This window comes from Diabrotica undecimpunctata, chromosome 9 (genome assembly GCF_040954645.1).
Source record: "Diabrotica undecimpunctata isolate CICGRU chromosome 9, icDiaUnde3, whole genome shotgun sequence".
NCBI lineage: Eukaryota > Metazoa > Arthropoda > Insecta > Coleoptera > Chrysomelidae > Diabrotica > Diabrotica undecimpunctata.
In genome coordinates this window covers 57,299,285-57,371,373 of record NC_092811.1, presented here as the reverse complement: position 1 = coordinate 57,371,373, position 72,089 = coordinate 57,299,285, and the positions used below count along the sequence as shown (strand labels likewise).

Below are 72,089 nucleotides of genomic sequence, written 5' to 3'. Positions count from 1 at the left end.
TCAACCATTGTGACGTAGGATGCTGTCAACGGTTGTCTGCCATATATTCATGGTCATTAGAGAGTTATTGCAAAGTTCACAGTGCCTGCGTTGCACTATTTACACCGCGCTATTTCGAAAGTTTTGACATACTGCTGACACATCACAAATAGAGATATTGCTTGAGCTTATGCATACTTTGTTGCGATATTTACGTTGTTTGTTTTCTTTTCATTTTTTTCGCAAAATATTAAAAATGGATTATGATTTAGAAGCACTTATTTTAGCAAATTCTCATGATGATAATGTAGAGTTCATCATTTTAAATAACATTGTGGGAGAACATGTATTACATCCACAAAATCAAGAATTTAATTTAGAAAACATGTTGCAAGCAGATGTAAAAATAAATTTTAGGTTTAGCAGACAAGATATTTCTACATTTGCAAGAGCTTTACGCCTATCAGATTTTATTCGTACCAATACTAGAAACTCTGTTAGTGGTAAATGCATTTGCATTCTACATTACTTGAGTGATGAGAAGGCTCGCATATCTCAGCAGGCTTAAAAATCTTCAGCTTTTATTAAATTTGTCACCTCAATCATTATGTCAAATTATTAATTATATTGTTGCATTATGCTACTGTCTGATTTACTCATTTTAGAAAATTATTACTAATAAACTTGATTTAGATGAAAGACAAATAACATACATAACCTGAAAAAGAAAATAGCGCAACGAATTCCGCACAGCGTAACGGCTCCGCTAATAACGGCAGGCCGTATTTTCAATAACGCAGCGTAAGCCAAATATCACATCTGCGCATGCTCTACTGTCAAAATAACGCGTGCTGTAATACAGCAAGTGCAAAATTGACTCTGCAATATCTCTCTATTGTCATATTGTCTAAATAGCAATCAACATGTGTGTATATGTATAATGTAGTTTTAATTGTTTTATTTTATTCATCTGAATACACCACATCAAGCAATGTGTTTTACTATAATTTACATCAACCTGTGCGTTGCTACCTATTTGCAGTGAAGTTATTACGAAATAAACCCTTTTTTCTCGAGAATCACACCCCAACCTACACATCCCCTTAAACCTGGCGTCCCAACTAGTGGCCGAGAATGAACATTATTTCGTAAGTGTTAAAGTGCTTTTGATACCGTAGATTTCGCTGTAAGTATTTGTTTTGAATCAATAACCCTACTTTCATAGCATGGCACTATCCATTTCGCGCCGTTTTACGCTTGCCCATGCCGGCATATCGATTTTGCATCGACGTGATCATGACCGTACGGAAATCGATTTATTTCGATTATTCTAGCGAATACTCGTTTTCGTTTGTCGTTCTACGCAGTGTTGCCTATGTTTAACATAATTTCGTAGTTCTTCAAATTTTTTCAACATTTTGTTGCCAAATGTAAAATTTTATCCAATTTGTTCAGATTTTCTATTAAAATATATAATTGTACAACTTTTTCAATAAAATAACTTTTATTGCGTACAATTATACAACCTTTTCAATAAAATAACATTTATTGCGTATAATTATACAATTTTTTCAATAAAATAATATTTATTGCGTATAATTATACAATTTTTTCAATAAAAATAACTTTTATTGCGTATAATTATACAACTTTTTCAATAAAATAACATTTATTGCGTATAATTATACAACCTTTTCAATAAAATAGTTTTTATTGCGTATAATTATACAATTTTTTCAATAAACTAACATTTATTGCGTATAATTATACATTTTTCTCAATAAAATAACTTTTATTGCGTATATAATTATATAACTCTTTCAATAAAGTCTTTTATTGCATATAATTATATCCCATTCTCAATAAAATAACTTATTGCTTATAATTATATATCTTTTTTCAATAAAACAACTTTTATTGCTTATATAACCATTTCAGTTTTACAATAAAATAATTTTATTGCATATTTAGTGATATTTGGTTGTCTGTTATATCTTGGACAATGCCGAAAGCCAATTCACAAAATCTTACAGGAGAGTGTTCTGCTCCTGCTATGGTGACAATGTCTCAAGATCAGTTTCAATCTTTACTTTCAGTACTTACTAATTCTAATAAACAAGTATCTGAAGATCTTTTGGTACAAATCAGAGATCTTACGAGAACTCCTACACATATGTCGGTGGAATTTTCGTTAAATGTACTGCTCGTTTTGATGGTACTATTAACGCTGATGTTGAAGCTTTTCTCGTCAATGTAATCACTTTTAAGGACTGTTCCCAAATAAGTGATGAGAATGCTCTTCGTGGTTTATCCATGCTGCTTAATGGTTTTGCTGCTACATGGTGGCAAGGTATTAAAAATACAGTTCTCACATGGGAAGATGCTGTACAGGCTTTAAAAGATGCCTATTCGAAAAAACTTCCGCCTCATTTAATATTTCGAGAAGTATTCTCGCGTGAACAAAATTCTAGTGAACCTACTGAATTATTTGTTTCCCATATTCGAGCTTTGCTTGCACAATTACCTTATACCCTAACTGAAGAGGTTCAGTTGGATATGGTTTATGGCTTACTGGTACGCAAATTACGAAAAAGGCTACCAAGAAATAAATTTCAAAACTTTAAGGAACTTTTAATGGAATCTCGAGAAATCGAAGCATCCTTAAAGGAAGGTTTAGTTGCTACCAACTCTGATCGTCGACAAAAACCTCAATCAAATCCAGAAAAGGACCCTTGCAAAATAAAATTCAAATCGAAGTGTACGTTTTGTAAACATTTTGGCCATATTCAGTCAGAATGCAGAAAATTTAATAATATTAGTCAAAAGACTAAGCAATCTAATTCTAATGATTCAGTTAGCACTTATGTACCTCCTAGTCGTCTAAATACGAATCCTAGCAATTCAAATGTACCTCCTCAACGTTCTTCCAGTGTAGTTTGTTATGGTTGCAATACTCCTGGTTATGTTCGCACTAATTGTCCTAACTGTAAAATTTCTGTAAATCCTATTACTACAGAAGCAGCCTCTTCTGTAGAGCTTCTTTTAGCAGAAACTAACAATTTGAATAATCGCCCCCTCTTACCAATAAGTGTCTTAGGTTTGAGTGGTTGCGCATATGTTGATACTGGAGCAAAATGTACTATAGCTGGAATTAAGCTATACAATCATTTTGTAAACAAAGGTCTACACTATGTTTCCAAGGAAATGAGTTTAGTGCTTGCTGACGGCGTAAACCGCACAGTAACAGCTCATATTTTTGAATGTTTGGTTCTCCTATTAGATAGATCCATACCTGCAACTTTTGTTGCATTTCCTGAGCACACATCAGCTAAAACTCTTCTTGGCATAGACTTCTTAAAAAATGCTGATATTATTATTAATATCCCTCAAATGAAATTCTCATTTGCTGATTCTCCTAATGTTCAACATAAATTATTACGGGAACCTAACTCCTGCAATGCTTCAATTAACCTTCTTGAACTCACTTTACGACAGGACGAAGCCTCACAGTTAAATACTTCTGATCGTAGTACCTTACAATGCTTGATAAATCAGTACAGTGGTGTTTTTATGGAACATAATGAACCTACACCATTTGCTGAACATTGTATTAATTTAACCAGTGATATTCCAATCGCTGTGCCTCCTTATAGGACAACTCCTCAGAAAACTGAAATACTCAAAAATGAAATCCATCATTTATTGGAAATGGAAATCATTGATGAATCCGACTCAGCTTATGCTGCACCTACTGTGCTTGTTCCTAAAAAAGACGGTACTTTTCGCATGTGCGTCGATTACAGACGCCTCAACGAAATAACTGTACCAGATAGGTATCCTCTGCCGAGGATGGATGATCTATTGCATGCGACAACACAGACACTATTTATGACAACACTAGATTTGAAAAGTGGTTATCATCAAATAAGTGTTCGTCCATCAGATCGAGATAAAACTTCTTTTATTACTCCTTTTGGTATTTTTAGATTTAATCGTATGCCTTTTGGTCTCCGAAACGCGCTTGCTACTTTTCAAAGGCTTATTGATCGTTTTCGTAGCGGATTACCAAGTGTCACTATTTTGGCATATTTAGATGATATTATTATTCTATCTAGTTCGTTTGAAAATCATATCAACGATCTAACTAATGTGTTTCAAAGATTTCAAGTATTTAAATTGTGTGTAAATAGGGCGAAATGTACTTTTGTGCGCTCTTCTGTCAAGTATTTAGGGCACCTTCTGACGCCCAATGGGATCGCTCCTGATCCTGGGAAGATATCAGCAATTGCTGACATGCCTATACCACGCAATGTTAAACATGTTTTATCATTTTTACAAACTTGTAGTTGGTTTCGACGTTTTGTGCCAAACTTCGCAGGTATATCCAAACCTCTTTCAGACTTAACTAAGAAGAATGTAGCATTTGTTTGGAGACCGGCACAAAACCAGGCTTATGAAACTCTTAAAAGATTGCTTACGCAAGCTCCTATTCTGCAACAAGCAACTTTTACAAACTCTTTTATAATAAAAACAGACGCAAGTTCATATGCACTTGGCGCATGTCTCCTCCAGGGGGAGGAAGAAAATGAAAAGCCGATAGAGTATGCAAGTCGCTTACTCACAGCCGCTGAACGTAACTATAGTACGACAGAGCGAGAAGCTTTAGCTATAGTAGGGGAAAGGCGTGTACCTTGGGACTGTTTTACCTTGGGACAATCATTATAAAAATGTAACCGTTGTAGCGAGAAATCTGAGAAATTTGTAACATGATGGCAACACTGTCTCCACTTACATCAAACATTCGCGTTTCCGTCAGCAGCCATTTGATGTGACGACAAGTGTAAAACGTTTTGGTGTCCGTGAAGTAAATTTTATCCATCTTTATAAAATAATAGGAAAAGCACGGTAAGAACTATTGGTTGAATTTTTTCGGCGTATTTCGTCTTTATATATTTAATGCTCACTGTAAACTATATTTTATGAGAAAAAACTTTACTTTAAATTGATGAGGTTAGATTTAGTAAAACATGTGCTTGGTTGTACCTTGGGACGTTGTTATGGTTGTACGTAGGGACTTGTCCCAAGGTACAACCAGATATTTTTCTTCACCGTGTTAATGTTAATCTTATTGTTGCAGATGGGAAGAAGTGCTACAGGAAAAAAAAGGGTGAAACCAGATGCAGAAGCATTAGAAGCAGCTGCCAATGAGATACTGGCGCATAGTCGACCTTTGAGAGAAATAGCTAATCTGTATGGTGTTTCAAAAAGTACTCTTGGTAGGCATATTCAAAAACATAAAGTGTCTATGAAAGCGACTTTCAAGTATGAAGCGAATAATTCAACACGCAAAGTCTTCAGTACTGAACAAGAAAACGAACTGCTCACTTACATTATCAAAGCTGCACAGTGGAACTATGGCGTCACTGTTGAAGAAATGCGAAAACTAGCATATCAGTACGCCAAACTCAACAATGTGAACTACCCTGAATCATGGGATAATAATAAAACTGCTGGTAGACAATGGTACCGATGTTTTAGAACTTCTTATAATAACAAAATATCTCTTCGGAAGCCTGAAACCACAAGCTTAGGTCGAATGGCCTGTTTCAACAAGCCAAACGTTTTAATATTTTTTGATAAATTGGGAGAAATTTATTCGAGATTAAAGTTAACACCTCAAAATGTGTGGAATCTCGATGAGACCGGCTGCCCTACTGTTCACAAGCCAGTTCGTGTGCTTGGCGATATAAAAGCTAAGCAAATTGGAGCAGCTACTTCTGGCGAGAGGGGTATTAATGTTACTATGATAGCCTGCGTTAGCGCTGCCGGAACATTTATTCCACCAGGTATAATTTTTCCACGTGTTCACTTCAAAGAGCACATGATTAACAACGCACCACCTGGAACTATTGGTATGGCAACTTCTAGTGGTTGGTCCAATGCTGAATTGTTCGTTGAATATCTTCAACATTTCATTTCAGTTGTGAAGCCATCTCCTGAAAATAAAGTGTTGCTTATCCTCGACAACCACGAAAGCCACCTCTCATTGGCTGCTATACACATAGCTAGGGATAATGGAATAGTAATTTTAACCTTTCCTCCGCATACCAGTCACAAACTTCAGCCGTTGGATAGGTCTGTGTTTGGGCCATTTAAAAATTATTTCAATAATGCTAGCAAAGAATGGATGCTGAACCATCCGGGAAAGCCTATATCTATTTACGACATGTCAGAGCTGATAGGAAAAGCATTCCCATTGGCGTTTACCCCAAATAACATTTCGTCAGGTTTCAAAGTAGCAGGTATATGGCCATTTAATGCAAACGTGTTCGGAGACCATGAGTTCTTACCAGCTGAGGTGACCAACAGGCCATATGAACCAAAACAAACTGATATTGAAGAGACAGAACTTATGGAAGTTGATGAAGCCATACCATCAACAAGCAGTGCGCCATGTTCCACTACTGGAATGACCCCTGAACAAATTCGCCCATTTCCGAAGGTTCCACCGCGTAAGACTGGTGGAAGGGGAAGGAGACCGGGAAGATGTATGATTGTCACAGACTCACCGGAGTTGCAGAAAATCAAGGAGCAGAAAATTAAAATATGTAAGCCAGTCCCGAGGAAAAAAGAGGCAGTCAAAAGAGCACTAGTTGTATCTTCTTCTTCGTCTGAAGATGAAGACGAGCTCGAGCTTAAAGACATCTCTGATGGAAGCAGATTTGACTCAAGTTCCGAAGATGAAGATGTTCCTGATTTCTTTCCATCAGACAAAGTTGCACTCAATTTTACCATTGGCAGCTGGGTTGTGGTAAAATTTGAAGTCACTGGAAAAGCTACATCCACTGATGTTTACTATGCTGGTTTGGTTCAAGAAAGCATAAACCAAGAAGTTACTGTGAAGTTTCTCCGAAAACGGAAAGTTTATTTTGTCTTCCCAAATGTTGAAGATATTGCCGTCGTGAAGCATTCAAGCATAGTGAAAGTGTTGCCTGTGCCCAAAATACGGCGAGGATTTCATTCATTCAACATTGCCTTTCCACAAAATATTTCTTTTAAATAATATATAAATACAATAAAATACTTTTATTGGTTTTTTCATCATTAAAAAAGTTATTTCAATATTTGTTTTATTTATATAAATACAGTCAGTTCATGTCCCAATGTACAAACAACACTGTCCCAAGGGTAAACCACAGGTTGAACCTTGGGACTAATATCACTGTACACTTATATGGTAATTACTGATTTACTCGTTGGTTATTATCGATATTTTTAATATCAGTCCAGTGCCTAAATCTTCATTCTTTTACATGGATCAAATACATTTCAGTTTCAGATGAAAGAAAAAAACATAAAAATTTAAAAGTAAATTTTGTCCCAAGGTACACGCTTTTCCCCTATACGCAATTGATTTAGTGGGTCCACTACCTGTAACTGAATAAGGAAACAGATGGATTTTCGCAGTGGAAGATACTTCCACGAAATGGATAGAAATATTCCCGTTAAAACAAGCTACTGCGGAGGAGTGCACAAAGGTACTAATAAGCGAAGTATGTTTGCGATACGGCACCCCTCGTAGAATAATAAGTGACAACGGACCCCAATTCGTTAGTAAAATAATGCAGCAGTTTACATACTGCCTAGGTATTCAGCAATCACTCATTCCTGTTTATCACCCTGCCTCAAATCCGGAGGAACGTAAAAATCGCGATCTAAAGATTCAGATTTCTATATTAGTGCAAAGGGACCATACTAAATGGGATGAAGTGCTACCAAGTATTCGTTTTTCCATGAATACGGTACCAAATTTAGCTACCGGTTATTCCCCGGCGTATTTGAACTTTGCACGTGAGCTACGTACGCCCACAGATGTGCATAAAGACTTACGAGCTATTATCGCGAGTGAAACGGTTATTCCTGAGATAACGCCGTACTTGCGCAGACATACAGACATTTTACTAAGTGCGCGTGAGAATAATGAGTTACGCCAAGACGCTTCGAAACTGTACGCAGATAAACATTTTCGCGAAACCGTTGTGTTTAACAAAGGACAGAAAGTTCTCGTAAAGACTCACATCCTTAGTAAGAGTGATGCAGGACTGTCTTCCAAATTTGCGCCGCGTCCCGATGGCCCATACCTTATCCTCAACCAACTTTCTCCTACTTCGTACGAGTTAGCAACTGTTACGCACCCGGATATAGCAATTGGAAAGTACCATGTATCTGCTCTCCATCCTTTTGTGGAGGATGATTCCAATTCGCCTATAACACCTCTACATGAGTTACGTAGTAGAGGAAGACCTTCAAATAGGTTGCAGAAAGGTGTTCCAGATGAAGCCAAAGGGGCTATCTCAAAACGACACCTAAAGCCAACGCAGAAATCCTCAAGTTCTGGTGTACCTGAAACCACAACCCGTGACCCCAGAAGTACCTCTTTGTCTGCGAAGAGTAATGGTTCTATGCAGAGACCCAGGCGTTCCAAGCACCGTCCTAAGCGTTACCAAGACGCCCATGAATGATGCCCGAGGTTTGTCCCAAGCCCTCGCCAACAATCAACAACCATACATGTTTTGTATCAGTCATCTTCTACGTCTGATCCAAAGGGGGAGGATGTAACAAGATTATACTTGGCAACCCTGTCAACCATTGTGACGTAGGATGCTGTCAACGGTTGTCTGCCATATATTCATGGTCATTGTCATATTGTCTAAATAGCAATCAACATGTGTGTATATGTATAATGTAGTTTTAATTGTTTTATTTTATTCATCTGAATACACCACATCAAGCAATGTGTTTTACTATAATTTACATCAACCTGTGCGTTGCTACCTATTTGCAGTGAAGTTATTACGAAATAAACCCTTCTTTCTCGAGAATCACACCCCAACCTACACATCCCCTTAAAAAGTATAGTTAACACCACCTATCTATCGTCCGTCGGCAACTTCAAACAAAAATATAACTTCCAGACCATCTTTTACCGCCTTTAGTCCAGACAAATTAATATATGCATTTAATATATTTTTTACCACCAAAAATGAGATGTTTTAACCAAATAATGGTTCAAATATAATGTGCGGAATAATTTTGAATTACGTTCTGCTAACGAACTTGCTTTTTTGTCCTTAAAAGTAGGAAAAAGTTTCAATTATATTGCTTAATATTTCGTCTAAATATAACCGTCTAACAATTTTAACTGTACTAATGCCCAAGTATCAATTTTCAAGTTTTAAACTGATTGATTTAAGATGAGTAATCCGGTTGTAAAAATACCGGCATGTGGCTTATCTAAAGGACTGGACCTGCAAATTTTTAGTTTAGTTGTATCTGTGCAACTAGCTTGTTTATAGATAGATGTGCATTGTTTTAATTTTGAGTTGTGTTGAAATTTTGTTGAGTAGTTATAATAATTAGTATTTTTTTGTTGTTTGTTTTTTGAAACTATTTGTATACAAAGAAATTGTGTAGACCATGGGAAAAATCACCTACAATTTTTCGTGAATGGGAGCAAGAGAATCCAAGTAGTGTAGTGAACAACCTTTTAAGTGTAAGTGATACAAAAAAGAATGACACTGAGACTGTAACTGTAGAAAAGTGTTTAAGACTTCCAAAGAAAAGGATTGTTTTGAATGAACAATCTAAGAGAATTTGTATGAACGTTTACAAAAATCTTCAACATGAACCTGAAAATACTTGTAAAGGCAGCATTATACGAAAAACGACATCGTGAAAAGTGGTGTTAAAAAGAGAAAAACAAGATCGGATGCTGGAAAACCTAAACAAATTAATATCGTGACTGCTAAATGTTTAAGGAATTTGGTTTACGAGTAATACAAAAAAAAAATGTAGTACCAACAATTGATATTATATACACGAAGCTTGTTGTGATGGGAAGAAGCTGCCCTAAAAAACTTGGGTTCAAATACAAAATCGTTGATAAACGGGTGGCTATTATGGAAAGTAAGAGGATAGTACACTGTCGTTTAGATTATTTAAAAAAAATTCAAGAATATCTAGATCAACAGAGGACTATATATTATTTAGACGAGACATGGTATGATACGCATGACACCGCTAGTAAGGGTTGCACTGATGGTTCACTTTCGTGCCCGTTGAAAGGAGTACCTCCGAATAAAAGTTCTCGGATGATTATTGTGCACTGTGGATCTGCAAATGGTTGGGTGCCAAATGGGTTAATGCTTTGTGGGAAAAAAATAGAAAAATGCTAGCTACCACTCAAGGATTCTCAAAAAATTCCTAACAGTTAGTCTTCAAAACAGGAACTAAAAGATTTCCTCTCAGATAGTGATTTGTATTTTGAAGACAACTATAATAAGAAACAGTTACTTGAAGTGCTTCGTACTAAAACTTATAAGAAACAATATATACTGGACACAATTGCAATACAACATGGCCATACTGTTTTAAGGTTACCACCTTATTTTTGCATATTCAATCCTATCGGACTTATTTGGGGACAAGTAAAAAAACGGATTCGGAGGAAAAATAATTTTCCAAAATTTGACGCTAAAGTGGTCGATTTAATTCGAAATGAACTATCAGAGATTACAAGTGTCCACTGGAAAAAAGCAGTCAACCATGTAGTGAAAGTAGAAAATGAGTACAGAAGACTAGTACAATTATTTTCAAACAGTGGACAACTTATTATTAATCTGGTGGATAGTGACGATGATGAGAGCTCGCGTGTAGGAGAAATATTTTAGACAAGGTACGCTAATATGATGATTATTTCAGTTAACACAACTCAGTTTTTCATTATAAATTACCAACTTTGTTTAAAACAATATTTTCTTACATGTAAAATACTTTTCCACAGTTTCGTCTATGTACGTCATCGTTAAACGCTAATAGGGCGTTTCAACGCTTCTCATATGTTTCAGGCACTTGTAATATGTCGTATAAGTTTAATATATCTACGTCATACGTTATTGATATAAAGTCTATACCAATAACTATACATACCAAAGACGTATGAGGTAGATATATTAAAATTGTATGACATATAACAAGTGTCTGAAACAAATGAGAAGCGTTAAAAAGCCCTATAGAAGATGCCGTTGTATCACCTAGTATTTTTTCCGACAGGGTGGTAGTGATAATTTATTTTACATTTCACTTTCAACCATTTAAAGAACAAAGAAATATAACGTTTTGCTTGTTTTTCCAAAATCAAATTTTCTGCTCTTTGACTATAATACACATTACACATCAAAAAATTTGTGTCGGTGAAACAACCAATATCGCGAGACGTCCCTGGACATCGGTTACTCGAATTTCATAACATACAAATATTATCTGTTTGAATTTGCAGACGGGCGAAATATCAATGGACTCGACTTTAATAACAAGTGTCAATGTTATTATTCAATGGGAGAGTACGTTACATTAGGTGAAATGTTGTTGGCTTTTCGTGGTAGATGTGGCTTCCGCATGTTTATGCTTAAAAAACCAAATAAAGATGGAAGAAGAAAAATATATTCTCTTGTTGACACTTGAACTTACTATACATCAAAATTAGAAGGTTATGCTGATGTACAGCAGCCGGGTGGACCATTTCAGACAGACAATTCTACTAAAGCAGTGTCTCTTAGAATGTTTAAAGGCATATTGAATTCCGGTGGTTCAAGGTTTTGCTCTTCCTGAAGAAGCTATTACTCAACACAGACTTAAATTGTTGGAACTCTCAATGCACGTGCAAAAGGTATACCACAGGTTTTTAGAAACTTCAAAAAACTACCTATTCCTTCGACTATTTTTGGATATGAAACAAACATGACTTTAGCATCCCATGTGCCTATAAAAAATAAAAATGTTCTGATATCTTTCTTTCATTGAGAGGGTGTAATAGATAGAAGTACAGGTGATGCTGAAAAGCCAGAGATAATTACTTTTAACAATGCCACAAAGTTTGGTGTTGATATTGTCGACAAAATGATTTCGAAGATGGCCGTTAGTAGTATTTTATGTAATACTCAATGTAGCCGCCATCAATGCATACGTCATAGGGTAAAACGCCAGTTATTGGACACGAAACAGTTATTGGACATTACAGTGTTAACTTACGAGAATAAGATTTCTGCAAGTGCCAACAAGAGTATATTTCACTAGGTGGCACTACTCGTTTCTATATTACGTTCATTCTTATGTCTATGTTCAGCCTTTAACGGGTTCTGTGATTTTGGCGGTAAATATTTTTAGGTTATGTGAGTGAAGTGACATTTAAGCATTGTGTTAAGCATCTGCTCTGACTTTTTTTTTAAAACTACGTGGTACTTTTAAGGTAAGATTGTATTTTTATTTAAAAGGGTGTAGTAAAGGCACTTATAGTCCCTAAGGTAGATCTGGTGCAGTAATAGGGATTTTAATTCGGATTTAATTACATCTGTCCAATAACTAAACTAGAAAACTTGCTTAATTCTATTATGGGACACCTGTCCAATCACTAGAGAACTACACTTACCACATATTTCTACAATTTTCAACGGATTTACGTATAATTAACTGGAGATAGCAGTAAAATTAATTTAGTAATCGATTTGACAGTTATTGGACAGCTGTCCAATAACTAAATTTGACCGTCCAATCACTAAAAATGGATTGTTTAGGATTGTAGTAAAATGCCTAAACTTAGAAAATATGATAAGATGAAACTTATAGAAGCTCTTAAGGATGTCCAAAATGGCACTGAGTGATATAGAACAGCTGAAAAAAAATATGGAATTCCGAAGTCCACTATAGAATTTAAATTAAAACATCCGGAACATAAAGATACACTTGGACCGTCTCCTATTTTAACTTGCGAGGAGAAGAATACTCTGGTTAGGTAAATTCATTTAATTTATCTTAACCCATAGCATTATTTTATTTTACATTCAATATTCCAGATGGATACAAGAAACTGCTTCAAAAGGTTTCCCCAAAAAGGCTAACGATTTAAAAAGCAGCGTGCAAAAATTTTTAATCGAAAATCCGCGCCCCAATAACTTTAAAGATAATCGACCTGGAGATGGATGGTTAAAAGTAAGTCACCAAAAAAATGTATTTTAATCTGTATTCATCGTTTGATTTTTTTTAGGGATTTTTGAAGCGACATCCAGGGGTTTCTAGAAGGACAAGTGAAGGTGTGACGGCAGCTAGCGCTTGTGTATCTGAACGAGACATCAAAAACTGGTTTAAAAATATTGAAACCTATGTTAAAGAAAAACATTTAGAAGAAGTTCTAACTGATCCATCAAGAATTTTTAATGGAGATGAGTCAGGCTTTCAAATATGTCCATCTACTGGAAAAGTATTTGCTATGAAAGGTTCCAAAAATGTTTATAACGTTGAAAAAAGCTCTTCAAAAGAAAACGTCACTGTGATGTTTACGTTTTCAGCAGACGGTAAAATTTGCGTGCCTATGGTTATTTATCCTTATCAACGTATTCCTGAAAAGGTTGCTAAAGGTATTAATCCTAAATGGAGTGTGGGCAGAAGCGATAATGGTTGGATGACGGCAGAGACATTCTATCAGTATATTGCGAATGTTTTTTACCCACACTTAATTGAAAATAATATTAAGCTTCCAGTTATTGTTTTTGTAGATGGGCACAAGAGTCACTTAAGTTACCAATTAAGTGTATTGTGTAATGAACTGCAGATTGAAGTGATTGCACTTTATCCTAACGCCACAAAGATTTTACAACCCTGTGACGTTTCTATTTTCGGTCCATTAAAAGAAGCTTGGCGGCAATCAGTGAGAGAATGGGAAGAACAGCATCCAGGAGGGGTAGTGAATAAGGTTGTATTTGCTTCTATATTGGAGCAAGCTATAAAAAAAAGCTGTAAAACTGAAACAGTAGGAAATGGTTTCAAGGCTTGCGGATTGTTTCCATTTAATGCAGATGCTATTGACTACACAAAATGTTTAGGCAAAGAAGTAGTAAAAAATGTAATCATTTCAGATCATCAAAAGAAACCCAAGATGGACTATAATACTTTTGTAAATATCTTAGGTCCTGAAAAAGTTCATAGCTTAGAGAATTTAAAAGAAAATCCAAAGAATAATCTACCTGGCGATGATAATTTGAATTTGTTCAAAATTTGGAATTTTTTTGAACATGATCCAAAACATTCGGATAACCCAATGGTTCTAAAAAATAGAGACAGAAACATTAATATTATTCAAAATGTGGTTATCACATCTCCCGTTAAAAATACTGAAATAAAAACATCAGAACAGAACATTTTCAACAATATAAAACTAATGTTTATGATTTACCCTCTACAAGTAAAATTATTGTTAAACACGAATTGTTGGGTAACTTTTTAACTTCTCCTACTGTACCGGAAAGAAAAAATAAACGTAACACGGAACGACTTCCTTTTGCTATTACATCTGCACGATATCAAGAAATGTTACGGAAAAAGGAGGAGATAAAAGAAGAGCAGGAAAAACAAAAACAAGAAAGGAAACGGAAAAGAGAAGAAAAATTAACTATAAACCAGTGTAGCAAGAAAAAGAATTCAAAAAAAGTCAAATGTTTTATTTGTTCAAATGATATTCAATTGAACAAATTAAAATGCGATGACTGTAATCTTTATTATCACGAATCTTGTATTCCTGTTAACCATAGACAGCATATACCTAACGATGGTGATCTATTTATATGTCACAACTGCTTCAATCTCCAGGATAGTGATTCTGATGCTAATAACAGTAACCAAGACAGTGAGGATGAAGACATTGACGAACTTTTCACTCAATACAAAGAAGCACAAAAGCATTTATAAAATTTAATTGTGTCAACTGTATATAGGTACCCCATACCGCACAGAAATCTTAGGTTTTTCCTGTAATTTTCATTTGTTTCTAGTTTTTTATTGTGTTAAAGCAGTCGTCCAATAACTAATTTTGAGTGTCCTGTAACTAAATAAACTGTCCAATAACTATAATTTTTGTAACTATTTTTAATAAATATATATTGACAAAAAATTTTTAACACCTTCTTTAAATCCTTTTATCCATATTGTAATAAACTGTTTAGACTACCTTTTGTATAAACTTCAATTCAATCTGCAGAGAACAATGTGAATTACGAATTTTTAAAGTTTAAATTTTTTTAAGTGTCCAATAACTGTATGGTTTACCCTATGTAAACGTAAAGTTGCTCCCAAGTTCCAAAATCGAAGACTATTTTTAAAAGGATTGGGAGTGAGATTGGAACTGGTAAAAGAAAACGTTACAAAAAGAGCAACTATGTTAAATTTGCCAAGACATATTTGGCAACCAAATTTTCTGAGCTGAATACTAAATCTCTACAGGATCCTCCTCCAAACAAAAGAGGATATTGTAAGTACTGTAGGAAACGACAAACGAGATATTTTTGCAAGTTTTGTAAATCGTGGCTTTGTATGGAGCACATTATTGCCTACTGTGGTGAATGCGTCAAAAAAAAATGAACTTTAAGCCTAAATATTTTCTGTTTAAAGTTAAGTTTGAATTTGTCTTCTGGTTAGTTTATTTATATAGGACTTTTTTAAAAATAGTTAATATAGTATTTTACGGTAATCATTGACATAAATAACATGATGTGTCAGAGGTTTGTTTTTGTTTATCAATTTATCGTTAGTTTGTTTTTGTCAAAGAGGTTAGAATAAATACAATGAAAACTTGGAATAGTATCAACTAAATTAATCAAAACTCAGTTCTTTATAAAAAAGAACAAAAAAGCCTCTTTAGGATACTTAAAATTTGTACCTAATAGGCTTAACCCATTCGCGAGTGTTATTATGTATTCACTCGTCCGATGAAAAAAAAAAATTTAATTGAAAAACCTTTCTTATTTCGATCACGTTTGTAATCTTAATTTAATAGCCACAAACTATTTTCAAAATAGAAACTTTTCTGTCCAATTATAACTAATCTTTGATATTGCCGGACATATGAAATAACTATCATCGACTTCATCTCTGATGTAGATGAGAAAGTGATTTAGATTTCCTTGAAGAATCTTCTTGTTGATGTAATTCCAATTTCTTGTTTTATAATAATCATAAATCGACTTTTCAAATTTGAAGTCAATGCTAACCTAATGATTATTATAAATAAATATATATGTAGAGGAACGTCTTTGGTGTTAAAAATCCTTGATGTTGATCTAGCATTTTTTACGTCATAGAAATTCAGCATTTTCGTTAGTGCTGGCAGCGTCGTTTGAATTTCACTTATTGCTCTACTTATTTACTTATTGTACTGTATAAATCGACTTTTTTAATTTAAAGTCGGCGCTAACGTAAACAAACGTAAATAAACTTGTAACATATCTACTACTTTACTGTTTAAAAACTTGATAAACCTGGAACTGGCTATAAAAAACACAATAACAACTTTTAATATTAACAATATTTTAGAGAGCACATTATTATTTATACAGATCAAAATTTTGAATGTTATATGTGTCTGTATCTTGTTTCAACTCAAGTAGCTATTTCTGTTCTAATCCTGCTATATTGTCATACATTCTACAGCCAATTCAATATCGATCTGATACTTCAGCGTATTATTTCTACGGATCCATAAGAAAGACCAAACTTAAAATTTCATCTTCAGCAAAACATTTTTTGTGCTAAGCAGCTAACCAAATTTCATGTAGCCTGCATTCCTTAATAACCAAAGATTCATTGATATGTATCCAGACACTGTGATTTAGGCACGGCTTCTGCTCTTAACCTGAAAAAAAATAGAGTTAGAGTAAATCAACATCTATTGCATATTTTAAATAATATTACAGGATAAATAAAATACTGATTTATCAGCAGATTTTTAAGACTCCTTTTATGAAGTATTTTTGATACATTTTACAATTTTAAAAACTCGGAGTGACGATTTCTTGGATTTAAAAGCTCATAATCACAGCTGAACACAGAATAAATGATTAGCCCAATCAAACGTGGTCAAAGAATACAAATAAACTAATTATTTCTAACCACCAAATAAATCACTCATCAACTTTCGTCTGCTTCATATCATTCATAGACTTGGATATTAAAGATAACATATAAAAGAGCACCCTACAAATAACGGAATAAACCAGACACTGAAAAAGAATTACATCAAGAAAAACCGGGAAACTTACACCCCTGGTTAGAATAATTATGGAAGTATACTAAAAAATTCAACAACTATGAAGTGAGGGAGTGTTATTTAAAAACTACCACTATCCTTATCCCAGTCATCTGCCTTAACGTTCTCCTACACCATGTTCCAAATGTTTATTATATACCCACAACACAAAGAACTTCATCACCTTAATAAGCTGTAAGAAATGCCAAGGAAAACATCCAACACAAATGTACACTTCTACCCTTTCAGAGAAATGTTTGTCATGCAATTCCGAGGACCACCAATCATGGTCCTAACAAACCAACTGACCAATGTCCTAACAGACCAACTAAACCTATCGAATAAATTCCTAATGCGTTTCAAATATTTATAAAAATGAGGTTCATACTGAACACCAACTGCCTCGGAAACCATCGCCGTCATGATTTTCGTGTTCAGTGACCCCAAAAACTCCTGAGTAGTAATATTGGACTAATTTCTTTCAATTACTTCCGATTTACAAATTTTTTATAACTTTAAAACACACTGTGGAAAATGCATTTTCCTTGTTGAGTAAGGAAATTTTCATTTCCAAATCATAATTTTGTTCACTCTTACGGATCGAATACAAGTTTCATTGAGATCCATCCAACTGCAAAAAATTGGTAGGTTTTGGGCGTTTTACTGCTTCATTTCCTCACCTCATTAAACTAAAAGAGATTTGTACATCTATATAATATTGATACTACCCCAGTATTTAGCAGAAATTCAGAATTTATACTCATGTTGGATCTTTAAAAACCAACCAATGACTCACCAACTACACCACAGGAAGGTCTCACAATATTTCAAGATAATGACTCATAACGTAAGGTTTCTTCAAATTCAAGTATCAACAGTTTTCAACCAAAGAAATACTTAATATACAACTATATACAAAATCAGAATATCTATAGTTTTATGTGTGTGGAGAGCAAAAATGAAAATTTCATTAATCCATGTTATGACTGGTGTAAAACCTAACAAAAAGAAATTATATTAAGCCAAAACTTTAGAGGAGGCAACCTTGTACAATTCCGAAAACTATTGAAAATGTGTGAAGAAAACCCTCCAGGAACTCTCTCAATAACTGCATCTATGTTTCATTCTCCGTCAAAGCCTCTAAATTACATATTTTCGTTATTTACATCCATAATTCTTCTTTAATTGAAGATACGCTCTTCACTAAATCACTTTATGATTATTCAATAATGATTGGCAATTTTAACCCACAGTCATGTATAAATCAAATCAAATGTTTCCTTCAAAATTTCAATTTTTGTCAAATGCCTACAGCTCCTATTTATCATGGCAGGTAACCCAAGCACAACGCTCGATACATTACTATGTTCTAAAAATGTTATAAATAATATCACAAATATACTTGTAACTGCCGATCTGGGCAGTGATCATCTGGATCTGCAATTTGATTTTAATCTACAACTTGTTCTAATCATATTAATGAAGTTAAGCTTTTTTAACAGCAAAAATGTAATGTACAAAATCTAAATAGTAGAATGAAGGAATTTTTAAATGTAATCTTCTTCCAAGATGGAACTCCATGAAAATGAAATGTAAAACATACTGGAATGAAATAAAAAAAACTGTCCAAATATTTATGTAACACACAGGATAACCCCATTAAGAGTTTTAATTACAATATACAATATCACAGTTAGGATTCAAAACTTGAATTTATAATATAAAATCAATATCAAAAAGTTTCAAAAACGATACTAAAAATCTTACTAAAAATATAACAAGAACAAAATTCAACAATACTAATATACATATCACAAAGCAAGAGATCTTTTTAACTGAGTTAAAGTTATATTGAAAATATCAAAATCGAGAACATTTAATAGTAATGTAGAGCTTAATGGGGAACATTAAAGTTAATCTGGCTTAACAGGTTTGGACAATCAATAAATCTATGTATGATCTTACATATATAAATATAGCTCCTAACATATCAAGACTGTTCTTGAGTGAGGGTGAAGATAATTGTTGTTTGATACGGGAATAATCATGATGTTCAATAGTAGTGTGAACATGGTAAGCTCAAAATCTCAAAATTTTTTGCTGGACTCTTTCTATGGTATCAATATTGTTTTGAAAATAGGGTGACCAAATCACTGATCAGTATTCCAAAATAGTTCTAACTAAACAACAATACACTAATATTGTTGAATCAATGGAGAAATCTATCTATCACATCTGTAGATACTAAAACCATCACAGTTAATTTCAGAATCAGTTATGTTATCACTAGTTACTCTCCACTAAAATAATTATATTGTACAAGTAGCAGTAAATACTTTTCAGGATCTCAGAGATCTTTGTATGGATGCCTTCAACATTTTGATAAAAAACTGTTAATGGGAAGGATACTAGTTTTTGTTGTTGTTTAACTTCACAAACTGTAGGAACACCACTGCAGTATGTAATACATAGATTTTCACTGCCAACAGATTTTCTTTCATCCAGTTCCTTTGTAGCTGCCTTGTAAGTGTATTGCTCCATTTTAGTTTGATCCTTAGAGATTCTATAAACAGTATTTCAAAGTTTATTACTATATTTAAGAGCCAATTTCACTGTGTTATCATTACATATAACTTAGACTGGTCTAGCTTGATGGCAACTGGACACTTTGCCAACTTGAATAACATGTGATATCGTGATATAAGTTTTTGGAAAAATACAGCAGCAAAATTTTGTTTGTTTTGTTAACCTAACCGGATCTAAAATTATTTTGACAAAATATAAAATATAGACAACAAATTTCAGAACTGGTATATGATGGCCAGCCATATAATACAAATGAAGAAAATGTAATGATTTTGTAAAGTACCTAGAAGAAACCTAAGAATTTAGCAAGGAAAAATGGGCAGCAAACGCAATAAATTTCAGCTTCAGTGATAAAGGGGATCTTTTTGATCAGACAGACCAAAGAAGAAAAAGAAATCATATTCTGCTTGTGCCTAGTATTGTAACCATACTGATCTTCGTGAGTTCTTAAATCATTTAGATAACAAATTTCAGAACCAGAATACGGTAAACAACCAGTTCATGCCACTGTACCATTTATTGCTACTGACCCTTAAATTCTAAGAAAATAAGGAAATGACTTTAAATCAAATTACATTTGTTGCAAATACTACCTTATTATATTTGGGAACTGTGTACTGTTGTACAACACTCAAGCTTCAGCCAATTTTATTGCATACCACTCAGAGTAATGTTGTGTAAAACTGCTTCCTGTTTTTTGTAATTTTCTTATGAAAAAATTAAGGTAAGTATACATTTTTCTTTTTCTAATTCACTTAACCAAAGAAGAGAAATCAGTCCTAGTAAAATGGATTTTACATCTATCAGAAAGACATTCTACTATTTCACTACTAATTTCAGCTTTTGGATGCAGTTCAGAAAATAATGAATTCTACAGAACAGGAGAAATCATTTATTCATAGCTGTACCATGACAAATGGTTTCACTTGTTTTAGAGAAGACATCCAGAAATATCCCAAAGAGTGTCACAGAATTCAACTCCCAGTTGGGAAAATATAAGTGTATACAATTTGCAACGGTGGTTCAGTCAAGTTGAGGAATATTTAAAGTGAGTTTAAATTTATATACAAAATATAACAGTTTTGGTAACAGTTAATGCTGCTGGAAAATTTGCCCATCCAATGATTGTGTTGGCATGTGAAAGAATTCCACCATCTGTATCACAAGTATTCCAAAAGAATGGGCTCTGGGAACTTCAGATAATGGATGGATGTGTTTTAGTACATTTCAGCGGGTTGAGTGTGGTAGAAGCTGTGATGACATAGACTTTTATGAAGACCCTAACAAAGAATTTTGCCTATTAACTCACAGAGAATTTAGTGACGCAACTATGTGCTTGTGGAATTCATAGGAGGTAAAAGAAAATCCATAACATACAGATATGTTGTGATGAAAAAAACATCTCTTTTGTTAATGAAAATCGTATTTTAGGCATACTGCCAAAACCTATTATTTTATCCACTGGTAAACGGATCCAGTGGATATATTTGAGGCCTAAAACCTGTGTAAACACTAGATATATATTTAATTTATTTTTTATTTTTTATATCAACATGTATTTTACATAGGAAGGCTTCATTATTTTATTAATTATTTTGGTTTAGATTTTTATTAATAAGCAAGATTTTTCAGTAAAATATCGTTATTTACTTATTGCAATGACTGGATGGCATTTTGGTATTTTGAAAAATTTTGTGGCAATTATTGGTTTTTTGTCTTTATGGTTTTTAGTTATACCTTTCTTATAGTGGCAATGACTGGTCATTTACCTTATGCCAGCCAGTCATACAATAGGAATGAAGAAGAATGTAATGATTTTGCAAAGTATTTTCAAGAAACCTACAAATTTAGTGAAGACAATAACTTTGATAGATACCTAACATTACATGGATAATTAGCTCAGAAATTTTTATAAGAACAATCATAGTCTAAATGCCCTTCAGATCATCACACACAAGAATATGATGAAGCATTATTTAAAGGAAATAAGGAGCAAATAATGACTGCTGTAGGATTAATTATTTCTTCCTGAATGAATAGAAGACGGAACTCCATAAAATGTTACATATACTGGAATGAAATAAAAAAAACTCAGAACTAGAGATGATCAGAACTAGAATGATGGCCAGTCATACAATATGGATGAAGAAAAATGTAATACTTTTGTAAAGTACCTTAAAACCTACAAATTTAGTGAGGACAATAATTTCTATAGAGATACCTTAGATGAGGAGGATAATTGGCTTGGAAATTTTTATGAGAACAATCATAATCCCAATGCCCTTTCGATCATCACACAGAAGATGAATATGATAAAGCATTACATAAAGAAAAAAACAGCTCCAGGCAAAAATTACATAAATCGTAAAATCCTTAGGTAACTAGATCCTGTTATTCATAAGGAAGTAAAGAGCATAATGACTATTGTATGATGAATTATTTCTTCCTTGATGCATGGTAGAAGACAGGTATTGTAATAATTATACCTAAACCTAATACTAACCACAAGCTACCTCAAAATTGCCATTCAATCACCCTTCTCCCAGTAATAGGAAAAATTATTAATAAAATTGTCCAAGGAAGATTGTGTGAAGAAAAACACCAATAAATTCCAGAAAACCAGTTTGGATTTAAGGAAAAATCAACAGTAATCCATTCTCTTTCAATAGTAACATCCAATGTACAGGCAGCTAGATTACAAGTACTGAAAACTGTTAAGTTTTCTTTCAATTATTATTGAAACTGCTGCCAATATGTATTAGATTTGCAGACCCATGGTGGAATATGGTTCTAGAATTTTCTACAATTGTAAAGGTCCTGCTAAAAATAATATAAAAGTGGCCAAAATAGCCAGCTCCCCCCAATTGAATAGAATGCATCATTCTGATAACCCACATCATAATCCATCAAATATAATGTTTTTCAATAAAGGCTTGATCGCTCATATTATGAACAAACCTGAAAACTCTCACAGTATATATCCCAAGAGAACTATGTATTTAAAAGAATACTCTAAATATCAAGACAATAAACAACTTTCTTTTATCTTTTCTTTAATGGTTGTAACTTAATAGTCTGACAATATTGTAATTACCACTATTTTTTTTTATTTTTGTATTATGTTTAGTCTTAAAAATTAATTTAAGTACCTTCTATACTAATTTTGTAAATTGGCTGAATGACTTCAGTCAATAGCCTTTTGGTACATAGTGTCAATATAGTATATATTTCTCTCTCTCTCTCTCTCTCTCTCTCTCTCTCTCTAATCTAATATTGTTTAATACATTGTTTATTTTGTACATACTTTCAACAATTTAACCTGTTGTAAATCGTAAATAATTTTTGGAACTCCAGTGCTTTGTTAACATATGTTAGGCATATGTTCCCAGAAAATCTTGCCACTGCATTTGAAAAAAGGTGTATCTTGGATTATAGATTGATAAACAACTCACTTGGGAACAACACATATTAGAGATATGTCTCTAAATAGCTCCAGCAGTAGGCATACTTGAATGTATTATCCTCTAATGAACTCACATTTCTAATATTTAAGTATCAAATGGGTTAATATCAATCATAACAGCTTCATCCTCTTATGGTATTATGGAACAAGGCTATTAAATATGTTTTTGAACTGCCACATCTTCATCCAACTGAAGGCATATGATATTCAGAAAGAATACTTAACATGGAATCAATGTATACCATGCCAGTTTGTGTACTTATTCATCAATGTAAGCTTTCTCAAGCATAGACAAATATTGTCCAACACTGAGTGAAGATTTGCATGATTACCATACTAAGCAAAGAAGTACTTTTCATATGGCAAGTATGCCAACTTCAGGTGTACAAAGAAGTATAGATTGAGATGGCCTGCTCTTTCATAATAAACTGCCTAATAATATCAAGAAGAATCAACTATAAGGCAATATTATAGGGCAATTTAAATTTGATATAAAAGAATCCCGTCCTGGCAACTACTTTCAAGACCAATCAGTTTTGAATTAATTTGAACTTCCTCATACTTTGTAAAGTAATACATTTTTGGGCAATACTCAGTTTAGGGCACTCTACATAACCAAACTGTTTTATGACATTTAACATGGCTTAAATGGTGTCAGAGTCGCTCACATAATATAGAAATGCATTGAAATTATAAAAAAAATCATAGATTTTATTCAAAGATAATAATTAAATGCATATACAATAAAATTGATTAAAATTATATAAAAAATTAATAGTAATAATAAAATTACTGTATATAATAGAAATGCATTAAAATTATATAAAAATTCATAGATTTTAGTTAAAGATGATAATCAAATGCATATACTAATTGTACATATATTGTGCTAATTTACAATATTTAACTGCATTTAAAGTAACAGAAAATATTTGTTTTATACTTATTCAAAACTTGTAGCTTCTCATAATACAAATTATAATTTCGTAAAAGTAACTTATATTTTAAACCTTCATATACATTTTACAAAAAAAAAAATATGGCAAGTTTTATACTTATTTAAAATTTTGTAGCTCCTCGAACATAAATTATTATTTCGTAAAAGTAACTTTATATTTCTAACATTCATATACATATTTTACTAAAATAAATACGGAACACTGTGACGCGGCGCCTTGAGGAAAATATATTTGGTTATATAGAGGGCCTAAACTGAGTATTGCCCCATTTCTGTGTTAATATAAATAACTTAATCACATTTTATAGCATATAATAATATAATATCAGCATTAAATAAAATATCTTATTTAAACTTACTTAATACCATTATTTTAATGTAGTGAATGTATACTTATAAAACCAACATAGTTAATGCTCAATGTTTATGAATGTATATTTAAAATAGAATGTTTCACAAAAAAAACACCTAAGAAAATAAGACAGTGACTTAGATGTATGAGACAAACTTAGTTGAATGGAAGAATATCTTAAAAATTGCTGCTGAAATAACAAAGCAAAGAACATATCAGAATGGAGGAAAACCCTGAAAAAAAACAAGAACCAGAAAGAGTTGTCCAGCTGATGATATTTCTGATGTTAATATATGTAGGTAAAACAAAACAGTATATGTAGCAAATAGACTAAATGGAAAATCTACATCTAGGGCAATAATATAGAATTTTAATATTTAAGAAACCTCATATAAATTCTTTTATGGTCTATTTTAAGTAAGTAATTAACAAGATTTCATTACTGCGAGTTTGCAAATACTGTTTATAACAAAATTGTACTTAATGTTACCGAAAGTGCATATAATGACTAGGCCTCCTAGCTAAAGTCTGGATTAATTATACCCCACAAAAAAATCCCGATTTAACAAGTATGACATGGCCCCCATGAGTCATTCTATTATTTCCACAAACAGGCTTGGGGATTTGGCGCCACATTTGGAACAGTATGGCAAGCTTGATCGACCATAAGTCGATTTTTTTATTATAGTATAATATGGAAATATATGCAATTTGCCAATTTGGAATAATTAATAGGCGACAACTATTATTTTCTAAAAATATATAATATGGGTAAAACAAAATACCGAGAAAAACTAAGGAAATCATTAATGAACTAAATATATTATTACTTACATTCATTCACGTACAAGTTTACTCCTGCATATCAACGTATGCACGTACTATAATTATCCATGTCCATTATACTAAAACTAAGTTAAAACCGTAAAACTTTGCGAGTGTTTACTGGAAACTGTCTCTTCCAATATTCTTTATCTTTGGTCTCTTCGTTCTCCGTTCTCCATTTTCTTTTCGTGTTTGTTTGTGACGGTCGACGGTGAGACGGTGGCGGGGCGGCGCATGTCGCATGACATGACGCATCCCAAATTTATTACCAAGCGCAGATCCGCAAATGATTGACAGCTAACAGCGTGTATCTTACCACAGAATCATGGTACAACAGAATGGACTACCTAAGCTCTGACGTCATAATGGGCGAGGTTTTTAAAAAGATTTCCAAACATTTGTAATTTGTGTGTATTTGTCCAATAAGAGGTTGGAAATATTATTTCTTTTAAGCGGAGACACAAATGCGGTATGTGTACGCACACTGAACCACACTGAACTCGCACCGCATGCCGAATTTCAGTTGCAATCATGTCGTCGTCATCGTCAGATGAAGATGATTTCGTAATGTGGCAATTAATGATTAATGAGAAATAATCGGAGACGTCGTTACTGGGTTCATCCTTAACGCCGTATGACACTATGCATTTTCTTGTATCATTTCTTATATCGTTTCTAATATAGAAAGTTATTTATGTTTTCTTGTATCGTTTCTTACACGTACATTTGTGCTCTGTATGACACTATGCAAATTCTTTTACCGGAAATTGTATGTGATTCGGCACACGATTGGTCGAAATTTTGACACATATAAAAATAGAACTGCAGTACCTAAGGACCCCAAGCCAGATGCTACTGATAATTTTTTTAAATACTGTGGTTCAAAAATTAAAGAAATAAAATGTCCCAATATCAAAACTAAATTGGAAACCACAATTTTTGAAGATATTTAACAGGCTGTAATGGAAGACAGAAATAATAAATAATTTGGTTGTAATAATTTATTTGTTTTTTTTTTTTTTTTTTTTTTTTTTACAAATTATGTGTTTGAATGGCATACTCTTGAAATTCTACTCTCTTATTTGGAGATATAAAATCTTTAAACTCATCACGAATTTTTAAAGTGGTTATGTATTGTTTTTTGTAATACATCTCCTCCTACTTTCAGTAGTGATCCAATCCCTGTGATTTATTGTTTTTCAATTTGGCTACTGCTGTTCTAATCTTGGTTATTGTTCGTGGACACTTTTCTCTGATGTCTGCTTGGTCTAATCTAATTGTATATCAAAGTTCTCCTCCGATTAACAAATTCAAGTAGTCATTAAAGTCGATTTAATTTTAAGCTCCATAACTTTTATAGTTTTTAATAGAAAAAGTATAAATTTAAATAATTAAAAGTGATATATCAAAGAAGTTTACAGTGATTTGTTAAGTGCCGTAAGTACTTCTTTCCAGTTAATCATAGTTTGATTAGAAATATCACTTTTAAGCATCAATAACATATTCTCATCAATAATTGTAGTTACAAATTAACCAAAAAACTAGTTGTACTCTTATCGTTATTCAGCTAATTTGGTAATTACCAGCCGATCAGCTAGTTTTAAAATAAACAGAGTCGGACTTTATTTGATTTAATCTATATATAAAATAAAGTCCTGTTAAAATCGCATATAGAGGATTCATCATGTCCGTAACATCAGATGGAAGTTCCAACGTAATTAACTCTGTACCACAACATACCAACACAGTTAAATCCTACTTAAAAGTTCTAAGCCAACATACATATCCTAGTCCTGAACAAGCGATTGTTTTCTCTTCAAAGTATGGATTACGCCTACAGGACTACCTCATACCACTAGGAGCACTTATACAGCCCAAAAACATCTTATTTTCTTCAAGGCTCTCCAATAATCGAGTATGCATGTATCTAGCGAGCAAAGAAATTGTGGATAACTTTATGCAGGTATATGATGGTATAATACTAATAAATGGTGAACCAGTTCAAGCTAGAAAATATATTACTCCAGCGGATAGGTTAGTTCTATCAAATGTATGCCCATCAATTCCCCATGATATTCTTATTCACGAATTAGAAAACCTAGGTCTCAAGCCAGTGTCATCAATGACCTTTCTTCGTATTAGCTCTACCTTACCGGAATTCAATCATATTTACAGTTTTAGAAGACAAGTTTTCATCAACCCTGTTATAAATCCTTTACCAGAATCTTTTTTGATTAATTACGATAACAAATCCTATCGAATTTTCTTATCGCAAGATAATCAGTTATGCTTTAACTGCAAACAGCAAGGACACAATGCTAATAATTGTAAAAATCCCACAAACTCTCAACAAACACCCACACCTCAAACTATTTCAACATCGTTAAATACTCCTTCACAAATGGACACCATACAAAAACTTCCCAATCAGCAATCTACTTCCTTAACAAACAGTACAAATCCTGAACATGTCGAACCAAAAGCATCCTCAGTTACCAATACCATTACACCTCCAGAAAATAACAGCTCTATATCACTAGATATTACTCAACAGACAAGCCGTAAGCGTGACGTAGATGAAATTCTATCACCTTCACCAACATATACACCAGCTCTGTCAGAAAAAGATAAACATACAGAAATAAATTTTAGGAAACCTACACAAAAACCCAACAAAAAACCCAAGAAAAGTTCTGATACTGACCTAAAAACAATAATAAATGAACATTCACCACCATATATCCTTAATCACGACCAATTTATAGATCTGTTAGAAAACGCACCAGGTTCTCCAAATATTATCACCACTATAACTAATTATACACATGATTTTACTGGATTACTAGCAATGATTAGTAACTTATATGCTCACATAACAGATAGATCTCTTAAAATCAAATGCACCAAACTTAGAAAAAAAAATCACAAAACACCTAAATGATGAACTTTCTTCTACCGACAACGAAAATGACATTTTACTTGACACAGACCCAGAGTCTTAATAAAATTAAAACTTTTTTATAACTAGAAAGTAAAAATGGCGTCGTTTAATTCAATTATTCAGTGGAATATAAACGGATACTATAATAACTTACCGATGTTAAAAATTCTACAATCAGAGTATCTACCAGATATTATTTGTCTTCAAGAAACGAATCTTAAGAGCAACCATGAATCTTGTTTACATAATTATCAAAATTTTTCAAAAAATAGAGTAAACCAAAGAATAGCAAGCGGTGGAGTGACAATTCTTGTAAATAACAAATTAACCGCAAGTAGGTTACCCCTACAAACACATTTAGAAGCTGTAGCTATTTCTCTAGAAGGGACAACAAAAATAAATATTTGCACGGTTTACTTACCCCCAGGACAACCAATTGATAAACAGGACCTTTTTAACCTCGCGGGACAAATACCTTCTCCGCATATTTTAACAGGTGATTTTAATGCTTACAACAGTATTTGGGGCTCTACATATGACGACAAAAGAGGACTTATTATTGAAGAATTAATAGATCAGTATAACTTATCACTGTTGAATGATGGACGCCCTACAAGATTCAATATACAAACAGGCGAATCAACGCCCTTGGACTTAACGATAGCGGATAATAACTTCTCTGCATTAATGACATGGAACAGATTAGACGACACTTATAACAGTGACCATTACCCAATAATAATCACCAATAACTTGTTCAAACCCAAAAATGGAAAGCACGCCCCTAGGTGGAAAACAAAGGAAGCAAATTGGACATTATTTGAAGATATTATAGAAAAACATGTCACAAACTGTAAAATATCCAACAGTATTGACACAGACATCGAAACCTTCTTCAGCATCATATTAAAAGCAGCCGAGGAAACCATTAAGAAAACTGCACCTATTACAAAACATAAACCAGTCCCTTGGTGGAATGAATAATGTAAGACATCGATCGAAGCTTCCAAAAAAGCCTTTAACAAATACAAAAGACATAAAACACTTAACAATAAAATAGAATTTCAAAAACTTAAAGCTAAAGCTCAGTTAGTAGTAAAAACTTTAAAAAGAAATTCGTGGGCTCAATTTGTGTCCAGTATAAACAGTAGGACCCCTATGTCTGAAATGTGGAAGAATGTCAAAAAAATATCTGGAATACCGGCTCATAACAAAATCACTCAACTAAAGAAAGATAATAAAATAATCACAGATGACCTAGAAATAGCAAAAGAATTTGCTAATACGTATAAAAATAGATCTAATACAAGCAATTATAATAATAATTTTATCAACTTTAAACAGAACGAAGAATGCAATGTAATTATACCGTTTGTAGATGACACAGATGCCTTAAACACCAAATTTAGTATAAATGAATACAAAGATGCATTAAACTCATTTAAAGAGACTAGTGAGGGTCCAGATAACATCCCAATGGTTTTTCTTAAACATTTACCTGAGAATGCACACAATCATCTTCTTAATATATTTAATATTATTTGGACAGAACAGAAATTTCCAACAGCATGGAGAAATTCTATTATAATACCTATATTAAAACCAAAATGCTCCAAAACAGATCCTGAGTCTTATAGACCAATTGCGCTAACATGTACTGTTAGAAAACTGCAAACTGTTAGAAAAAATGGTCAACCGTCGTCTCCTCTGGACACTTGAAGATCGAAATATTATTATTCCTGAACAAAGTGGTTTCAGACAAAATAGATCAACTCTAGACAATATTATAGACCTAGAAAGCAGTGTACATGAAGCCTTTTCCCTTAATCAAAAATGTATTGGAATATTCTTCGATATTGAAAGAGCCTTTGATACAGCTTGGCGCCACCGTATCATCAGATTACTGTACGATTTAGAAATCAAAGGACATTGCCTTGCATTTATAAAAAAATTTTTATATAAAAGATATATCCAAGTTAGAGTAAATGGTAATTTGTCGTCAAAAGTGGAATTGGAAAATGGAATTCCTCAGGGATCTGTTATAAGTCCTACGCTATTTTTAATTGCCATAAATGATGTTCTACGAAATTTAAAACTTCCACTTAAAGGCCGCTTATACGCTGACGATCTCGTAATATTTGGTCAAAGCAAAAACTTAAACAACCTCTCACAACTTGCACAGAGTTTCTTGTTAGATATTGACAAATGGTCAAAGGAAACTGGATTTATCTTTTCAACAACTAAAACTAAATATATAGTATTTTCTAAAAACAAATTCAGTACACCAATCTCATTATATCTATACAACCAATCACTACAACAAAAAGATTCGCTAAAATTGCTAGGAGTTACTTTTGTCAGAAAGTTGAATTGGAAAGAACATATCAATAATCTAGCATGTAAATGTTACAGAAGATTAAATTTACTAAAAATTCTAGCACACAAGAATTGGGGTTCAGACAGGAGTACATTGCTAATTATCTACAGAACTATTATACGATCACAGCTAGACTACGCGGCTATAGCTTACGACTCAGCATCGAAATCAGTACTTAAAAAGCTCGATACTATTCATAACACAGCACTCAGAATATGCCTGGGAGCCTTTTGTACAACACCGATTGAAAGTTTACTTTGCGAAGCAAATGAATTGTCGTTAAATGATAGAAGAGCTTACCTTAGTCTAACATATGCACCAAAAATTAAGGATAATGCAAAAAATCCTGTCTATAGAAATACTTTTACTGATAATTACCCAAACCTTAATGCAAATCACCGTTCTAATAAACCTTTCTATAAAAGAATAAAAGACCATTTGCATCTGTTTGATATTGTCATACCTGAATGTCTTCCATACACATATGATCATAATCCACCTTGGATTCAAAACATACCATCATATAACTTTGAACTTACGTCATTTGATAAAAACTCCACTAATCCTGATCTAATTATTTCCCATTTTAGAAAAATCATTAGTCGTTATAAAAATCATATCCAGATATACACTGATGGTTCAAAATCATCCGAAGGTGTGGGAGCGTCTGTAGTAACTCCAGAGAAGGTCCTTAAATTCAAACTATCTAATGTTAGTACTATCTATACAGCTGAACTGTATGCTCTCTATCGCGCCATAGAACTAATCAATCTGACAACAAACTCCAAATATATTATCTTAACAGACTCACTTAGTGCCATACAAAGCATCCGACAACTGTATCCAAAAAACCCGCTTTTAAAAAAAATTAAAACAGTCCTTCTTCAGGCTTATATCAATCATAATGAGATAAATTTCATCTGGATCCCATCCCATATAGGAATAAAAGGCAATGAAACTGCTGACCATAGTGCGAAAGACGCGATAGTGAGTGACGTTTCCGAGATCGTACACACATCAGTATCAACGGATATAAAAGCTTATATAAAAAAATCAATCTTAAGTGCGTGGAAAAATAAATGGAATGTGTCGAATTCAAAATTAAAACAAGTGAAACCCAGCATAGAGGCATGGAATGTGTTACCTAAGTCAAGAAGCCAAGAAATAATAATAACGCGCCTCAGACTCGGACATACTAGGTTAACGCATGATTACTTAATTAAAAAGTGCGAACCGCCGCGATGTGAAACGTGTAATACGACACTAACAATATTGCACCTACTATGTGAATGTCCCCTCTACAATCAACAACGAAGCAATAACAAGATACCAGGAACACTTATAGAAGCTCTAGGTGCAGACTGTAACTTTAACAATACTCTGAATTTCTTGAAAGACATTAATAAGTACCACAATATTTAATAAACCAAATTGTAATGAAGTAATTGTACCTAATGTAATCCACTAATTTTTCGGTAATGGCCATTTGGTCGATGCGACTTTCTAAATAAAAAAAAAAAAAAGTTCTCCTCCAGCCGCCATTATGACAGAAGTTTTACGTTTTTGCACACAAATTGGCGCATTTCTTGTACAAGAAACTGCAGCGGACACAAATTCTTGTATTGTTTCTGATATAAGAACTATACGCTTGTATAACACTATCCATTTTTTTGTTATATCAGAAACGATATAAGAAATGATACAAGAAAATGCATAGTGTCTTCGTGCGATTGTTGGTAATTTTAAAATTTCAGAAGAACTGAAACACGACGAAGAAAAGTTTTACTCCTATTATCGAATGTCAGAGATAACTTATAAATTGTTATTAGATTGTGTTGGACCATCTGTAACAGATCTGAGAATTAATTACTGTCGATGAACGTTTATTAGTAACACTGCGGTAAGTATACCTACATTATATTGTTATGTTATTATTATTCTAATTTATTGTTTTTATTTATTATCAAAGGCTCTACACTTATAACACTTATATGTTTATTTAAAGTCTTTATTTGTACAATATAACTAATTTATTTTACACTAATAATTATATAATTTATCTATGTGCGTTACATTTTAGAAACTCAACGCGATGTTCAAAAACTAACTAACTGTTTTTAGCAGAGTTCCTTCTTTAAATATAAAATGCCGTTAGTTCCGGAATCCCGGCGATGAATCGATGACCTTCCATCCAAAGCAGGTTTTTTTTTATATCGGAGGGGGCCCCATACGTCTAGAAACTCGTCGGCCTTTCTGACCCTTAGAAAAAAGACTGGAAGGTCACGCCATACTGGTTTTTTATAGCCGCTTCTGCCGGCTGCGGTATGATCTAGAAAATACTTGAATAGAACAGATATTAGTAATAAATATGTTTACAGTTTTGAGTCATATGACACGTCATTATCTATCGTAACATTGCCCCCCCTCTTAAAAGATGGTTCCTCCTGGAACCTTGGCGGGACTGGAACTGGAACGATATGCTGGTATCGGCAACTGGACTATTTTACAACTTCCAGTTGTATAAAAATGACTAGGGACGGTTTTCTCTCCGCACCAGTAACTATGCGGATTGCAACAGACTAACACCTTGACTTCGGTGTCTTTAAAGATGTCCTCCACCATACTTCGGAAAACCCTTCAATATAATTAGCGGCACTCTAACTTTGGCATGGCTAACTTTTGCACGCCGGACTCTAGTACGTGCTCTCTCAATTGAAGTAAGGATTCCCATACATCTCGGTAGGTAGGTTGGTCACGGGCAGGGTCTTTTGTTGGCATGTAACGTGATGCATCTTGGCTTTCAAGGCTTTCCCGGGAGCTGGCACTTGGCATTAAAGTTCTGCAACTCGACCGAACTTTCTTCGAAATACGGATGCCAACCCTAGTGCGTCTTTGATACTGGCCGGGATGGTAAGGGCCAGCGAGTAGTCATCGGAAAGCGCGAGTAGATCTTGTTTCTCTTTGTTTCTGTTTTTGTTTCTGTTTCTTCACACCATGTCTTGCTTTACCGGTACCTCCATAGGCACCCATGAATTCCTCAAACGTGAGGTCAGACACATCTTGGACTTGGTTCAGTTTCACTTCTTCATCTACGTCGTGGTCACCTTCGAAAGACGCCAGCCGGTTATGGTGTACTATCATCGGCTTTCCCCTCGGAATCTTGCTTATTCGGTAAATGACATCGTTGATCTTCTCCATAATGAGGTATGGACCTTCCCAAAACTGCTGCAATTTGGGAGAACAACCTTTTCGCTTTTTGGGATCATAGAGCCACACTTTGTCGTTCTTCTTAAAGCACGCCTTTTCGGATTGTGTATCGTACCGTTTCTTCATTCGGTCGCTAGCGATCTGAAGATGGGAACAGACCAACTCGTGTACATCGTCCATTCTTCTTCGTAATTCAATCACATAATCTTCACCTGCTACATCTTCTCCAGGTCGACACCCAAACTCTAAATCACAAGATAGTCGTATCTCGCGTCCGAATAAGACTCTGGCTGGTGTCTGGCCTGTTGATTTGTTAACAGCAGATCTGTAGGCCATTGTGAAGAACGGAAGATATTGGTCCCAGTCTCGCTGATGATCGGACAGCATCTTTGTCAAATACTTACCAACTGTCCTATTCATCCGTTCTACCATACCATCCGATTGCGGATGATATGCTGTAGTTCTTGTTTTCTTCATGCCTAGTCTATTACATATTCCTTGGAATATATCGCTTTCGAAGTTCCTGCCTTGGTCCTTATGGATCTCCAAAGGCACTCCAAATCGGCTGATATATTCTTGGATCAACTTATCTGCAACGGTGGCGGCCTTCTGGTCTGGAAGTGCGTTAATCTCGACCCAGTTAGTGAAGTAATTCATTACTACCAACATATACTTGCCTCCATTTTAATTTTCTGGAAATGGCCCAGCGATGTCCAAAGCTATTCTTTCAAACGGGCATCCAACATTATATTGTCTCATAGAAGCTCTCCTTTTTCGGTAAGGCCCGTTACTCGTAGCACAAATAGTACATTTCTTACACCAGTCTTTTACGTCGTCGGAACTGTTCATCCAATAAAACCGTTCCCGACTTCGCTGAAGGGTTTTCTTTACACCAAAATGCCCTCCTGATGGACTGTCGTGTAACTAATGAAGTACTTCGGGTATTCTGCTCTTTGGGATCACCAACTATCTTCTCTTCTCTGAACCGTCATCATTTCCAGGACTCGTTTGAGCAAGCCATCTTCCAGGATAAATGAGTCCCACTGGGATCAATACGTCTTAACTACTGAGCATAGGTTTGATATTTCTTGCCAAGGTGGTCCACAGTTTTCCTCTTTCCATTTTCGAATTTTCTGTACAACTCTCTCTTGTTCTTCCTTTATCTTGGTAGGCGTCCAGTCGTCGTTGACCATCGTTGTTCTTAGCACTGCTGCTTTCTCGGATTCCGTTTTGTTGCAGTGGGAACACTCTGCTGGACATGACTTTCTGGAAAGAGAATCAGCGTTTCTGTGGCTAACTCCGACCCGGTGCTCAATTTTGAAATCGTATTCTTGGAGTCGTTCGATCCATCTGGCTATCTGACCTTCTGGATTCTTAAACTGCATCAACCACTTAAGGGCGGCATGGTCGGTTCGGATTAAAAACTTCCTTCCATAGAGGTACTAATAGAAGTGCTCTACTGATTTCACTACTGCTAGAAGTTCTCTTCTCGTGACGCAATAATTCCGCTCAGGTTTTGAAAGAACTTTACTAAAATATCCAAGGACTCGTTCCTGTCCTCCTTGAATCTGAGGTAGCACTCCTCCAATTCCCACATTACTTGCATCTGTATCTAAGGTGAACTCTCCTTCTGGCAGTAGATATCCTAAAATTGGTGCTGTGATTAAATGCTTTTTTAAGGTCTCAAAGGCATTTTGGCAGTGTGTATCCCAGCCGTAATCTCTTGCTTCCTCTGTAAGTCGCGTTAGTGGCTTAGCGATATCTGCAAACTTCTTAATAAACCTCCGGTAGTAAGTACATAGTCCAACAAAACTTCTCACTTGATGTTTGTCCGTTGGTACTGGCCATTCCTTAATGAAATCGATTTTTCCCTTATCCACGCCCACTCCTTCTTTACTGACGATATGACCCAGATAATTGACTTTACCTTGAAATAGCTGGCACTTCTTGGGGTTTAACATCAATTGGGCAGCTTTAAGTCGATTAAAAACAGTTTCTAAATTCTTCAGATGAACTTCAAATGTCTCCCCCAAGACGATTATGTCATCTAGGTAAACCAGGCATGTTTTCCAAGATAACCCTCTCAACACATTTTCCATAAGCCTCTCAAATGTCGCAGGAGTATTACAGAGTCCAAATGGCATAACGTTGAATTGCCACAATCCAGATCCTGTGGTGAAGGCTGTCTTCTCTTTATCTACTGGGTCCATTTCTACCTGCCAGTATCCAGACTTTAAATCCAAAGTAGAAAACAATTTACTTCCAGCCAATGTGTCCAATGTATCGTCGATCCGAGGCAGAGGATAACTATCTTTCTTGGAAACGCTGTTCAGCAAACGGTAATCCACACAGAACCTCGTCGTCTTTCTTCTTAACCAGGACCACCGGAGAGACCCATGGGCTCGTAGAAGGTTCTATCACCCCGTCTTTCTTCATTTCTTGAACAATTGTTTCAGCTTTCTCTCTTTTCGCCTTTGGTAATCGTCGACGAATTGGCTTAGCATTACCAGTATTAGTTTTATGTTTAACAACGGTAGTTCTTCCCGTCTTTCCTCCTTTCGGTACGAAAATATCACGATACTGCCGAAGAAATTCCTTTAATTTCCTTTTCTCCATCTGATTTAGAGACTGTCCAGCAACTGCAACCATTTGATCGAATTTGTCGTTGGAATTATCAGATGTTGTCGCCTGACAGATTATGGATGTCACAGGTACACAAATTCTACTTTTGTCTCTTTCTTGATGGTCACTGGGTAGTCATTGACATTGATAAGTCTCACAGGAATCTCTTTAGCCAAAGTCACCAATTCCTTTCCAATTATGATTACACGGCCAACCTCGTCGTCATGGTTCCAAGGCTCCATCATAACAGGTATCCCTTCGTCCACAATTCCCTGTAGCCGCCCTACTATGATCGTTTCGTTTCTCGCAGGCACGACTGTATCTTCTTTAATGGCTGCTTGTACAGTGTTGTCATCATGTGGATGAAGAAATACCTCCTCGTTGCCAACTTTGATTACCTTATTCTTAAAATCCACTTGGAATCCATGCATATTCATTACGTCCATTCCTAATATAACACCCTCTTCGATGTCAGCAACTATAACAGTATGGACGAACTTTTCTGCTCCAATTCCCAATTGTATCTGGATTTCTCCATGAATGTTGGCATTTTCACCTGTAGCGGTCCGAAGTCACAACCTCGTTGGTAACAGTTTCTTACGGCTGTTTATAACTGTCGGGCGTATAATGGTTCTGGTCGCTCCGGTATCCACCAACAACGTATGCCTTCTACCATTTATTTCTCCATCTACATATACACTATCTTCACGACATTTCAAAGAAGCTATTAGTATGAGAGGGTCTTTGGAAAAGTTCTGGGTCGAAGCTGCCCCCCTAAGGCCGACTCGTTCTAGTTTTCCTGATGGTGAGTTTCTTGGTTTTATGGTCTTCGTTTTTTTGCATGTAATACTTTTCATCATATTAACGAGCTGGTCAAGTTTATCTTCACCTCCTTCCTCTTTTACAATCCTAACTTTACTGTAACCGCCAGAGGCCTGTGTAGCTGACTCGTATTCGAGAGCGGCGGATAAGACATCAATCAGCGTCTTGTGACGAGTTAGTCGCAGTGTTCTCTGCATTTCATGATCACGAAGACCATCAATAAACGTTTGAACGGCCAGCTTTTCCATCATGTCTTCGGGAGCTGTTGGATAAGCATATCGTACTAATCTGGCAATATCTACCTCATATTCTTGAAGAGCCTCATCTTTCTTTTGTCTTCGATTTTTAAGCTGCGACTGATATACATGCTCCAAATGTTCGTGGCCATATCGCATATTTAACCTCCTCTTAAGTTGTTCGAAATCATCTGTCTCCTCTACGGCTATGGTCTGAAGCACATCTAAGGCATCTCCTCGAAGAGCGATAGTCAGGTTTACAGCCATTTCTTTTTCAGACCATCCATTCGCTCTTGTGCTGATTCAAACTGTTTCATGTAGTTGTTCCATGATGATTTTCCGTCGAAAGTTGGGACTTTAACATGAACAGAACCTCCACTTCCTTCAAATTAGGGCCGTGTTTCCAACTTACATTTCGTCTCGTCTTCTTTTGTCTCTACTGTAATCGGATTGTTTCTTCTCTCTGCTGTCCCTGTTTCCTCCATCTTCCTTTCCATCTCTTTCATCTTTTCTTCGAAGGCCAACATATCGGCAGCAACTTGGTTTTTTAACGAAGACATTCTATCGTCGAGGGCAGACATCTCCGAAGTGACTTTAGAGATTTTCAAAGAGATGTTAGCAGAAACTTTGCTTTCTAGAGAAGAAATCTCGTTAGAAACTTTGTCTTCTAAGGAAGCGATGTCGCCGGAAACTTTGTTCTCTAATGATGCGATGTCACCAGAAACTTTGTCCACAATCACTAGAAACTTTGGCTACCTCAGAAGAAACTTTCGAAATATCGCCAGAAACTTTCTTCTCTAGTTTCGAAATCGACGAGATGACAGCATCTTCAAATATATAAGTTTCTGTATTAAAACCCTCATCCTCCAAAGCATTCTTTAGTCGTTGGACTAACTCAGCTTTTTTTCCGGTAGAAGCTAATTCTCTGTCCTCGAGATGTCTTCTTAAATTCGTAACTGTGAATTCATAAATCGTAGCCATTTTGACAATTTATTTACTATTCCACTTTTGACACCAATTGTTATGTTCTTATTAATCTAATGTTTTTATTTATTATCAAAGGTTCTACACTTATAACACTTATAAGTATAGTATATTAATATAACACTTATATTTTTTATAGCGGCTTTTGCCGCCTGGGGTATGATCTAGAAAATACTTGAATAGAAAAGATATTAGTAATAAATATGTTTACAGTTTTGAGTCTTATGACACGTCATTATCTATCGTAACAATATTATTTTTAGAAAAAAAGTAACACTCAATTCTTATAAAAAAATATTAAATAACTGATTAATTAGTAATATGTGGGTTGGGTGATGTGTGGGATCCTGAATTATTGGTTTAGAGTTTCTTTACCAATCTCTTGGATAACCTATTGTCGAATATATTGTTCACATGGCTCTGTTAGCGGAGTTCCAATTTCGCCGGTGAAATTGGTATAAAATGCTGCTGCTCCTGTATTATTTCTCGTTGATGGGTTGTTATACGATATTCCAGTGTGTGGTGGCTGCGGATATTTAATTTCTTTCATGAGCTGTAATATTCCTTTTTGGAATGATAACTGCTCATGTTGTGTCATAGATTTCATGTGAGGAACTAAGCTCAAAAGGAACAACTCACGTGGATCTGTCGCTTCCTTTTTCTTTTCAGTCTTCTGTTTTTTGAAAGTAAAATAATCTACGGCGCATTTATCTACAGCACTAAGTGGTCTTGGTTTTTTTCCAGAACAGCGGCTTAATGGCGTATTTAGCTGCGTGTCAAGAGAGGTGGGAGAAGATAAATCAGTTTGGAAAAATAGCTGACTTTCTGTATGTGCTAGTGCACATGTAGGCGGTTGTGAATGTAGGTCTTGTGAATGTGATTCCTCAGAGGCATTATCATTATTTTCCGATACAGTATCCTCGACTACAACTTCAGTAGAGTCTTGAGTGTCTTGCGATTCGTGCAATTTACCTATATTTCTCTCCTGAGCACGACTCTTCGTAAATGGATTTATAAATCTCAAATACTGCGCTAGGTAGTATTCTTTTTTTGATCCTGCACCAGAACCGCTTTTGGATTTGCTGTTCGTACTTCGTATGTAGGACGAACGTATTGTTTTCCACTTGGCTTTGCAATCATTGCCTAAAAGTCATAGAATAATAAATAATAATAATAAATAAATAAAGTCATAGAATGTAATAAGTACCTCAATTAAAATACTTGAACAGAAATGACTGAACACCCACGTAATATGCGTAGTTTTAATTTATATTATGGGTACATATTTATCTTGTTGCAGGTACATAGCCACAGGAGCATCTTTTCGATCAATGTCTTATGTATTTATAAGGGGTGAAACGACGATTGGAAAAATTGTTGCAGACACCTGTAATGCCATATGGAAAACTTTACAACCAGTATATATGAAGAAACCTATTTCATCACAGTTTTTAAAAATTTGGAATTTGCCCAATTGCTTAGGTGCAATAAACGGAAAACATATCCGCATTAGGAAACCATCAAATACGGGTTCTTCATATTTTAATTAAAAAGAATATTTTTCAATTAATTTATTGGCATGTTCGGATGCAAATCGATTATTTACATCTATAGATGTGGGTCATTATGGCAGGAATAATGATTCTGGGGTGTTTAAACATTCAGGATTAGGTCGAGCACTTTCAAATAAAACTCTAAAGATTTCTAATCCATCACCATTGCCTGGCGAAGAGGAATTTGGACGCACATTTAACTATTATTTTGTTGCTAATGAAGCTTTTTCTCTTTGTACAAATATCATGCGACCCTTTAGCCAAAGATTTTTAAACGATCGCCGAATATATAATTACCGTTTATCCCGTGGACGAAAAATCATTGAATGTGCTTTTGGAATGCTTGTGTCAAAATTCCGCATATTTGAAACTCCCATATCTGGTTCTGTAGAGAGGGCGATTAAAATTATAAAAGCCGCTTGTGTATTACATAACTTTATCAAAATAAATGATTAAATTAATTTCATCCCTGAATACAACTTGACACCCAAAACCTCCAATGCTAGAAACAACAATCACTATCACGGAAGACCAAGTGACGATGCTGTGGAATGTCGCGATTATTTATGTCAATATTTCAGAAAACTCTACGATTCGGTACCTTGGCAATATAATTATATAGTCTAGTTCTAATTATTACCTTTGTTAAGAAAGAAAGTACTTAATTAATGTATTTATTTATTCGTACTATACTAATTGTTGTAAAAACAACCTGTATAATATTGTAATCGTAGTATAGTTATTTTATCAAATTGTACGCTCGGATCGTCACCTATCGTGTTAACGTGTGTGCGACTGACTCCCTACATCAGGGACCCGCTCCTCCCCTCGTTATATAACTTAGGCAAGTCACAGGTCACAGGTCACAGACAGTGCTAATTTGCCTCTCGGCAAGTGAAGACCGGGTGTGTTATCGAAAAGTGCGTCAGCCATGTATGCGCGGTGACGGGAACCGGTGTTTTGTGTTAAAACGTATAAAGTTGGTCTCTCTCAATTCTATCATTTTGTGTATATCTGTTACTGCCGCCCCGCACTCACTGTAAAGCTAATATTTGTATAACTCTTTATGTAACTATCAGAATTGCGATAATTGTCAATGTTTGAACCAGCCCTGAAGTCCATTGTGTAAATAAATCGAAGGAAAATACCTCTTAAGTGTTTGATTGCTTCAATGGTCCTTGATAAATATTTTGATGCGATCAGGTGTTCAAATACGCCTCTCTTAAATGTGGATAGTTTGGCAACAAAGTTTACCCTTTCCACCATTTGTGGTTCTTCGATCCGCATATTGTTTATCGCAATTCCTGTTCTGATTTATCTTCATAAATCAAATTAATTATTTTCTCTTATTTAATTCTCTTCCCATAAAAAATTAAAATAAACTCATTACTAAGTGCTCTTCACAAAATAAAATGTATAAGATAAACAATCTCACGGTACATGGAACATTACGTCACCACGCAAGTGTTTCAAGTGTTATTCGCTTATCTCAACACTCTTAGACATTATCGCTCTTCGCCGGCATCAAGTAAAACTGCTGACAAGAAACATGTGATGTGACGACTATGGATTTATGGATTTTTTACGATTCATTTCTATTTGGTGAGTTCGTTCCAAGATATATTTTGATAATCACGCGTACAGGGACCTTCAAAAGTTCGAACGTATATTATTAGTATACGGGAAGAGTTTATATTTCGCAGGATTCGTACAGACATTATTTTCTGAGACTCTTGTTTATTATACGGGGTGGACTAAGTTGTGTTTTAGACTCTTAGATTTTTTTATTTCTCGTGTATCTCTGAGAGCTAAATATCTCGAAAAGCTTACGATACATCTCTATCCGCAATGGATCAATTAAAGAAACAACGCAAACCGCTGAAATCAAAAATCTCTCGTATCTCTAATTGGTTAAGGGATAACTCTGAACAAGAAACGGATCCCTTGCAGTTCCAACTCCGTCGTACTGAACTCACGAATTGCTACGCCAAATATGATGACCTCATGGATCAGATTGAGGAACTGGGTGAAGCAAACACTGAAGAACGCGATAGGGAAGAAATTGAAGAAAAATACTTCTCAACTCTCGCAGGTCTTCAACATAGAATGGAGATGCTCCAACCTCTTTCACACCAGTCTAGTTCCACTTCTCCACGTTTAGCTAGTGCTAAAGTGACTCTTCCCGAAATTAAAATTCAAACCTTCTCAGGGTGCTTCTCAGAATGGAGTGCATTCTATCAGCTCTTCGAGACGTTAATTATCAACAACCAGGAACTCAACAACGTCCAGCGTTTTATTACCTCAAATCCTTTCTACGCAACGAACCTCTCCAGTTGGTAGAAAACATCCAAGTTTTAGAAGAAAACTTCCAAATCGCGTTAGAGACTCTTCGAAATCGTTACGAAAACAAATCGTGCGTAATTAGTTTGCATATACAGCGTCTTTTGAAAGTTTCATCCTTAGTCAAAACTAATGCAAAGGCCTTACGGGAATTTTTGGTCACCGCAAAACAGACCTTACTCGCGCTAAAAAATATGAATGTACCCGTCGAGCATTGGGATCTCTTACTAATAGAAATATTTTTGCAAAAAGTGGACTTTACCACTCACCGTTCTTTCGAATACGAGTTAGGGTCAAAAGATATTCCCACGCTAAATCAATTCTTTATGGAAAAGTTAAACTCCTCAGATAATAACGATAAAAAAGTTATTAAAACTCACTCTAAAGCGGTTCTCAAAACATGCGTATTTTGTAATAATGCTGCACACACTATTTATGCATGCACAAAATTTGCTAATCTTCTCTTACAGGATAAGTATAAATTTGTTAATGAAAACAAACTATGTCGCAACTGCTTAGGAACTAAACACTTTTCTCAAAATTGTTCGTCTCAACGTTCATGTGGTATATGCAAGAAAAGGCATCATACACTCTTGCACAATGACCATGAAAATAGCTCTTCTCCTAATAGATCTTTTTAAAGAAAAAATCACGCAACCTCTCGCAATGTACAAAACACTTGGTCTGATGGTGAAGCCGGTCTAAGTAATTCTGCCTCTCTCTCTGAATCTCAAACCTCTCAGGTCTCAAATGTGATGACTTCTCTCTCTGCTCTGTCAATAAAGCAGGATGTTACAACATCCTGTACAGGCAGGTACAAATTCATCCTGATCACACATTTCTGCAGAATATCCTCTGGCGGGATTCTCTAGAATAGAACATGGAATGTCTTGAGCTTCAAACCGTAACTTATGGAACAAAAAGCGCAAGCTTTCAAAGTACTCGTTGTTTGATGGAATTAGCTAAAACTCATCAAAACAACTACCCATTGGCCTTCGATGATCTCTTAACAGGCTGCTATGTAGATGACATTCTATATGGGGCCAATGACACGCAAACTCTTCTTAAGGCTCATAATGAGATAACTGACCTACTCAACAAGGCATGCATTTCTCTTCATAAATGGTGCTCTAACTCAAAAATGTTTTTGGAAAATGTTTCTACTCTCTCTACAAATTCTGCGTATATTATTTCACCAGAGAATGCTTCTAATAAGGTTTTAGGTGTCTGTTGGAACCCTAGTACTGATACATTTTCAATTTCTGTACCTCAATTATCAATAAAGGATAATTATACAAAAAGGGAAGTACTCTCTATTATCGCTCAAATTTTTGATCCACAAGGGCTCATTAATCCCGTAACTGCTCTTGCTAAAATTATTATGAAAAAAATTTGGATTTCTAAAATTAATTGGAATGACTCCGTGGATTCAAATATTTTAAATGAATGGTTGAAATTTATAACTGATCTCGCTGCTCTCAAAGACATAAGCATACCCAGATGTCTTTTCTCATGTTATGAAATTTCTTCTATTGAAATTCACCCGTTTTCTGACGCAAGTTTGAAAGCATATGCTGCTTGTTGTTATATACGGGTTATCTACAAATCAAAAAATGTCTCGTGCTCTCATTGCTTCTAAAAGTCGTATTGCTCCTTTAAAGACCATAACGCTTTCAAGGCTGGAACTTATGGGTGCTTTATTGGCTAGCAAGCTCACCACAAAGGTGGTTGATATTATAAAGGATAAATTGCCCTCTATTACCTCTATAAACATGTGGAGCGATTCTGAGATAGTTTTGGCATGGCTCAGATCACATCACTCCAGATGGAATCAATTTGTCGCCAACAGGGTAGCTCAAATTCAAGAAAATTCTTCTCACTCTCATTGGAGACACGTAAAGTCTAAAGACAACCCTGCTGACATCCTCTCCAGAGGAATGATGCCCTCTAACATACTCAACTCCACTCTTTGGTTTCACGGTCCTCAGTTTTTGCAAACATTTGACCTAAATTTGTCTGAATATATTCCGAAGTTTAATTCTGATAAATTACCGGAAGAAAGAAAAATTGTTCTTTACACTCGAAGTGCTCAATTCGATTTTTTTGTCACGCTTTCTGAAAGATTCTTCAGTTTTACGAAATATGTAAGGACTATAGCTTATGTACTCAGATTTGCTAATAACGCAAAGTCTGGCACTCAAAATTATCCGGTGCACTTGAAGTATCTGAACTTCAAAATGCCGAAATGAAAATCATAAAATTATTGCAAAACTCATGCTTTTCCTCCGAAATCGCTGATCTCAAAGGCAATAAGATTATTTCTAACAAGTCTCTCTTGCAATTTGCTCCTTTTCTTGACAAAAATGAAATGCTCCGTGTAGGTGGACGTCTTAGGTATTCCGAAGTTACCTTTGATCAAAAATATCCTCTCCTCCTCCCCTCGAAAAATCATGTGGTTCGTCTAATTCTCAAAAGAGAACATCTTAGGCTTCATCATGCCGGTCCTCAGAATACTCTCTCTCAAGTGCGCCTTAGATATTGGCCCTTGAATGGTCTACGGGAGATTAAGAGGATAGTCCACGAATGTCATGTTTGTTTCAAGTTTAATACCAAACCCTTAGCTCAAATCATGTCTGATTTACCTAAGGAACGCTTATGCTCTGCTCAAGTTTTTGCTCATCTAGGTTTGGATTTTGGTGGTCCCTTTCTAATAAAGGCCCCTAAACTTCGTAAAAGTCCCTTGATAAAGTCATATATAGCTCTGTTTGTCTGTATGTCCACACGTGCGGTTCATATAGAATTAGTCAGTGGCCTTACAACAGAAGCGTTTCTTCTTACTCTCAAGCGCTTTATCAGTCGAAGAGGTCTCCCTCAGACTATATTCTCTGATAATGCGACAAACTTTCTTGGGGCTAAAAATCAGTTATTCGAACTCTATAATTTCTTGAAAAATAAGGAAACTAACTCTTCTATTCAGGAATTTTTAACCTCCTCTCAAATTCGGTGGAAAACAATACCACCTCGATCTCCTCATTATGGAGGACTCTGGGAGAGCGCTATAAAGAGCGCTAAACATCATATCTATAGATTATTAGGTAATCTCAAAATTACATTCGAGGAATTCAGTACCGTGCTTACCCAAATTGAAGCCGTACTTAATTCTCGGCCCATTTGTGCCCTCTCTAATGATCCCTCCGATTTCACATATCTTACCCCTGGTCACTTCCTAATTGGAAGGTCTCTCACCTCGCTACCCGACCAGGAGTATACATCTATCCCGGAAAATAGACTTATCATCTGGCAAAATCTCTCTAAGCTCCAGCAACTTTTTTGGAAAAGGTGGTCGACTGATTATCTGAATCGACTTCAAAATCGTCCAAAATGGTTTCTCCCATTCAAAAATTTACAATCCAATGACCTTGTGCTAGTTAAAGAAGATAATCTCCCTCCTCTCTACTGGTCATTGGCACGAGTGATGGAAGTCTTTCCGGGTAAAGATGGCCGAGTGAGAATTGCGTCTGTTAAAACTAAGGGAGGGATCAGACTGCTCGACCAGACCGACCATCCACGATCGACCAACATTATGAGTCCATGAAAATGTATGGGCAGAGTCAGTCTGGTGGACCGTCCATCACTTACAGCGACCGATCGTGATCGTTAAGTTTTGAAATTCGAACTTGTTGGGATTTTTGATCGTTTGGTCGATGAATATACAACATATCACATTCATTTATTCTGTTCTGAGCAATGCCATTGAGATTTTAAAATTTGTAATTAATCTATAAAATTTGGGCTTGCTCATGTGATAATAATTTGAAATTTAATAGAATCATTTAATAGAATTGGATGAATAGATATAATAGTTAATGAAATATTTTGGATCGTTTTCTAAACCTGTATAAATTTCAAAGAAAGATGAAAAACTATCTGTTCCACAGAGAACATACAATTTGTATTCCCATTCATGGGGTTTCGCTGGAAGAAATTGCTTCATATGGTGTCGAGCTTTGGTGGTACATTAACAGATACATATTTTTGAAAAGGAACTGACTAAAACTTTCTATTCAGTGCACCATCAATGGGCCGAACCTTATGTAAACGGATATCATGATTAGAACGATCTCGTGGTACCATCAAGTTATTATCATTGAAATGTAAATAAAAAAAATATATTAAAATCCTTTATAAAAGGTATATAATTAAAAAACCCAATCAGGCTATATCATAAAGACAAAACGTTTTCGGAATCCATATTCCAAATCATATAACTATATCCAATATCCAAAATTGTTGGCTTAAATTTAGTTTACATTATTTGATCTTATATATTAAGATGTTAAAGTTACCAGTGGATTTGATAATGTAACGTACGACTCTACATGATGTTGCTGGTCCTGAGACAAAGTGTCTACGAGGACACTTGATGATAGCAGCTAGATAAAACATGTATACCTAGACACTGATGATGTAATATGGATTCCGAAAACGTGTTTTGCCTTTATGATATAGCCCGATTGGGTTTTTTTGATACATGGTATACAGCCAGCTACAGGAACTTACTTTCCTTGTGGATTGAAATGTAAATATTGGCAAATTATTTTGAATCTTTTTTAGGGCATAACTTTTTTATCTGGGGAAGTCCTAAAGCATCGGACCAGTAACTTCTTACGTTTTGGCATTTTCACTAGCGACATATATATATATATATATATATATATATATATATATATATATATATATATATATATATATATATATATATATATTTAACGTGATTATTTCGACCAAAAAACAATTTATAAATATGTTGGAAATATCGGGTATGTGGTCTATTAAATAAAAAATCTTTGTTTTTTCTAAAGCTCAATATTTCGCCATTTATTCAATGGCTTCATCGGGAGTAACTGTAAAAAACAAACATTTCAAAACACTGACGTACACTTAGATTTACAATACTTACAGAAATTAAAAGATTATACACATAAATAAAATTAATACTAAAATAACATTATTGTTGATGACACTGTACATTTAATAAAATGCATGTTAAAATTTAAAATATCTTTGAGCACGTTCGTTACAATCAATAAGATGGAAACAAGTAAAAATTATTTCAAAATGCAAAAAATAACAATGTAAGAAAACATTAGAGGAATAGTATTTCTTTAATTAATCATTAAGGCTAGTTGGTATGATTAATCATTAAGGTGAGTGTAGTTTTAAATTTTGCTTAATATATTGCAATATATGTTGCTTAATTGCCCCGTGTCTGTTTTATAATTTAAAGTTTGTTTATTTTTGTTAATGTGGTACATCTCCAAAAATAACCTACTTTTGTGATTTACAGTCTGTGCCAAAATACGAGTATTGTTGTAGTCTAACAGATGACCGGTGTTTCTGTAGTGCTCGACAACTGCGCAAGAATTTTTTCCTAAGCGGCAATCACTTTTATGCTGTGTGATACGTTGTTTTAGCCACTGCGATGTATGGCCAATGTAGCTTTTTTCACATACTAGACACGGTATTTCATATACCACATTACTCCTATATAAGGTTGGTACTGGGTCTTTAATTTTAGAAAAAAGTTGTTTGCTATTTATGGTATTGTATTTAGCTATATTAATATTGGAAACATCTTTAAATATGGATACGACAGACTGGGTTAGACCGTTAATAAAGGGGAGTTTTTTGTATTTGATTGACTCATTGTTAGAATCAAGGACAGGACCATCATAAAAATTATATATACACTTGAGTGCAAAAAAATCGACTCAAAATTATTTTGCGAAAGTACATCTCCTGTTTCAATCTAAAAGGTGTAAATTTAATAATATTTATTGTACAATTATTATCCTCATTATTCAGTTTAAAAAAAGTTTTGGTTTTTGGTAAATTGGTGACGTATTACAAATAAATAATGCAACACGTAGAGAGGGGTTCAGAATTTGACTCATTGAAATCGACACGCACCGACTTAACGCGTTCGGTTAACATCGTAGGCATCAATTTCCATAGCGATGCACTAAGACATTAGTCAATTAAGTTCGCAACTGCATAACGAATGGATACCACATCTGTCAAAGCAGCTCAAGCAGTAGTAGCATTATTGAGAGAAGACCTGAGCCAAAGGGCCGTGGCAAATCGACTAAATTTAAGCCAATCTGCTGTGTCCCAAGTATATCGTCGGTACCAAGATACTGGTGATTATGTCCGCCGACAAGGAGGAGGGCGTAAACGAACAACAACGGAGGGAGATGATCGATTTCTTGTATCTAAATCTCTGAGAAATCGACATTTGACTGGTGCTAATCTCAAAGAAGAGTTTAGAGAGGTCCGAGGTGTGGTTACTAGCGTTTGGACAGTCAGAAGGAGACTTAAAGCAGCCAACCTGACACCAAAAAGGGCAGCTACGAGTCCCAAGCTAACTGCAGCCCAGAAGTAAAGGCGACTAGAATTTGCTCGCGAACATCTGGATTGGGACGACTATCAATGGAGTCACGTATTATTCTTCGACGAAAGTAGGATCTGCCTACATGGCAACGAAAAGAGGCGTCGAGTCTATAGAAGGCCGGGAGAACGATTTGCTCAATGTTGTATACAAGAAATTGTGTCATATGGAGGCCGTTCTTGTATATTTTGGGCAGGCATTTCCATGGATTTGAAAACCGAGTTGGTTTTCGTGCCTGGTGGAGGACGTGGTGGAGGTTTAACGGTGGATCGTTACATCAGAGATATTTTGGGAGTAATGTGGTTCCATACGTGGGATTTATTGGTGATGCCTTTATTTGATTGCATGATAATTTACGATGTCATACCGCACGAGTCACCACCACCTATCTGACTGAGATCGGTATACCTACAATAAATTGGCCTGCGTTGAGCCCGGACATAAATCCAATAGAGTATGTTTGGGATGAGCTTAAACGAAGGGTCCGAAATAGAAATCATGCACCAAGAAGCATAATGGAATCAAGGGCTGCGCTTAATGATGAATGGGAAGCAATGCCTCAAGAATTTATTAGAAAAGTCATCCGATCCATGCGAAATCGACTGGAAAGTGTAATTATTAATAGGAGTGGTAATATCAGATATTGAATAAAAAAATAAATTATTTCGTAATTGATGATTTCTCTGTTCATTACGTCTTTCTTGGGATAGTTCCAATGATGAATATTTGAGAAACTCTGTTCGTACAGCATATTGTTTTTATAATGCGTCTTCCAAATAATAAAATAGCGGTTTTTGTAAGTTCAATAATAAAGTTACTGTTTGCACATTACATCTTGTTATTTTCATACTTCTTACATTAAAACAGAAGGTGTAATCTCAAATATTGCTTTTGAGTCGATTGTTTTGCACTCAAGTGTATATATATATATATATATATATATATATATATATATATTTATATATGTATGTATATAGATGCCAATATATTGTTTTATATTATTATTAGTAAGCATCGCAAGTTTACTGGGATTAGTTTTTATCGAATATACATTAGACTTCGTATTGATTTTTTCAGAAAGACTCTCATTAAAGACATACTTAAAGTATGTCTAAGATGTTGAGAGGTTAAGAATATTTTTGGGAAGCTTAAATTTTCTCCTAAAAGTATTATTTACGGAATTAATTTCACTATCTGAATACCCACTACTGGTTGATTCTTCTGGTTGTGTTGCAACTCCATCTTCTAGTTCTACTAGCATATGTGATACATCTAGGTCATCATCATCATCCTCTAGTTCATCCAGTTCACCATCGAGCTCGCCCTGGTGATTGGGTTGAAGCGGTGATATATTGCTAAAAACCTGCAAAAAGGTATATTTGGTTCAAGCACAAGCAATTCAAAAATAACTCACAAATATTTCAAATAGTTACTCTTAAGCGCAAAGTGTCAGATATGTAACAATCTATTTCAATTTCGTTCTCAGAGGAAATCTGACTAGTATTTGTTTTAAAAATAATGAATTAAAATAAAACATACCTACTATAATAACCTTAAGATAAAATAAAATAATGAATAAAACTAACTAACTAAAACTAACCTTAAGATTCCCCCTCTCATCTTCAACAACACAGTTATCTCTGACAACCAATTAATTTCCGACACACTCGCTAATTATTTTGAAGGCAAATTCAATAAAAGTAATATGACTTCCCCACCAAGTCTTCTACACACTCAACCTTTCAACACCTTCTCCTCCACTCCACACGATGTCACGTTTATGAACGCCCCGTTTACGTTACATAGATTGAAATTTTTCTGGTCTTCGTGCAGAATCTGCTGTTGGTCCCGGTGGCATCCCTTATATATTTTTAAAAATCTCTCTAATACACATCTTAACCTCAACCTTAATATAACCGTAATAACCTTATTTGGAACACACATAAATTCCCAAAATTTTTAACGCAATTCTATAATCATCCCCATTAAAAAACCTGACCAACCCGCTATAACTCCTAAATCTTTTCGTCCGATTTCTCTCACTTCTACAACTTGCAAACTTCTTGAATAAATGATAAATAAAAGACTCTCTTGGTTCCTTGAAAAGAATAATAATATTCCCGACGCTCAATCTGGCTTCCAACGTCATGGAACGTTGTCATTATTACTCTTGACAACCTTGTTCTTTTTCAAGCACACATTTCTCAAGCAATCAACAATCAACATGATGTCGTAGCAACTATATTTGACATTGAGGCGGCATTTGATTCAATCTTCAGAAAAATAATAACTGACAAACTCTCCTGCTATAATTTAGATGGTAATATTCTCTCATTTGTAAAAAACTTTCTAACTTTAAGAACCTATAAAGTCTTTGCCAATGGTAAACTTTCTCAATCTCTTTCTCAAAATCAAGGTGTCCTTCAAGTATCTGTATTAAGTTTAACTCTATTCATTCTGGCAATCTACGACATTTGTAGGTCGTTTCCTGCTCCCATTAAATATGTTCAATACGTTGGTGACCTAATCATTTACTGCCATGGTAAATATGTCTCCACCACATGGAAACTTATACAAAGGGCAGGAAGAATCAAATCTCTGAACTAATTATTTTAAAAGGATAAACGTTCTTAAAACCCTCAGTAATCTTCAACTACTTTATTAATAGCCTACAGAGTCCTTATCCTATTTAAGCTCAACTATTCGTAATTGAAATATCTTTTTCGGGGACCTGGACGAGCAGTTTTAGAAAATTTAATTACGCAACCTAGTTCTTTAGCAATTGATACTGAGTCAATTAATATCTGCTTAAACGCAGTGTCAGTGCGGTTGTTGGCTAAATCTGTACCGACTTGATCAAGCATCTTGATACTTTCCGAAATAATAATATCGCGCGTTTGCAAAGTTTTGCTGACAATATTAATCTTTGCTAAAATTATGTACGATGTCACGATAGAGCAGACAAACTTAAAGTTCTTTGATTTTGTCCCTAATGAGCCTGCGATGTTTCTTGTGTCATAGTACTTATTGTTTTTAAAAATTGAGTATGTTGCATCATAAATTTTTCCCATATTAAAACGAAGTATTTATAATGAGTCAATTATACCGTCCCTTCGCGTATTTGAAAGCGATTTAAATGTTAAGGCGGGTATCTCATTCATTATGGCATTCCACTGTAACGTTGATGCGGAAAAAACATTTTTAAAAAATTTAAAACGAATTTGATATTTTATCAAAAATTATTTAAATCAATATTCATTTATTTTTATTTATTTATATTTATCGGTATCGGTAATATCAGTAACCAGTAGAAAATGCTCTCTAACTTCGGCAAGCTTTATTGACGAATTGAGATAAACGAACCTAACAACACGGTTGTTCCTTGTGTGGGATAATATCAGATGGACCACCTAAAATTCGGTACCTCGGAGGTAAAGGACACTATGTCCATTTTCTTACTTTTTCAGGAGAGCAGTTTTAAAATTTTTTAAATTTGTAATCAGTGAATACTCAAATGTTTCTTATATTTAACCAAGATTAATAAATTATTATTGTGGTGTGTATAATCTTTTTCATTCCATGAAGTGTTATATACCTACCTGAGGTTTACCGTTCATTATTCGCGAAAGCGATTTAAATGTTAAGGCGGGTATCTCATTCATTATGGCATTCCACTGTAACGTTGATGCGGAAAAAACATTTTTAAAAAATTTAAAACGAATTTGATATTTTATCAAAAATTATTTAAATCAATATTCATTTATTTATCGGTATCGGTAATATCAGTAACCAGTAAAAAACCTAGAAAATGCTCTCTAACTTCGGCAAGCTTTATTGACGAATTGAGATAAACGAACCTAACAACACGGTTGTTCCTTGTGTGGGATAATATCAGATGGACCACCTAAAATTCGGTACCTCGGAGGTAAAGGACACTATGTCCATTTTCTTACTTTTTCAGGAGAGCAGTTTTAAAATTTTTTAAATTTGTAATCAGTGAATACTCAAATGTTTCTTATATTTAACCAAGATTAATAAATTATTATTGTGGTGTGTATAATCTTTTTCATTCCATGAAGTGTTATATACCTACCTGAGGTTTACCGTTCATTATTTAATTTTTTTTTTAAATGTGTAGTTGGACATAGTGTTGTTTACCTCTAACAACTTTTTTAAATAATGTGGCATTGCATGTTAAGGTCTTTACAAAATAAGCAATACAAACACATTAAAGCCTATACTATTATTTTATTAGAGGTAAATATTATAATGTTATAATAATTAAGTAAAATTATAGACGACAAGTTTCAAAATTGTTAAAGATGCTCCATATCGTCTTCATCTTCTTGTGGGTAATCGTTTGTGGCTACATCGCTGTGTTAAATTTTGATAAAACGCATGACAAACTGACGGAACAAAAGGCAGTAGTACAATTAAGTCATTGTACTTTTGTTTTGTGATTGATAATGGGATTACTGAGACTTGATTTAATTGGGCTGGAAACGTTACTTGATGTCTTCGATACCTCATGAAGTCCACTTCATACATATTTTGATTATTGAAATCGGTCTTATAAAAGAACTTTCCAATGTGTTCTTGTTGGACTTGTAGGAAAACACATGTTGACAGTAGAACAGGGTCTTTATTAACATTTTTTTTCTATTTACAAAAGGAGGATTAGATGACAATTTCTTATCGAACAGCGTTTTGAAGTTTTTGAAATCTGCAAGTTCCATATTGTGCACTGTGTATTTACCTGATGTTTGCCTAACTAGTTGTTGCCAGTCCCATGATGTTAAAATGGCCAAATTGGAGAGTTTCTTTCTTTTTCTTTCGGTTAAAGCATGAACAGTGTCTGCTTCCATATGTGTGTGCTCTTTCAGTAAAAACTTTTTAGTGATCGTCTTTATTTGCAGTATCCAAAAATAGCACATTATAATACTTATATTTTTATTTTGTCCATAGCAGTTATCGGTCCAAAGAGTGATGTCCTCTACTTGACTACCTGGAATTGTATTGTCAGCCCATTTCAAAATTGACGAGGCAATTTCATTTGCACCTCGGGCCCCTTTCGATTCGTCCCACATTATACATTGTACAGAAGAATCACTGGCATCATGTAATGTAAAATTTAATGTCCAAAGCTTCCTTTTGTAGAAACTAATACAATTGTGTTTGTTAGTGGTGAAGGCAAACATTTTTGCAAATCACCAGATAGTACTTTGTATTTTGGTGAGACTCTTTAGCTATTATAAAGTCCAATTGTTTTGAGTTATACCGAGTTTTAGATTCAATTAGGTGAGCATCATAATCAGCCTGTACACCGGTTAGTTCATCTGCAGTAAGATTATTTTTTAATTGGGCGGTGAATGTACTGCATGTATCGCAAATGTCTCTTTTGGGCGGTTTAAATGACAACTTGAAGTCTTTATTAAAAATATCTGCGTACAACCACTTTTTTGCTCTGAGCTTTGGATCTACATGTCTTTCATTGCATTCATCAATGTACAGTTGTTATATCTTTTCTATTGTAAGTTCTGTGCCCAGATAATCTCTCTTACTCCTTTCTCTGGAATAATGACTCTCGTATTTTGAGAATTATTTAATATGTTAATGTATACTATTTATGGTTTCGGTAGGAGTTTTATTAGTGTGTCTACCTCTTTGATCAGTTTTTAATAAACCTCCTGGCTCAATTTTTTTCAACATATTTACTACTACTATATTAGAGTGTGTATATACAAAGTGTGTTTAAAAACATAACCTTGCACACCTTCAATAGCTGATTGTTGACTGTAAAATGGTAGTGTAGTGTATTATTTTTAGACTTGGTAGAATTTGGATCTTTTTTTCGTGATCGAAGAGTAGGTTGGATGTTGATACATGAGAAGATAAATTGCTTTTTAAGATCTGAAACGTTGGTCTCAGTCCAGTATGAGTTGAAAATTTTTTGTCTTTCGTATTCTGGCAATCTTTCAGAGCATTTCACGCGACACATGCAAGGAGGCTTTAACATTTTTGCAGGTATGTCTTTGCCTCTTTTACTGAGATACTCTTTCTCACCAGCTATTTTTCGTTTGCGAAGATTACAGGCCCAATTTTGTTCATTTACTACACGTTTTTTACCTTTTTGTTTGCACTTAGTTATATTTTGTACCTTTCTTTAAACACTTTTCTCTTCTAAAATAACTTCATTATGTTCATTGAAATTGCTTGCATCACTGCTTAGGGATAAATCGTCCTGAACAAGATTTTTTTTATTGCCCCACTAATCGTAGGAGTAATAATAGCTTTCTCTTTTACCTTTGTTTTCGCTGGTTTACTTATACGTCTCATATCATTGTCGTCCGATTCTGAGCTTTCACCACTTGGAGGCTCATAGATTTTATTAATATCCGAATTTTCATCTCCAAACAAATTATCATTTTCGTTCACTTCTTTCTTATAACGAATATATTATATCAAACCAGCTAAAAGAAGGACTTGAATCGTGTTTTATTATAATTTATGAAAATATTTTAATTCAAAAATAATGTTAAAAAATAAAAAATTTAAACATGACTTTAAATTATTATGTTTAATTTCAAATCTAGAGCTGTCATTCGTTTCTCGTAAAGTGTAGCACAAAACTGTATTGAGTAGTGGCATACAAGAATAAATAAAACACACTGGAAAAATTAAAAATTTAATTTGAAATTAATACAAAATGAATAACTTTTACAGTGAACAAGGGTGGAATTTAAATATATGTATTATAATTCGAAACTGCTGAAATAATAGTATTTTGTCATATCTCCATTATTAGAAAATTCTTCACACATTTTGGACATTAACTCAACCGTCTCTCTGGTTATTAAATTTATTAGATACCGTTTGTTGTCGTTAATAATAAAAATAATATTTATCTAAACACATTTTTGAACGTTATTTTTTTTATTTAGATTTAGTGCAATTCCGTTATCTGTGATGGCAACAATGAATTGTTTCACGAACCATTCTCTCCAGTCTGAACCAGAGATATGTAAGAGAGGCTCTCTTATATCTCTCTGGTCTGAACACTGGTTTACATTGGGAAAAAAAAGTGTACCATTTTTATATGACCGGAAGTGTACAAGGGTACATAACACTATGTCCGGATGGTAAATGACGGTGCACACATATAGTAGAGGTAAACAACACCAAGTCCACATGGTGTTGTTTACCTCTGACTGGAAGTGGACTTGGTGTTTATTAAAAAGTCGGTAACTTGCCGTAGTGTGTTCTGTGTTGCCTATGTGTGCATAGACGTAGTGTGTTCTATTTATTGGGAATATATTTATTAAATAGACTTTATTATTAACTTTAAAATAGTTTTGAGGTAAGTAAAGTAAAGAGGCAAGTTTATTCTGTATATAGTATTAACCCATTAACGGCGCTCAATATACAAGAGAAATTTGACAATTAATTTATTAGATTGGACTAAAAACGCATAAATTAAGACTAATTTACAACAAAAAGATTTTTTTTCTCATTTTCAAGGAAAACAGTACAATTTTTAATAAAGCAACATATTGTATCTTAAATTTAAATTAAATTTTAAGGTGAAAATTTTAGAAACATTCGGGTGTAGATGCATTTTACACCTTTTACATAAATAAATAGTATTACTTTTGCATATCCTACATTCTTGCACTATCGTCTCTTTTTTTAATGTGGCCAATATTGTCGAATTTGGTTTCATCTGGTAAAGCAAATTTGGATTGACGTCCATGTACTAAGTTTGACACTAATAGCGGTTTCTTCACTATTGTAAATTATAAATATAAATCTATGTCGGCTCATGCTTTCTCTTATAATGTGCATTTCTTTATCCTCATCCTTTGACCAATGCATATCAACTTGAAGCAGAGTGTGAAAGAGATAATATACATATGCTAATATTTTTTTTTAATCTATGTTATTCTTTTCAAAATTGTGACGGTTATCCTGCGATGCATAAATATTTGTAAAATATAGAATGCTTTCAATTACTTTTTTATCAAAAAAGAGTGATGTCTTCTCTCTGATCTCATCAATGTCTTCTACATCAGAAACTTTCTAATCTAATCTCGGCGGCAAATAAACCACATTAAGTGAGTCAGCATTTTCACAATCTGAGTCTTCTTCTAACAAAGCTATTAACTCTTTAGTAGTTAGTGCCATCTTCATTTCATATTTCGAGAATTTACTGAAATAAACAAATGTACTACTATATACACGCATTCAGATGATAATAGTTTAGCTTACTTTATTTTAATTTATATGAACCTCATAATATATTTTGATATTCAAATAAACAAATAAACACAAGGAAACTTTCAAATTAAGTTAAAAAAAAAACAAATGTAACATTTAGAGCACACAGCAATTCTATAAATAGAGAATGATGCGTAATGACGAGATCGTATGTTAAAATTTTAAATTGTTTAGTCTAATGAAAAAAATAAGTATTTTCCAAAGTTTTCTGTTTTTTGAAGTTCTGTATTAGGTACTCTCTTATAACAATAAAATTTTACTTTATTTTGTTAGACAACTATAAGATACCTGTTAAAAGACACATGATAATTTAATAATTATATCGGTCTTAGATTTAATTTTTACGTAATTATGTGTTTAAATAAATAATTAAAATTTTTTTTGGTACGCCTCTGAAAAATTGATAATTGGAATATGATTTCGTTGAAAAGTTATCGTTAAGTGCGACGTTGCCAAGTAATCACCTTCAATTAAAAATTGTTTTGGTATAGTCAAATTGTTTACTTACTTAAAATAAGTCTGTAAATATTTGTGGTTTTGGTTTTAGGTCCTGGGTCCACTACGATCGGTCTATTGTAGCATGCGTCAGAACTTTCGCATTGATAAAATATATTTTTTTAGAAAAATATTTTATGAATGTGATGAAGAAACAGTAGTAGGACCAAATCCGTCAAATGTTGCCGTTCAAATCAACACATCTGGGAACACACTACATTTAAGTTATCATGATGATTCAACAAATCTCACACGTTTTTTAGTTGCTACGCTTATTAAGTGCGACAAATTTTCAAAGAAAACATTTGTAGAAGAGAGTAAGGCTGCACTTGCAAAAAAGACAAATCCAAGTAAGTATCTTTTATTATTGTTTTTTTAGTTTAACTTCAGTAGATAAATATGATAAATTACCCGTTTATTCTAAATAAAATTATTTATTAGTATAGGTACCTTAGCAATACCTTTTTATCTTTTTAGACTATATTTATGGACCAGATCAGGAAGCAACAGATTCGCCAATGGTTGCTGTTCAAATTGCCACAACTGAAGGTACAGTCTCTGAAAATAATGTTCTAATAACTCTTACATCTGTTGCATCTCTTGGTGTTTCTACATTTGATATATGCGACAATATTTCTGAGAAAAATTTTATAGAAAATAGTGATGACTCATTGGCAGATCCCCCTTATGAAGTTAAACAGGAAGATTCTTTATCAGAAATAGAAATAGACCAACCCGAAGATATCAGTGACAAAATATTCCCGTTCATGATGTTGCAGATAACGATCCTAAAATCGATGCTATCCAAGAAGTTAATCCAGCTTTGAATGAAAGGCTAACAAAAAACGAGAAAGCTAAAAATTCCCAATCAAACTAGAAAAGAAAAAACGATAAGGATGTACACCAATAAATCATATTTTAACTATAAAAGTGTGCAAGTCCAACCTGAGCGAACAGGAGTTCGCTGATTTTCATTGTAACTGTATATCAAAATTTGCAGAAAATATTTCTGTTGAAATTCAAAAGTATGAGTTTGAGAGGTTTTGGTCGCCAAATTCATACGATGCTAAAACTAATATTGCTGCTAGTGTATCCGAAATTAAAAAAAAGGACTTACGGTAGAAATATCGAAAAAAGGAAATACTCTCGAATTTATAAAATAAAGAACACAAAAGTGTGTAGTGAAATGTTTATAAATACTCTAGAGGTAACTACATCTCGAGTAAACACTGCTTTAAGAAAATTTCATGGTAGGGCTCCTATTGGTGATCAAATAGGTTTAAAGCATGGAGTCAAAAACAAATGATCAGATGAAAGAATTCAAGCAGTTGTTAGTCAAATTAATAAAATACCTAAATACATTTCACACTACTGTCGGGAACAAACGGAGGCGAAATATTTACCACATGGCTCCACTTTACACCAAATTTATGACATGTACAAGCAGGAAGAAGCCAATTCCGTAAGCTTAATGGCATACAAGAACATTTCAACACGAAATTTAATTTGAAAATAAAGCCATTAAAAAAGACACATGCACTTTTAAAATGAAAATAGATAATGAAAGGGATGTAGAAAAAAAAACAGTTCAATCAGAAACATAATAAGCATTTGCAAGTTGCAGAGGAGGCACAGAAAGTGAGAAGAGATGATTTCAAGATAGCGACTAAACAAATAGATCAAGAGTGTTCAAGTTTTGACTTGTAAAAAACCCTACTACTTCCCAGATTACCTACAGGCATACTATTTTATAAGCGTCAGTTGTGGGTGTAAAATGCAGGAATACACAATGCTAAAGAAAATTGAGGATATTGCTACGTTTGGGTAGAAGGTTCAGCTGGAAGGGGCGCCCAAGAAATAGGCTCTTGCCTTATAAAACATATATATATATATATATATATATATATATATATATATATATATATATATATATATATATATATATATATATATATATATATATATGGCTAAACACCCCTTTAGGGGTTACGCCGCTTACGCTCTCTAGATCTATGTTTTGAGGTAGATCAGTCCTCATGTTCCTTATTTAATTTTCTCAGTTATTTTTCTCCATTGTGTCCTATCTCTGGTTTTTCCTTTCCACTGTCGTATGCCCGCCTTGTTGAGATCATTTACAACTTCTTGTAACCATGTAGATCTTGGTCTTCCACGTCTTCTTTTGCCAGCTGGTGTCCATTCCAATATTGAGAATATCGTCGTAGTTGATCCTGATCTCCATACGTGTCCTAGCCATTTTGCTCTTTGTTGTTTTATTTTACACACTATATCTTCCTTAATTTCTTCCAGTAGCTCAAGGTTCGTTCTTTGTCTAAATTCATTTTCATTTATTTTTATTGGTCCCAGTATTGCTCTTAGTATTTTTCTTTCTTGTATTCTAAGGTTTTCCTCTTGTTTTTTTGTCATGCTGAGGGTTTCGGCTGCATACATCATCGTCGGTCGAATTATTGTTTTGTATACCTTCATTTTCGATTTCTTACTCAATAGTTTATTTTTTAGTAATTTCTTATTTGCATGGAAGGTCTTATTTGCTGTAGTCCTATCCTTTCTTTGATTTCTGTTTCTCTTTCTCCATTGTTTGTTATTAATATTCCCAAGTACTTAAATTTTTCGACTTCTTCAAAAATGTATTCGCCTAGTCTAACCTTTTTGTTTTCGAAGTTTTTATCAAATCTCATTATTTTTGTTTTTTCTTGGTTTATTTTTAATCCCATTACTTTTCCTTCTGTTACCATTTCATTTAACATTTTTTCCATTGTTTTTCTATTTTTTGTTATTAGCACAATATCGTCAGCGTATGCTATTATTTGTCCTTCTCTAGTTCTAAGGGTACCTTTGTTTATTTTCCTGACGATGTATTCCAGGGCAAGATTAAACAGGGTTGCTGATAACGAATCTCCTTGTCTAACCCCTTTATTTATGACAAATTCTTCTGTGTCTCCTACTTGAGTTTTTATACTCACTACAGTTCTACTCATTGTCATTTTTATTAATCGTCTTAATTTGTTTTGTATTCCCATTTCTTTCAGAGCTACCATTAATTTTGATCTTTTTATTGTATCAAATGCTTGCTGAAAATCTATAAAAAGCAGTTCAATTTCTATTTTATATCCATGAGCTTTTTCCATAATTTGTTTAACTGTATGTATGGCATCTGTTGTAGACTTTCCCTTAATAAATCCGCATTGATAGTGTCCTATGATATTCGTCATAGCGTTGGTCAGTCTTCGATGTATTAAGGTCGACATAATTTTATATGCTGTGTTTAATAGCGTCAGTCCTCTGTAGTTATTACACATTTGTTGGTCTCCTTTTTTATGAATCGTGATAATTTGTCCTTTGTTCCATTCTTCCGGCATTTTTTCTTCGTCCCATATGTCTTTTATTAAATTGTACAGTTTTTCTTTTAATTCTTCACCACCATATTTTATAAGTTCCATATTGATCCCGTCTGATCCTGAAGATTTACCATTACGGCTGCTATTTATAATTTCCTCAACTTCCTCTTTTGTTGGTCTTTCTAGCTGGTTTCCTAACATCATTGTCTCTTCTTCTACGTTTTCATTTAGGTCTTGATCTTCTTGCTCTGTTAATAATTCTTTAAAATAGTGAGTCCAAATTTCTTTATACTCTTCATCATTTTCTGATACTTTTCCATTTTTATCTTTTATGCCTTTTATCTTTCCTTTAAAAGTTTTGTTTTGCTCGCTAATTTTCTTATAAAATGCTTTTGTGTTTCTGTTCTTACTTTCTTTTTCTATTTCTTTTATCTTATCATCTAACCAGGCACGTTTAATTTTCCTTATTTTTTTCTTACATTCATTCCTTATTCTATTGTATTCTTCCCTATAATCCTGTCTATTTGTTCTTATCCACATTTGTCTAATTTCTATCTTCTTTTTTAGCATGTTATGGCATTCTTCATTATACCATTCTTGTTTTTTTTTGTTTCTTTTTATTCCTATGTGTACATCCGCTGTTTCATTTATACATTTTTTTAAATTTCTCCATTCTGTTTCTATATCCTTTGTATATTTACACTGTTCCTTTAGTTTTTTGTTCATGTCATCAGCATACTTAATCCTTATGTCTGGAGCATTCAGTTTTTCTACGTACCATTTGTCTTTCATTGTCGTGTTTTTTAGAGTTCTTTTGACTTTTTGTTTTACCTTTGCAGTCACCATAAAATGATCTGTGTCTGCATGCGCACCTCTGTAAGTTCTCACGTCCGTAACCGATGTTTGTTTCCTTCTTGTAATCAGAATATGGTCTATTTGGGACCATGTTTTTTGGTCTGGGGAAATCCATGTTACTTTATGGTATTTAGGATGTTCGAAATTTGTACTAATGATAATCATATTGGTACTAGCTGCTAGGTTACATAATCTTTGACCATTGTCATTTGTTTTTTCGTGTAATGTGTGTTTACCTGCTACTTGGTTAATGTAGTCTTCCTTACCTACTTGGGCGTTAAAATCTCCCATTACCAGTATTGTGTCTTCTCTAGGTAAATTCTCCATTTCTCGTTCAAGTTCCTCATACATTTTGTCTTTTTCCTCCGCAGCAGCACTTTCAGTTGGAGCATATACGTTTATGATTGATATATTAAATGGTTTGTCGTTAATTCTCAGGTAAGCCATACGTTCATTTATTGGTTTAAATTGCATAATGTTATTTTTTATTTTTCCCATAATTATGAAAGCAACTCCATATTGACCTTGTTTTCCATGTCCCGAATACTGTAGTGTGTAGTTTTTTTTTATTTATTTCTCCTTGACCTGCCCATCTAATTTCTTGAATCACTGCAATATCAATTTGGTATCTTTCTAGTTCTGAGACAATCTCCTGCATTTTTCCTGGTTCAAGCATTGTTCTGATGTTCCACGTACTTATTTTTAGTTCATCGCGTTTTTTCATTTTTCTATTATATTTTTTCCTGCTCGTCTGTTTTATCTTATCTAATCTATTCATGTCCTTTTCCTTTGTCATTTTCGTTTCCGTTTTTTGTTGTGTGTACGATATTTGTTGTTTTATCGGTTTTTTGGCGTGTCTTGGTTTGCCTTTTCCAGTTCATTCTTCTCTTTGTTCCATTTCCATATAGCCCCGTCAATATTTAATTTTTGATAACCTACTCTGGTGTTCATACCTTTTTCTTGTTGAAATTTTGCAATTTTCCGTATTTCTTGTTGGATCTTCATCTCTTCTTGCGTTAGATCGTTATTGATGTATATTTCTGGCTTTGATGCCCTTAGTTTGTTTTTGTTCTTCATGATTTTAATTTTTTCATTTCTGTTTTTTAGTTTTACAAGACATGTTTTGTCGCCTATTTTATAAGCATCTTCTATTTCTACTTTAATGCCTAATTCTTTTTCCACGAAATTTGCCATAATCTCGTTGACTACATTTGGGTTATTTGTATCCATCGGTAGACCCTGGACAATAACATTGTTAGCCTTTCTCTCTTTCTCGAGCTGTTCTACCTTCATTTTCACTATCTTTAGTTCCTGCTTCATTTCATCATTTTCCTTTTTTAGTTGTTGGTTACTTTGTTTGAATTCATTTATTTCTTTTTTTAATTCTCTGAGGTCATTTCTATATTCTCGTTGTTCTTCTTTTATTCCTTTTACCTCCGTTGTTAGATGTTTTGTTTGATCTGTTAAATTTTGCATCATTTTTAAAAGCTGATCTATTTTGTTTTCATCTTTCTGTTGTTTGGTTGGTGTTCTGGTAAGTTTCTTGCTCTTGTTGAAAATATCTTCATCATCTTCCTTTCGACTTCTTTTTTTATTGTCTTCTGAGGTGTAGTCATCATCGCTATCCATTTTTATTTCTTTTTTATGTACTTTTTACTCTATATTATAGCAAGCGGTAAGTTCTAGTTCTCCGGTCAACCCGTCAGAAGCTCTAGAACTTCTCAAGCAATAATTGAGTATGAAATTTAAATTTATTGAATATTTTATTTCTTCTAAATTTTGTTTATTTAGTTAATATTATTAATTAGCGGATTTCCTTTCTTGGATTTTTGAAACTTTTTGGATAACCGGCAACGTCGCATTCAATTTGATCAAGACTTGTCTTCTTATCTGTTATTAAAAGAACTGGAATTTCTAAATGTCGTTTTGTTTTGAATACAATAAAATGTTTTAAAACTTACTTACAGGTCACTTTTTGCCAATTTTCTTTGCACTGCAGAGAGTTTATGTCCTCATACAATTTTTCACGTATAGTTTGGATTTTATTTCTCACTATTACCTCAAAAATCGGAATAAACACTGGTAAAAATGTTTAACACTTTTATTTCGCACAACGCGCTGTTGCCTCTTATAAAACATATAACAAGTAAATTAACTCCAGAAGTCAAATATCTTACCCTTTGGTGTGATTCCTGCGGCGGCCAAAATCGAAATATTAAATTAATACTTATGCTTAAATCAATTTTGCATGGGACACGCACAAACTTAGAAAGCATTACCGTAAAATATCTCTGTCCTGCTTATAGTTTTCTGCCCAACGACACTGATTTCAGTGATATTGAGTCGGCTCTTAAACGACAGCAAAGATTATACACCCCAAATGACTACATCAAAGTAATGCGTTCTTGCAGAAAGCAGAGACCATTGTTTAATACCCAAATGCACGTCGATGATCGTTTAGGCGTAATGAACATTGAAAAAAAAATTACTAATCGCAAAGTGACAGAAGATAAAGAAAAAATTAATTGTTTAAAGATTAGGTCAATCAAAATAGATAAGCAAGATCCATTTCGGTTACTGATACAACAACAACACAATTTTTCACAACCTTGTTAAAAAATTTCTATTAAAAAATCTTCTCGAGGTAGAACTGGTAACGAAGAAATCTTTAGCGATTTAATGCCACTATGGCTTAAAGGAAAGCCTATCTCTGAGGAGAAATTACAAAATTTAAAGGAAATGATGCACTTTATTCCTGCCGATGCACTGCCTTTTTATCAAAATTTGCAGGGTGCCAATATAACTGAAGATGTTGAGGGTTACAATGTCACTACTGAAGATTTAGATTTTGAAGTGGATGACGTAGATTAACATTAAAATTTATTAAATTAATACGTTAAGTAATCATATCCTTAACTTTTTGGTAAATAAAAATAATTTTTCTAACTTTACTTTTATTTTTCTTTAATATTGTTGGTATTAATTTCCCACTTTGCAAAATTCAGAAACCTACCAATCCACAAAAATTTCCCGTTTCTGTTTTTAATTTACAATTAAAATATTTAAACCTGTAGAAAATACCAAAATAACTATCCACAGTAAAAAAAAGTAACAAAGTAGTAGCAACATATCCTACAGATTTTTTAAATCAATAAAAACTTGATTATCTCAGTTTGTCACTATTGAGGGTTGATAGCTTTCTGCATAACGCCGTCCAATTGTGCATTTAATTTTTTCACCAACCATACTTTTTTTTTGTATTTAAACAAATGTACCCGCATCAACCACTAAGGGTTATTAGCGGGGGGACATACACAAACAGTAAGATACATATTGTTACATAAAAAAAATTTATTAATATATTAAAAATGTAAAAAAATATTTTTTACAATCTGGTATATAGTTTACTCATATTAAGATAACTTAATAAAGACTGTAAATTTGACGTTAGTATACTTTTTAAATTATCACTAAGAGCACACGCGATTCTTTCGTTCTGTTACACTGGACACTCAACAATTATATGTTTCACTGACAACTGAGTGTTGCACTTGGTACACATCGGAGCAGCCTCCTTGGGGTTCTACTGTAATATGAATGTGCTGGCCATTAACTCTTTATGTGTAAACTATTTATTGTTGAGAACTTGATTCTTAGTCAGTTTCGTCAGTAGAAGAAGGACTGTTGAGAAGCAGTTTCTTCTTCAATCTGGTGATATTGTTTTTTAAAGTTTTATTTTGTATTTGAGAATATATAAAGTTTAAAATTTCTTTTATTTCTTGGCTTTCATTTGAATAATTTTTAACAATGCGTTCAGGATGTTTTGAGTGAAGGGAATTTGCCAGAAAATCAAATATTTCATGAAAAGTAAGTGTAAAGGAAGGGTTTCTATTTTCAATTTTTTCTTTAATTTGATTTAGAATAATTGGAATATCTTCTTGGGTTTTAGGCTTTTTCTTAGGTTTTTGAGTATCGGAAGGAGGTAGGTCATTTTCAAGAATTTAAGGAGAGGATATTTGTCTTTTAGTTGCAGGAGTAATTTCAGTGGTTTTTCTATCGTTTTTAATTACTAAGGAATTATCTTGGGATATTTTTGGTTGATTCAAAATTTGTAATTCATTGTTTGTTTGTGAGGAAGTGGTTTGGTTCTTTGTAGCTGATGCGTGATTTTGTATGGTATTGGGTTCTGGTTCCATTAATGTTTCGGTATCTTCTTGGTATTGGTTTCGTGGTTGATCTTGTAGCTGATTATATTTTTCATTGGTAGAGTTATGTATATTCACGTGGTGGTCAGCTTCCATTTGATTAATTGAGTTTCTTGATGATAAAAAAGGACAGTCAGAATCGTGATGTCCGACAATCTTGCATCTGGAGCAGTTTAAACCATCTATGGAAATGTATGGTCGATATGATGTATTGTCGAATGAGATTAGAAATGAGTTAGGAATTGATGCATTTTCTAAAGGACTTATGAACATTTGCCTCCTAAAGCTGAGTACGTGGCTGTATTCTGAGTCTTGCATGCCTACTCGTAGAAACATCATGTTGGAGGCGGATTTTATACCCATAGTTTTTAAGTGCTCTTCAATTATGCTATTAGGTATAGTAGGACATACATTAGATATGATGAGTCTCTGAACAGGGGTTATAAATCTTCTTACTTCAATCTGGTTACCATCAATATTTATGGGAGCTAAGAAATTGATCAACTACATATTTAGAGGAGAGGTAGATGCAGACGCGGTTGTTTGCTATTTTGGATGCCCAAACAACATTTTTGGGCTGTACTATTGATCCAACAGCTTTTACATATTCGAAAACTTTTATTCCTTGTATGGTTGAAATTATAATACCTTGGTCTTTTGAAGGATATTTGAAACTGTTTAATGCATTGGAGTAAGATATATGTGACGTAGTGGGTATATTTCGTGAGGTAGTAGCTGATTCCGGTTCATCCATCTTCCCGCTGAGAATTTACGTACATTGGCACAGAGGATCTGAAGCCGGACCTGGCCACTTAATAAAATTGAACAGCAGCATAGCCTAATTACTTGTTAGAAGCAAAAACCAGCAAAAAGTTGTTGTCGATAATCGATAAGTTGAATTGAAATTGATAAAATATTTTGCCTTTTAAACTTCTGATTTTATGGTTATTAATAATGCAGTTTTGTACTCACAGAACTCTACGATATTCAGTGCACAACTGTCACATTTAACTTTATGTTGCAAACAGTATGAAAATTAGATTATATTTTTAATTTTAACAACCTACTAGTATAATAATTTGTCACAACCGATATAAAGCTGTATGATCTGCTAGATATCGGGGCCGGACTCCCAACTATACTTATTAATGCATTTTGAATATTAAATCCAAGATAATTCGAGCAATGGGGTCTTATAGCGTATTGTCGAAATTCGAAATACATTCTGTTAATTTTAAGAAGTTACTGTTATCTGATTAAGACAACCTTTCACTGATTCCTCTTAATGGTAAATTTTGTCGTGCTAGAAATGTTATTATTTCAATAATTCTTTCTAAAACCGCCGTCCATCAATTTTTTTTTCGAGTCTTTTTTTTAGATCTACATATTTTTTTATAGAATTTACGTGACCAGAACTTTTCTCGTGTCTTTCTAAATTTCTCCACAAATGTCTCCAGTCTTTGAAAGCGATGTGGGTATCAATAGCAGTGACATTTGCATTGAGAAGCTTACAATAAAAACAAAATACAAAATCACTAGATACAGAATATACAAGCCAATCTCGTTTGATAATTTCGTTATTTTTTAACCTTTTTGTATATCTATTATAGATATTGCAGATATCTATAATAGATATCTGCAAATGACTTGTTACTGCTGTTGTGAATTGTCTCCTTTCTACCACTCAAGAAGCGGGCCAGACGTTGTAACTGGCTAAGTATGTGGATGTTAAATAATTCTTCGTCGAAACAATTTTCAAGTCGAACTAGTAATAATAGTGCTTTTTGTATTTGATGGCACTTTATTTTACGTTGCACTCTAGTTACAAAAGATTGTAGTTTACAAAAGTATTTAACTAACACTAACTATTTATTTAATTTATATATTTTAAAGCATATATATATATATATATATATATATATATATATATATATATACATATATATATATATATATATATATATATATATATATATATATATATATATATATATATATATATATACATATATATAGGGAGAGTCACCCAAGTTGGGACAGTTTTTTTTTATAACAAATACTTGAAAATCTATAGATATTAAAAAAAAGTTGAGGTTATAAAATGAAACTTTATTCTAATTATTAACACATTTTAGATATAAACTAAATAAAAAATAAAAAATATGCTTCGTTTTTTGTTATTAAAAAAAAAGTGTGAATGTCCCATCATGAGAAACCGGAATCCTAAGATGGTCCGTTGGGTTTCTCAAAAAGGGACATTACTCTATACAACTTCCACAAATAAAATAGAGATCATCCATTACTCCACAAGACTCATGAGCCCAATTTGAACATATTTTGCAGTTGTACCAGTCTTCACTACTCTCTGCGTAATTCTTTCCACATACAATGCAGTTTGAATCATCTTTAGTTGAAGTGACGACTGTGATATTGCTAATATTTGCATTTCGAGTGCTGTGATCCATAACTACAGTTCGTTTCACAGATTTAACCTTGTTAGTAGGGATTGTGGATTGCAACGTCTCTAATTCATTTTTATACGGCGATTCTGTGAGTATCGTGGATTTCAGAGAATGTCTAGAAGAAGTCTTACCTTTCTTTTTCTGTGCCTTTGGTAGCGGACTAATATCAGTCACTTTTACCTTGGATGTCGGAAATTGAATAGGAATGATTTGGCTTCTCTGTATCGGTCTGTTATCTTCGGAATCGCCATCTTTAGGTGACCTTAAAACATACTGTTTTGAGGTTGAAGGAATCGGATTATCATACATTTCAACTTGATTTACGCCTTCGGTATGAGCCATCATTACGGGTAATTTATTGACCTGTGATGTAGTTTCATTGTCCACTGATTGTTTCGTCGCGTCGTTTTAGAGGGAGCGAATTCGCAGTCTTGAAATACGTCTTCGTTAAAAGGCCAAATTCCGGTTACTCGGAATCCATTTGTCGCTATCTGTACACAAGATGCCTTTGAGAATGCTTCTGCAACAGCCCCTGAGATTTGATATATTCCAAATGTACGACCACAATGATTTTTTAGCCATCTAGTAAGGTACAAATCATAATAACTCATAAATGATTTAAAATACGAAATATCTAGGGGTTGCATTTTATGCGTACAGTGTGGTGGCAGGCATAATAAAATAATACCATTCTCGCGACAGAAATTTATAACGTCTTAACTTTTTGTATGTGAACAATGGCCGTCCAAAATAATAAGAATTTTGCACTCCTTCGAAGGTCTGGTTTGTTGTGCAAAATAATTTATGAATTTTAAAAAAACATCACGATCCATCCATCCTTTGTCCTGTGGAAATGCCGGACTACCGTTAGGTGCATTGTCCATCAGCTCTGGTTTTATTTTCTTTCTGGGAAATATCAGGCGCAAGAAAATTGCCACTTGCACTCATAGCAGCTACTATAGTGACATTAACTCCTCTTTCGGCACTTGTTAAACCTCCCACTTGCTTTTTACCCCTCTGAGCAAGAACTTTAGATAATTTTTGGACGGTGGTCACTTATTGACTAATAACGTTAAGTTTCACAGATACTTACCATTAACGCTATATTCACTATAATGTTGTACGTAAATAAATTTAAAAAAATATGTAAACACTAACAACTTGTTCTGACGAACGCTACCGGTATGCTAGCTTCGTGTCGTTTACGTGACAATACGACTGAATGGCGAGCTTTCATTCTTCCAGTGCAGGTGTTGCCACTTGTTACAGATTTTCTAGAATTGCTAGTGTCCCTACTTGGGAACCGTCCCGTCTTAGGTAACTCTCCCCTATATATATATATATATATATATATATATATATATATATATATATATATATATATATATATATATATATATATATATATATATATGTATATATATATATATCTACGGCATTAAGTGAACTCCGCCCATGTTAAAATTCAGGTTCAATTGAGCTCCGTGGTCAAGTGGATACCGATATACGGAGCTCACTTGACCATTCCATAATATTGGCTCTGTCGATTCGTCAACATGTATAGTTTCATAATTTTTAAAAATTTTGTGGAGCCCTTAAGTACCCCTGTATCATGAATGTATATTGCATAGTTCACGTGTATATCTTATAGGGGTCGTTCAGATCTTTTTCACTGTATATTGGAACCATAGGTATATCGGTTTAAGTAAGCTCTGATAGTTTGGCAACTCTGCCATTAAGCTGTATACTTCTCGCGTATAGTCTGAACGGTTGATATGGACTCCTTATTTTTGTTATCGTTCATACGCATTACAGTGTGTAACAGATATGTATACTATTAACTACCTGTTTTTGGTAGGTACGTGCTTTTCTGAAAATAGCTTTATAGATACAAAAGGATTTCGTTACCAAATTGGATTTTTTTCATATGCGGAAATTTCCTAATGTATTTTGTTAACGTGAGTATGTCTTCATACGTTTTATTTAAGAATTCGATAAGTAAGAACTTTTTTTATTTCATCCAATGTTTTATGATATCTTGTATACAGATTTTTATTATTTTATTTCTGGTTTTATCTGTGTACTACATATAATTCTGGATAGAAGGTTATCTCAAAATAAATATTTATTTGCTTAAATAGATATTTTTGTGTAAAAATGGATAGTAGTGCACAAAAAAGGGAAGAATGCTTAATTTATCTAACAAGAATTATACCACTTCACCCATATTAGATACTTCTGAATGTTTTATCTCCTATTTAGGGGTAATATGTAGTCAATATAAGTGAAGCTAGTGTTAAATTTGCAATGATTTTTATAAGTAATAGCTTACTGACTGTACTTTACATGTTGAGTTTAAATAAATAAACCTTGTCCCTTCAGAAAAGAGCGATTTGAATGGCAAAATCAACGAAGAAAGTGTAATGAATCTTTTATCACCCCAGATTCACACAGGTTAACCGCTGTTTGCAGGCAAGAGTCTTCCTGGCAGATTTAAGGAAGATAACTACCATAAGGAAGTTCCTTTTGAGGGTTCAGATGGCGAGAAGCAGCTTATTTTTTTTTGTATATCTTGCAGATGTGTTGATCTAGCCAGTTTTTCCTCGATTCTAGTCATAAAATGGGTTGTTATTCGAGGAGTGAATGTTACGAATCTAGACTTTGTTTCTTTTGTTCTCTAGCTACTTATCTTCGGATATTAGGTGGATTGATAACTACGATATTGTAGAGCTTATGTATGGATGAGAGTCTTAATATCCGCTTAATTTGGCTGACTAATTTGTAGCTAAATCTACGTGTCAAGTATGTATTGATGTCACCCATACAAGCTAGGTATATTTGGCAGCAGAAGCATAGAGTTTAAGCGTCTACGTTTTAAGAGTGAAAGGATGTGCTTCCCGTTTTTAGCTGACAAGTTCGCGGAGAATACTATTTTTCTGGTTCTAGTTTGCCATTTAGTTTTAAACAAAGTTCTGTAAATTACAAAGTGTGTTTAATGATTTCATGACACTATTGGTTCAGGTATATGTTCAAATTTGTGAAAGCGTCTCTGTTAGGGACATTAAAGGAGCACACCTGACTTTTTCCAGGGTTTGGCTTAAAATTAATTTATAATCTATTTTTATTGTGTTTAAGATATAATTTAGATCTTTCTCCACTTCAGCAACAAAAGTTTGTGGTTCTGCAACAATAGATGTATCGTCTACATAATAAAAGTCCTAGTATTTACTGTTATGGGTTGTGTAAATGTTATACAGTGTAGGTGCCATTACGGTACCCCAAAGGAGACCGTTCTTCTACATTTTCAATCTTCATCTTTTCTTACCATTGAGTGATACGGAAAATCTTCTGTTGTTCTATTACCTAAGGGGATATCACATAGATTTTGGAGAAATGTCCTTTAATTTAAGGTGTCGTAAGCAGAATTTAGATTGACAAATACCACTCCTCATGTCTGATATTTTTTATATCCGTCCTCGTTGTGTTGGGCAAGATTTAGTATGTGTGGCGAACATGATCTACCCTGTCATATATAGCCACTTTTATCTTTAAATTTAAGTTTTCCTTCTATTATCGGTTTATATTAAGGATCATATGCAGAAGTATTGTGTATAGGTG

General features: G+C 34.0%; 1 protein-coding gene across 1 annotated transcript; it reads left to right on the top strand.

Annotated features, from left to right (window-relative positions):
• The first annotated feature begins 44,621 nt into the window (after window positions 1-44,621).
• On the top strand, window positions 44,622-45,971 carry LOC140450851 (uncharacterized). Its single transcript, XM_072544531.1, has one exon. The coding sequence runs from the start codon at window positions 44,622-44,624 to the stop codon at window positions 45,969-45,971; it is 1,350 nt and encodes a 449-aa protein (XP_072400632.1).
• Window positions 45,972-72,089: the final 26,118 nt, after the last annotated feature.

Coding starts and splice junctions, on each gene's coding strand:
- LOC140450851 (XM_072544531.1), top strand. CDS start 44,622: ATGAAAATCATAAAATTATTGCAAAACTCATGCTTTTCCTCCGAAATC.